The 71,856-nt window shown below is 40.5% G+C and overlaps 3 protein-coding genes across 5 annotated transcripts in view; 1 reads left to right on the top strand and 2 right to left on the bottom strand.

Moving 5' to 3' along the window:
- The window catches only part of LOC111141175 (protein kinase AMP-activated catalytic subunit alpha 1), a 31,105-nt gene extending 13,341 nt beyond the window's left edge, over positions 1 to 17,764 (bottom strand). For 2 of the 3 annotated variants that reach the window (XM_022493546.1, XM_022493548.1), the window contains exons 1-4: positions 17,638 to 17,764; positions 5,600 to 5,741; positions 3,861 to 3,954; positions 56 to 200 (exon numbers count right to left, since the gene is read on the bottom strand). In XM_022493546.1, the coding sequence (XP_022349254.1) occupies positions 56 to 200; positions 3,861 to 3,954; positions 5,600 to 5,741; positions 17,638 to 17,764 (508 nt within the window). Of the gene's footprint in view, positions 1 to 55; positions 201 to 3,375; positions 3,421 to 3,860; positions 3,955 to 5,599; positions 5,742 to 17,637 lie in introns of all 3 variants that reach the window. The other variant, XM_022493545.1, reaches the window with a different exon arrangement.
- A 20,901-nt stretch (positions 17,765 to 38,665) lies between these two features.
- Positions 38,666 to 41,126, bottom strand: LOC111140949 (ribosomal protein L37). The gene is made up of 4 exons (XM_022493222.1): positions 41,016 to 41,126; positions 40,210 to 40,345; positions 39,880 to 39,964; positions 38,666 to 38,781 (listed from the first exon to the last, which is right to left on the bottom strand). The coding sequence occupies exons 1-4, from the start codon at positions 41,016 to 41,018 to the stop codon at positions 38,712 to 38,714; spliced, it is 294 nt and encodes a 97-aa protein (XP_022348930.1). The 5' UTR covers positions 41,019 to 41,126; the 3' UTR covers positions 38,666 to 38,711.
- Positions 41,127 to 41,260: 134 nt separating this feature from the next.
- LOC111141264 (caspase recruitment domain family member 6) lies at positions 41,261 to 55,066 on the top strand. The gene is made up of 4 exons (XM_022493713.1): positions 41,261 to 41,301; positions 45,025 to 45,326; positions 46,868 to 47,461; positions 52,143 to 55,066. Exons 2-4 carry the CDS (start codon positions 45,044 to 45,046, stop codon positions 54,425 to 54,427), a joined length of 3,162 nt encoding a protein of 1,053 aa, XP_022349421.1. The 5' UTR covers positions 41,261 to 41,301; positions 45,025 to 45,043; the 3' UTR covers positions 54,428 to 55,066.
- Positions 55,067 to 71,856: the final 16,790 nt, after the last annotated feature.

Raw genomic sequence — 71,856 nt, 5'->3', positions numbered from 1 at the left:
GCTATTGATGTTTGTTAAACATAATGAATATGGGAAACTATAAAAATCTCCTTACCAAAATCAGCTATCTTTGCATTCATGTGTGCGTCAAGCAGGACATTTTCAGGCTTCAAATCTCTATGGACCACCATGTGCCTGTGACAGTAATCCACACCCGAAAGGATCTGTTGAAATAGGCGCCGACTTTCCTTCTCATCCAGCTAGGAAAAGTAGAGAGGCATTTTAAAGATGTTTTTCAGAAGAAATTCTTCTACCTACAATCCTCCAACTTATAAGACTGTCAAAATGCATGAAACCTCCTCCTGAGATACTTTTGAAATGGGGACGAGATGGATATATACAGCACAAAATGCTAAGAGGATCCTGGAAATCAAATCAGTAACTTGACTTTCTATTACCACTCTTCCAACTACACTGTAATAGCTTGCTTTCCTCTGTATCTCATGAGCTATGTCAAATAGTTTCAATTTCTACCTGAAACTAGACATATTTTGTCTCCTATAAATTGGATATGTTTAATCCTTCATTCCTTTAACAAATATTTATTGAACATCTTCAATGTGCCATGCACTGTCTCAGACACTCGAGATACAGCAGTGAATAAAACAAAGGCCCTAATCTAGTTGATGAAAATAGACAATAAAGAAATAAATATAACATCAAGGAGTGTTTTAAAGAAAAGGCAGAATAAGGGCACAAAGAATTATGCTGGAATGGATGATAATATTTTAGACTATATGAGGAAGTAACATTCAAGATTTTTAATGAATTAGTGAGCAATCAAATTTTATGTCCTCAAAAAAAGACATTTTAGTTTTAACAAAAAAAAACTTTTATTAATTTTTTTTATAAAATATAAAAAGCATGTATCTTTAAGTCTGTTTTCTGAAAAAAGTTATGTAGCAACTAACATTTTAAAAAATATTCTTTAAAAAGTGCTCATACAAAAAAATTCTCATTCCATTTATCCATATTTTCTTACTTTATAATTCTTTTCCCCAGAAATAATTACCATTACTTGGATGAGCCTGCACCAAAAAGTAACATTTAATAAACAGCCTATTAATTCTCTAGACAAAGGATTCTAATATGCAATTCTCTAACAGAGGCCACAAATTAGCATTCTAAAACCAGACTTCTATACTTCACAAGGCATGGACAATCTAGGCGAAAAGATAAACTAGTAATTTCTTTTGAAAGCAAAATTAAAACTACTGAAGTAGTATGAGGTACCCTTCCTCTAGAGAAAATAACAATGTGTTAGCAATCTCATTTATTTCTAGAAGAAATGTAGGTTCGCTTTTTTAATACAACTTTATGTCAAATATACTAAATGAACATAAGAATGTGTTCTAAATGTGAAAGAAAACTGATTAAACAAAATATAATAGGTAAACCAAACAGGCTACAAAAATTAAAATTATACTATATTGACAATAAATACAATACAGAAGATGAAGGAACGGAAGTCTACAGAAGAGTATTAGAAAAGTTAAAGCATATTTCCAGTCAAACACGGCAGATTGAACCTTCTGTCTCCACACTTTGAAACACTTTGTCTTAGCAAAAGTGTTTTAACAAAGACAAAAAAAGTGTCTTCGCAAAGACAAAAAGAGCAAGAGAAATGACAACAGTAATCAAGAGGAGTCAATGAGCATTAAGGAGGGCACTTGATGTCATGAGCACTGGGTGTTATATGCAACTGATAAATCACTAAATTCTACCCCTGAAACTAATTAATACACTATATGTTAACCAACCTGAATCTAAATAATTTTTTTTTTTTAAGAGGAATCACTAAACTGTAAAATAGATGAACAGTGAATCAGACTTCACCAGAGAGAGCTGAAACCTAAGCCCACAGGGGTGGAAACCAATAGTAAACTAGCCTGCACACACAACCCTGGAAAAGCTTAGAAGGCTTAGGAATTTGGGAAGGGAGGAAGGAGAGGAGAACTGAAAACAGGACAGTGGGTTAAAAAAGAAGTTTTAAACTCACCCCAACCAGTGAATGAGACCCATGATTTACTCTTTAAGAAGGCTGAACCAGCTCTGTTCTCAAGGACACCAAGGCAGGGATGAAGCACCAGAAGGAAAACATGGGGATTAAGTGGAACTCAAATACTAACTACTGAGACTTGCAGACCTCTTCTCAATTCACTCTCAGAATACTGAGAACTAAGCTAATACCCTCAAGGAAATTGGAAGGTTTCTTCTGGAGCAACTTTCTGATGTAAGGAAAATATCTGAAATCATGGACATTTGGTATACCCTAATAAAATGGACAGATCCCTACCCATTCAACCAATGGGAAGGCCCACCAATCAGTAAGTTCCACCTACATGAGCTTGGCATTTAGCACCTCACTCAAATATAAGTGGACAACCAAGAATCACCAGACATCTGAGGAAGGGCCACGTACAAAACACCAAGGCCAGTAAAATAGAGCACAGAAGGTACAGTAACAATGCAGGAAATAGATGAAGACTTAATCACACACACAACAATTGTTGACTCTTAACTATAGAGAACAAACTTATGGTTACCAGAGGGGAGAGATGAGTGGGGGTAAGGGGGGGACAGGTGAAATGGTGATGGGGATTAAGAGCACACTTATCATGATGAGCACGGAATAATGTACAGAATTGGTGAATCATTGTATGTATATCTGAAACTAATATAACAGTGTATGTTAATTATACTGGAATTAAAATTAAAAACTTAAAAACCTAATTGTCATCCTCAGATAAGATTATTGTATCTATGGAGAACTGGCTATTTAAAAAAAAAGTCAGAAAACAAGAAAGAGCTTTGAAATAGAAAATATGACAGCTGAACTGTTAATATGCAACAAGTAAAAATTGAAGAAAATTCCCATGATGTAAAGCAAAATGATCAAGAAATGACAAATGGAAAAGATAAGAAAACAAGATACCAATTCAACTTGTGCCTGTTTCCATTTTTCCAGGCATAACATGGTTGGGGGGGAGAGAGGGTTAGTGAACAAAATGGAATACCTGAAAACTGAAATGAACCATGTCAAAAAATGGTAAAATCAAAATTAACTTGGTTATTTAATGAGCTTGGTTTTGATAAAAGTAAACAGATATGCTATATTGAACAAATGAATGATACAAAGAACTTTAGCTTGAGAGGGGAAAAAATGGCTTCTTATTGCTAGATATAGGTCTCCTAGAAAGAGGTTTTAGCATACCACATATTCTGGGTATGAGAAAATACATGGGCGGGGGGTGGGGAGAGGGTGGTGAAGGGGGTGGTGGCAGTGTTCATTTTTTGGGTCTGTAACTTAAGATACTGCTCCAAATGCCTTTTAAAGTTCCTTCCAACTCTAAATTCTTTAAGTCTAATTCCTACCTCCTTCATGGAGCCTGTTCTTACTACTCCAGGTACATCAGATTTCTGAAACCAAAAAACGAATGCAATTTAAGTGTGGCTAGGGTTGACTACCAAGGCCTAGATCTTTAAGTATTAATATATTCTGTAAGGATTAAATATATACTTCAAGATATATGTTACAAGTATTTCTATACCTCAAAGCATAAGTTGGAAGACTATGAGTTCTGGGGTCTCAATCCAATTCTGTCTTTAATAAATCAAGTGATCTTCAGTTAAAAACATAAACTGTGTATGCTGGCTTTCACATCTGTGTAAGCAGGCTAAGGAAGTAATCTTTAAGGTCTTTCCTAACTCTAAATAGTCTATGATTCTAGACAAATATATGACTAAGGGAACTGGTTATTAAGTAGACCTCTTAACAAAATTGCTTTCTGACATCTTGAAGCTAGTAAGGAATAAGGGGAGTTACAAAATATATACAGGATTAAATCAGAACTGCTTACCCTTCCATTTTTACAGATATAATCAAATAGCTCTCCTCCTGAGACATATTCCATCACCATGAAAATATCAGATGGTGTACTGATGACCTGGTACCTGGTGAGAGAAAACATTACCTACCAATATTAAAACATGTATATTAATCCATCCAGTAAATGTTTACTAAGCGCCTATAATACAGCAGGCACTGTGCTAGAAGCTGGGAAAAATGCAGGAACAAAACAAATTCTCTCCCTTCATGGAGTTCATGTTCCAGGAGCCAGGAAACAGACACTATATGAATAAGCAGTATCTCAGGTGGTGGAACATGCTATGAAGAGAAACAAAGCAAACTAAGGGGAATTGCTCATACAGGGGGTTTAAGGGAGGACTCTCTGATAAAGTAACATTTGACCAGAACCTGACAGAAGGGAGCAAACCACACCATGATCTGGAAGAAGGTGAACCAGGCAAAGAGAACAGCAAGTGCAAAGGTCCTGAGGGAGAAGCCTGCCTGGCATGTTTGAGGAATGGAAAGAAGGCTAGAGCAGAGTGAGCTGGCAGAGACAAACAGGATGTAGAGTCAAAGAGGTAATTGGAGACCAGAGGAAAGAGAACCTTACAAGCCAGAATGAAGCTTTGGCTTCTACTCTAAGGGAAATGCAAAGCTATTGAAGTTTTTAAGCAAAGTAGTCATGTGGTCTGATCTATTAAAAGGGTAACTTTAACGTGAAGAACTGACTGTGGATGGTATAGGGGAAGCAAGAGGCTACTGCAGGAGTCCATGAGAGAGATGATGGTGGCTCAGACGAGGTTGATGACAATGAAGGAACTGAGAAACACTCAGATCCTAGATCTATTTTGAAGAAAGAGATGGAATGGATGGTAGGAGGTGAGAGAAACAACAAAGTTAAGGATGGGTCCTATATTTCTGCCCTGAGGAAGTGGATATTAACTCAGAGGGTGAAAACTGTGTGTAAGAGCAGGTTTGGGGGAGGGTAACAGGAAGTTCAGTTCTGGCATCCAAATGGAGATGTGGAGTTGGCAGTGGGTGTATGAAACTGGGATTCAGGGAAGAGGTACGAAAGCAGGAGATGTGTACTAAGGGGTCATCAGCACCCATATGCACCTTAAAACCATGGTACCTCAGCAAATAAGAAGAGGTGAGAGTGAAACAAATTTGAAGCCAGCCAGGTCAGTATAAAAGCCTTAGCATTGTAAGTGACAGCCCGCGTAAGAAAACGGAGCAATAAATAAGTTCTATACAGACCTACAATTGGCAACTGGAAAACCACCATACTACTACTACTGCCCCCTCTGTATACTAGATTCCTGAAATTCTATCATTTGTTATTTGCTCTATCAGATATAAGCAGCTTGGGGGAAAACCCTTTCTACTCCCTTTCCCTTGTCTCTAGTGAGGCTAAATGACATGATGTGAGATGTGGAGGTCAACATTTTCTACTAGCGAATCACTGTTGCTTCTACAGCAAGAGGGGTACAGAAAGTTTTCGATCAGACAGCATGTCCAGAAGATATGAAAGAACGAGAAAGTTAACAGCTGATAAGCACAAGGGCAAACATGGACATAGGTTTAAGTGACCATGAATGGGGTTAGATAAATACATGAACAGGCAAAAATTTTAAAACCTTGAGAGATGATTCAAGAAATGTCAGTCATCTTTCTCTCTTGTCAGATTAAATAGGTTTACAAAAATGATTTAAAAATGATATGACTATATTTAATATAATCAGATCTTACAGTTTAATTATATGAGGATGTCTGAAAAGCTTGAGGTTCTGAATTTCTCTGCGGATTTTTCCTACCACATCAAGGCTTCGAATCTTCTGTCGATTCAGTATCTTCACAGCAACTTTATGCCCAGTCAATTCATGTTTGCCAACTGTAGGAAAAATAATTTTAACAAATTAGTGCCAGACTTGATTAATAACATTTTAGATGTATTCTAAGAGTAGTAATCTCCAAAAATACTGAGCAAATTTAAGTCCTTTCAGTTCTGCCTGATTCGCCCCTAAATGTTTACATGTCCAAGAGTGATTAAATGGGAGAATACATAGGAAATTGATAACGATGGTTCTTTCAGAAAGGGAAACTGGAAAACTAACAGAGAAAGAAAAGAGATTTCCCTTTTGCTGTATACCTTTTGCCCTTTTAAATTCTTACTTATTTTTTAGTTCTTAAGCTATCATACATACAAACTGAAATTCAAAAAAAAAAAAAAAAAAACCACACAATTATTTTCTTTTGGTGAACAGCTCTATGGATTTTAACATATAGAAATTGGTTAAAGCCACCATTAAAATCAAATACAAACAGCTTCATCATCCCAAAAACTCCCTGATGCTACCAGCACACTTCCCCCATCCATAACCTTTTGAACCTTTCAAATTTCCATTCATGAACATGCAGTTTCTATTTTTAAGAACAACAACAACAAAAAGTGATTTTCTTTCAATTTGAATGCTAGGCTCAGATAATCAATAGTGATAACAGAATTTAGTCTCCAAAAATTTAACTTTTATTTGCCTTTTCTCAAGAACCCACCATAGAACATATATTCTACCAAAAACAGGAAAATAAGCCAAGAAGATAATATCCAGTAAAGAAGGGACCCAGTACAGGAGAAAAACTAAGAGAATCCCCAATATATGGTAATGAGGCAAAGTCCTAGGTAATAGATGTGTAGAAGGCTTAGAGAAAACAAATCCAGACAGAAATGTGACAGAGGATCCAAGACAGCTGGGGGAAGGGGAGACTAATAAATTATCTTACAGGTTTGAAAGTATTGTATTGAGAAAGATTTTGACAAAGGCATTTGAAGAAACAGGGACATTCAGCCTTAGGTTCAAAGAAAACTAAGCAAATGGAAAAAACAAGGTAATTTAATAACTCCAGGAAAAATTATAAAGAAAATAGTCACAGATTTGGATTGGCAAATAAGTCTTTAGTCACAATTAAATGCTAAATATGGATTTTTTTAAAGTATGATATAATTATATTAGAAGAATGACAGTGTAGAGGAAAAGGTGTAAAAGAATTGAAACCCTTATGTACCACAATAGAAAGTGAACAACAACAAAATCCATCAATAAGAATTAAGAAATAGCTTGTGTGCATGCATAGGTCAATTAGAAATATGGAGGTTTAAAAATAACAACAACAACAACCTACAGGTAAATACTAGAAGAAAAGAGTTGAGAGTAAGGGTAAGGAATTCTGTTTTATAACTATACCTCTTAGCACTAGTTGACTTTTTGAAATATACATGTATCAAGTTTTGTTTCTGGTTTTGTTTTGTTTTGTTTTGTTTTGTTTTGTTTTTAAATAAGTGACTTAGGGGGTTAGCTTTTTAGGAAGAAAATGTTCTCTTCTAAATTAGGACATAGCTTGTAAGACCAATAGCTGAGAGCTTTCCCTGGCAATCTTGGTAATTACCAGCTGAAAAGCAAAGATAATGAAAAATAAGAAATCCCTTCTTAGTTATTTATGTTTGTTATGTACTAAACTGTGTCTCCCCCAAAATTCATATGTTGATACCCTAACCCTGGTCTCAGAATAAGACAGTATTTAGAGACAGACCTTTAAAGAAAAGACTATTAAAATGAAACAGTTTTGGTAGGTCCTAATCCACCCTGACTCATGATATCCTTCTAAGAGGAAATCTGGACACACAGAGAGCCAGCAGGGTACACGCAGGAAACCGTGTGAGGACACAGGGAGGTGGCCGCCATCTGTGAGCTAAAGAGAGGCCTCAGAAGGCACCAACCTTACTGAAATCTTGATCTCAAACTTTTAGCCTCCATACTGTGAGAAAATATCTGTTGTTAAAAGCCATTCAATCTGCGGTATTTTGTTACGGAAACCCTTAGCAGATTAATACAATACTTCTTACTATTTCCAAGTAGAAAACACTGGTATTTTAAACTTATGTTTAAAACATTATTTTATACCAAGAATTTGTCTTTATTATTCCAGTCTAATTAGGCTTTCCCACTTGATCTGGGATTTGGGATGGAGCTGAGCCTGCTCACCCTTTAAAAACCCTCAAGGATTATGAACCACTGCAGGTTTTTAAAGCAGGGGAGCAACAAGATAATTAAATTATCGTTCTAAAAAACAAAAGATTCATTGCTTGCTCCTCACTCACTATGTGCTCTTGATGATTTAACAATAACAAGCGAGCATAGAATTTTAGAAACTAAAGAGAACTCTACAGATCTTCAGGTCCAATGATTTTAAACAATTCAACATTTTCCCCCAAAAGGCCAACCAAGATAATGAGTGATGGGCTCTTCTGCCCCCCAACACACCCCCTGCAATTCAGAGAGGCAGGGGATGGGGTAATTCCTCATTACTTTGAATTTTTTTTAAGCATTTGCTACTTTCCCTAAATGTTTTAATTAATAATATTAAATCCAAGGTTAAGTTATACAGATATTTCACATTTGGTGAAAAAACTCTTTGTTAAGTAAGACTCAAAGAAAAGTATTTAAGTCAGAGTAAGTCTGAATCCTTTTCAAAAATATGATTTACCACCTAAGTTCACCTTCCATTTTGTCCAGATTTTTTAACCTGTACAATCCCTCTATAATGCAAATCTTTCCAGAAAATGAGCAAATGTGTAACTGCACCATAGTCAACTCTCAGAATCAAAAACTCACAGAATCAAAAAATTTTTAAGCTACTACAATGTGGGGACGCCTGGGTGGCTCAGTCGATTAAGCCGCCGCCTTCAGCTCAGGTCATGATCCCAGAGTCCTGGGATCGAGTTCCGCATCGGGCTCCTTGCTCGGCAAGGAGCCTGCCTCTGTCTCTGCCTCTGCCTGCCATTCTGCCTGCTTATGCAATGTCTCTCTCTCTCTCTTTCTCTGATAAATACATAAATAAATAAAATCTTTAAAAATAAATAAATAAAATAAACTACTACAGTGTAAATGGAATCTCTAAATTTTCTTATAACCACCATTTGTATAGCTCATCTAATCTCAAAACCATCCATGGCTAAGAAATTACAGAAGTTTCCTGAAAGAAGACAGAGTAAGAATGCACTGGACATACTTCCATCAAAAACTCATTAAAATATACATGAAATCAGTGACAAAGAAAAACCTATAATCATAGCTGAAATGGACTGTGGAAATTAGAAGCACATTCTAATTTCTGATAAGGCTTTCTATAATCTATTATACCAATCTGATGTGATTAACAGCAGTCAACTTGACTGTTAAGCCCCAATTCAGTAAGTATCTTCTTTCTTAGACCTAGTGTACTGTTACCTGAACAAGTAGTAATTTAATCTGTCCAACTACTCCCAAAATCTCCAAACAATGGCTTAGTGGAAACCCTCTCTCATTAACTTCATAGCTGAAACAAGACTGGGAACAGCCACAATACTGGATACTACTGGCAGACTCAGATTTGGAAAGAATATGAAAGCAAAATCCATTTGGGAATGAACTCCAACTCATCACAAATCAACCACAGTCCCCTCTCATATCCCACCCTGCTCAACCTAATTTCAACCCCAATTAACTGTAAGTAACAACTGGGTCTTCTTGGAACTCCAGATGTATATTCTATCATTAACTAAGGAACTGGAATAGGAGAGTCAAAGCATTCTCTCAAATTCATGTACTGAGCGTCTACTATATGCCAGTAATGGTGTCACAGAAAACAGTACTGACCAAAAGCAACCTGGGTCCCTGGGACCTTCCTGGCCTCTGAAGATGACCAAAATAACTATAAAGTAAGAAAAAACAAAAAGTTTTAAAGTACAAAAAACTAAAGCAAAAAGAATAGACATTAATAAATGCTCTCCAAGAGCTACATGAATGTTGTAGAAAAAATTAACTATCACAAAGTGATAAGAAATACAGAAGTTATTCAACACCTAGCTGGCCCAATCAGGAGAGCACCGGACTCTTGATCTTGGGGTTTTAAGTTCAAGCCCCACACTGGATATAGAGATGAGTTAAAAATAAAATCTTTTAAATTAAAAAGAAAGAAAGAAATACAGAAGTTACAAAATAAGAGCAGAGTATGATGAATTATACAACAGAACAATTAAAATCATTTAGAAAGTAGTTAAGTTGCAGAAATGTGACAGAAAATTTCATTGAACACATACCAAAATTAAGGAAGAAATTAGCAAGAGAAGGCAGGATGGTGATAGACAAAGAACAGGGAGTCAAGTAAAATTCAACTCATGAGTAATAGGGAGTAGAATATTATTCCACCTACGAATAATAGACCACCCCCACAAAAGAAGGCCAAATAAACAAAATGAAATCAGTAACCAAACAACCAAGGTACAACTAGACTTTTTTCTAATATGTGAACATTTCATCAAATTATAAATTAATCAGAAATAGAGGCATATCTTCATTTTTGAAGCAATAGAAATCACAAAAGTATGACTGTATAAATCGTATTCAAACAAAAATTGAACAGTAGCAAGGCAGGGGAAGGTGTCATGACAGCCACTGTAATGAAATCAAATTCTCTGTCTCACATACACACACACACACACACTACTAAGTAAGTAAAGAAGCAGGGTACGTGATCAGTTTGGTTTTTTGTTAAGGGAAAACTGGTACACTAATTCCTTTTTCATGGCTGGTATAACAACAGAACATTTTAGGGGAGTAAAAAGGCAACTGATATCCTAGAATAGCATTAAGAGCAATATATATTTTTTAAAGTATATATTTATACATATAAATATATATTTAATATATATTTAATATATATTTTAATATATTAACTATATAGTTTAATATACTGATTTTAAAAATCTGTAGTTTCCTTACTCAGAATTTAACTTAGAATTAAGTAAATTTTAAAATGTGCATAATTATTGGGCACCTGGGTAGCTCAGTCAGTTAAGTGTCCCATTCTTGGTTTGGCTCAGGTCTTGATTTCACAGGTCCTGAGATCTAGCCCCATGTTCAGCTCCGCACAGGAGTCTGCTTGAAGATTTTCTCCTTCTGCCCCTCCCCCCACTCATTCTTTTTTCTCTCTCTCAAGTAAATAAATCTTTTTTTAAATGTGCATAATTATTTTTATTATAGTGTCTTATTTAAGAACAAAGATGGCAAATGACCCAAATGACCAATTTCAGAGAACAGTTTAATACATTGCTATTCCAACATAACAGGCTCTCTCATAAGACTATAGAAAATATTCTTATAAATATGAAAAGAGCAAACAAAAATTATATATACAATCTATACTTTCTAGCTATATTAAACATTTTTATGACAGTGATAATGTGCTAAAATGAAAAGTTATCCTACAGTGATTTTTTTCAAATTTTACTTACTGTTTTATATTCTTTACAATTAATAAATCCCAAAGGGAAGGAAAAAAAAATAATGATAGGTGTTTGATTCAACTTTTTCAGAAATAGGGCTAAACATCCCATTCTCCTACATGAGAAGGCAATCTATATACAAAACATAGACTTTGTAGCTACACAGACCTGGGTTCTTTCCAGTATGAAGGGTATTTATTTCATGTTTGACCTGGGCAAGTTAAATTACGTCAGCCTTCTATTCACTTGTCTGTAAAAAATAAGAATACCACATACTCCATATAAAAGTGACTGTAGGGGCGCCTGGGTGGCACAGTGGGTTAAAGCCTCTACCTTTGGCTCAGGTCATGATCCCAGGGTCCTGGGATCGAGCCCCACATCAGGCTCTCTGCTTTAGAGGGGGAGCCTGCTTCCCCATCTCTCTCTCTGCCTGCCATTCTGCCTACCTGTGATCTCTATTAAATAAATAAATAAAATCTTAAAAAAATAAAATAAAAGTGACTGTAAGGAATTCATGAAGTAGGGTTTGTAAAGCACTTTCCATGGTATCTGACACAGTAAATGCTTGATAAATAAATGGTGGCTATCACTGTTTAGAGTGATTTATTTTCCATTGCTCCCAAACCTGCCCCATCCCTATTTAATCAGCCCTAAATTTTCTGCTTTAATCTCTATCTGGCTAATAACCTCAGTTCCTTGCTTTGTTGTCCTCATCCTCCTAGATTCAGTAGCATCCCTTTATCTAAGCCCATAATAAGTGCTAAATAATTAATAGCTAAAATTTCTATGCATCTAGCTCCCATTCCCATAAGCTTCAGTTCCACCAACCTACCCATCCTCCGCCTCCCATCACATCAATCCTGAGATTTCTAGCTTCCCAAGATCAACCCTTTCCTAGCTTTGGTTAATTTTCAACATAATATTGCTAAACATACACACTTGGCACCAAGCCTTGATGTTATTTCACCTACTACCTAAAAACTACAGGAACGCTTATTCAGCCATGTAAGAAAGAAATTGCTGCTCCATAGTCAATCAATCAGTAACAAGTGCACCTTGTCAGGAATATGCATTAAGAGAAACACCCCCCTTTCCAAAGCTCAAACCTTTATTCTTCAGACTGTTACTGTTTTACAGTAGTGCTAAGATACTGGTTTTTTTTTTTTTAAAGATTTTATTTATTTGAGAGAGAGAGAGAGAAAGAGAGAGTATGAGTCGGGGCAGGGGCAGAGAGAGAGAGGGACAGACTGAGTCCTAATCAGGCTCCACATCCAGTGTGGAGCCCAACGTGTGGCATCTCACGACCCTGAGATCATGACCTGAGCCAAATTTAAGAGATGATATCTTAACCAGCTAAGCCACCCACGTGCCCCTATGAGATTGTTTTTGAACAAAAGAGAAAACAGGTATTTCTGCCATGGAACACTTACAGGTCACTCATAGCAAAGGCTACCAAAATTCACAATGTCTCCCTCACAAGAGCAGTGAATTAGTCACCCTCCAACTAACAGCCTATTAGTGCTTTCTTTTTTTTTTTTTTTTAATTATTTTATTTATTTATTTATTTGACAGAGATCGCAAGTAGGCAGAGAGGCAGGCAGTGAGAGAGAGGAGGAAGCAGGCTCCCCACTGAGCAGAGAGCCCGACACGGGGCTCGATCCCAGGACCCCGAGATCATGACCTAAGCCAAAGTCAGAGGCTTTAACCCACTGAGCCACCCAGTCACCCCCTATTAGTGCTTTCTAAAGGGAACTTTGTCTACCTGTAGGACACTGTAACAACTGCTCTTCTAATCAGACATGTAATCCTGAAGTGAAACAAGATCATACTTTGAAAGAGAAAATTTTAAATAGGAAAGAGATGCCACAAAGAACTATCTACTGAAGATTTTCTGATCACCTATTTCATTCCCGCTCTAAAATTAAAAGAGCCTGGGTGGCTCAGTCTTTAAGCATCTCCTTGGCTCAGGTCATGATCCCAGGGTCCTGGGAAAGAGAGCATCACATCGCATAGGGCTCCCTGCTCAGCAGGAAGCCCGCTTCTCCTCTCCCACTCCCGTTTGCATTCCCTCTCTCGCTGTCTGTCAAAAAAACAAAATGCTCTCTCTAATTAATAAATCTTTTAAAAAAATCTCACTCTTAAAAGTATAAAGGAAAAAACTTAATCTTAGAGAGGATGAGCATTAAAAGCTATAGGTGGAAATCTGAGAAAGGCAGGTTTACTTAAGGAAACATTTCAGGCATCCCAAAAGGCAAACCAAATACCTATGTTCACCCACCACCAGCTTAAGCAATAAAACATTACAGATGCAAGTGAAGCACTTTATGCCTCCTCCCAGATCCCTTTCTCCTTTCTCCCTCCCCAGAGGTAAAAACTACCTTGAATGTGGTGTTTGTCGTCCCCTGGAGTATGAACCCATAAACAATACTGTAACAATGTCTTCCCTACATTTATTTCTACAAATTTAATTTTATATATTCTTTTTTTTTAATATTTTATTTATTTATTTGATAGATCACAAGTAGGCAGAGGAAGGGAGGCAGAGAGGGAGGCTGAGCAGAGAGCCTGATGCGGGGCTCCATCCCAGGACCCTGAGATCATAACCTGAGCCAAAGGCAGAGGCTTTAACCCACTGAGCCACCCAGGAACCCTAATTTTATATATTCTTTTGAATTATAATACCTGCACTGCACAATTAAACGGTACAAAAAGATATGCAGTGAAATGGCCCCCTGCTACCTAGCTCCCCCGCTCTAAACTAATGTAAGTGTTTCATGTGTATCTTTAAAGGGTCACTCCATGCACGTGCAAGTAGTTAAACTTAAAAACCTTCCTTGCCCCTACTTTTTATACACAAATGGTAGGTATACTAGACACATTTGTTCTACTACCCCCTTATTCTTCCCTTAAAAATACACCTTGGAAATTGCTTCCTAAATTATATAAAGTCTCTTGTTTTTTTCTTAATGTTTGCAATGTATATCATTGTATGGATAATGATAATATAACTATTGTCCTACTAGAAACGTTATTTCTAACCTTTGTATTTATAAACAATATGGCAATAAATAACTCATTATTTCATACCAGTATATCTATAGGATAAATTCCTAGAGTCTAAATTACTGGGTTAACTTTAATAAATACTGTCACACTTTTAGAGGTGGCAACATTGTACTCTCACTAGCAATGTCCGGGTGTTTTTTCATGATTTTAAAACTTACATAAATAACATGATAGTATTCTACTTCTTTGGTTTTTGTGGCCTAAACTTCATTCCCACTCTAAACTTTAGATATAGATATAAATATAGATATAGATATATAGATATTTTCCCACCTTAAAGAATTTTTTTTTAAGTAAGCTCTACCAGTGTGGGGTCTTGAACTCATGACCCAAGATCAAGAGTTGCATGCTTTACCGCCTAAGCCAGCCAGGAACCACCCCCCTTAAAGAAATTTTTAAATAATTTCTACTATGATTGATTCACAAAGAGATTAGTCACCTATTTACCTGAAATTGCAGTTTTATGTAGAAAAATACTCACCAGCTTAATAAAGAGGTTGTATGTATAAACAACTCATTTGCTGAAGACCACCTATACCACTAAAGAGACCATCTTCTCTTCTCTTGGAAAACTTAACAAAAACTGCCATTTTAATTTATTGCAATAGTAACATAAGACTCTGTTCATCCATGCTTTTATAACTGCTGTACCTGGGGAAAGGCAAGTGGACCCTGCAAGGAAGTAGAGACTAACACCTTGATAACCAAAGAGGGGGAAAAAAGACAACTTGGAAATAATAAAAGGTAATTCAAACATAATCCCAAACCCAACCCCAGTAGCCTGTTTAAACTTTCCCCTCACAACAAGTTGCCAAATGACTTTTTCAGCCTGTAATAGGGAACAAAATAATCACTGTGAATTTATAGTCCCCTTTGCCCCCAAAATTAAATTTCCTCTAAGCATGTAGTATCATATTGGGAATTTTCTGCATATATCATATCTTCTATTAGATTCCTTTTCTGTGTTAAATTTACCAACATGTAACTAATTTTAAAAGCTCTATCTACTCCAAATTATTATCTCCACTGAAGTATCTGGCTAATCATACCATTGACAAGAATTGTTGTCAAATTAAGGCTATGTAAGTTACCAACCATCACCACTGTAAGAGCTGTTCCTGCCTGCTCACTGAACATCTAATTTCTCTCGCCTAACAATTAATACCCATTCTGTATAGGTATTTATCTACATGAAGTACTTCAGAAGAAGATGCCCTCACCATGCACACACATTCAACAGTGGGCCATATTCCACCAAGAGTAATGCTATCTCCCTCGCTAGTGCACAAGCCTGAACCAAATGGCACATGGCATCCCTGGCCCCAGGGACTGGATAAGCCAGTGAGACTCATGAGAGTTATGCTGAAGCTTCCAAACTTTGGAGAGAGAACCATAGAAAGTAAGGTTCTTAGCTAGGCTGAGTTGGATTTTCTATTACTGTACATGGAGCAAAAAGCATCCCAACTGTTTAACAACTTAAAAATGCACTGGTTGAGGATTTTGAGCAATATCAACGAATGTATTTGCGAACAAATTTAACCCTATCTATGAAACCTGATTCTTTGATGACTATTGACTTTTCTATAATTTAGAGAGTTGACTTTGACAGTATTTAACACTTCAAGAGAGGCACATGTGGAAGAATAAGGTTAGGGAACACCACTCACTGAAAGGATTCATGTCACAGCCACATCACAGTTCAAATCCAAAAAATGAAAAACTCCCTCTTGCTTTCCTATCTGCCATGCCAAAAGCCACTGAGCGAATAAGAAAATGAGACCTGACTTTGCACAGGTCTTTATTAGAAGGATGAGCATCCTAATCCAAGCAGAACCCTGGAAGGAGTGAGGATATCAAGACTGTCATCACTATTTGGGGGCATTAATGAGCATTTCTTAAAAATACTGTAAACTAAAAGCAGTTTGTAATTGCTAACAAGTAAAGAGACAACATAGCCAAAAATAAATAATTTTGAGGGTACAGAGACATCTTACTGACCTAATACAGACCCACCCTGATGGCTCTTATTACCCTATTCTGGCATTTGCTTCTTACTTTCTTACATTGTTGGCCTTGCTGATTTTCATAAGAAGGCTTAGGCAGTTGCTTCCCTGTGGGCTATACAGCAATTTTCCAGTTCTATGACTCAGAAAGAGCAAGAGAAGGAAGGGTTCTCCTCTTCCATCCCTAGATAAAATCAGAAAATGTTTATTTAGCTCCGGTAAAGCAAGGCTCAGTTAGTTAATTCACTGTACAGGCTTTCACAACTTTTTTTTTTCTTTCAAGTCAAATATTTACCAAGAGCTTAGTATATGCAATTCATAGGTTATTATATATTCAAAGCCAATGAATGAATTACATTTATCAGTTTCATGCTTCCTTTCTCTACATCCCTAATAACAAAGTCAAATATTTTAAAGAAAAAATATTTATGCCTCACAAAGTTTGCAATTAAACTTTTTGTGCCAGAATTGGTGGACTGGTGATCAGGTTTGTTATTTCCAGAATATTGTGCTGAAACACAAGGGTAAGAGATTTCCCACTTTCCTTTAAAAAACAAAAAAAAGTTCAAATGATGTGCACTCAATTATTAAAACAAATATCCTGAGAAAGTAAATGGAAACGAACTACATTAATGAGCTAATAAATACTATCTGGAGGCAACATCTGCACTACCTACCAGGTTTGGCACATACAGTCTGCAAAACTGATAATTCAGAAACACTGAAGGCACGGAGTCTGCATTCAGAACATAAACCATCGCAAATACAGAACCAGTTTACATTCAATTAACTGCTCCCAAAAAAAATTAGTCATCCGTCCCAACGAGATGGCCCTTTTTAAAAAATTCTGTAAGCTACCCCCAAAGCAAGCCTACTTTTGGGGGGAGGTGGAAAGGGGGGACACATTTCACACTTGAGAATCAGCCCGGGCAGGTAAGTCGAGAACATCCTAAAGAGGACGGAAATACGGACAATACGGAGAACTGCCAGGGAAGCGATGAGCTGGCCCTGAGCCGAGGGAGCACAGCCCCAGCGAACAAGAAGCCCTCTCCCCAGGGCTCCGGGCCGAGACCCCGGCGCACCCCCCCTCCTCCCAGCGCTACGAGCGCGCAGCGCAGCCCTACACTGCCCCACCTGGGAAAGTTCGCACCTCCGCATCCCCGCCCCTAGCACCACGGTGCCGTCGCCATGGCGACCGGTCCCCACCCCGACCCGGCCGGAGAGGGTCGCGCCGCAGTCCCGCGGTGGCCTCTGACTCCGCTCCCGCCGGAGTCAGGACAGGGGTTGCAGAGCCTGGGAGAGGAAGAACGCCGGGGCGGGGGAGGATGAAGAGGTGCGAAAGACGGAAGTCACCCGGACCGCGGGTTGGAACCGACCCTTCCCCCGGGAGTCCTCACCCTTCACTTTGCCGAAGGTGCCGACCCCCAGCGTGTCCCCCAGGATGTAGTGGCCGATCTTCACCCGCCCGTCGTGTTTCTGCTTCTCGGCTGTCGCCATCTTTCTCCAGGAACTGAGTCTGCGCATGGCGCCGCGGGAGGGGGCGGAGGGGGCGGGCAGGGCCGCGCCGGGGGCGGGCAGGGAGAGGGGTGGGGACGCGGGAGGGCAGCCGCGCCGCCGAGCCACCGCCCAGCGCCGCCCGCCGGGTCCCTGCCGCAGGCTGTCCGGCGCAGACGCTCCCTCTGGCGGGGCGGGCAGGGGTCGCTGGGAGGGCCACCGGTACTCCCCTTCTCGCGCCGCTCCGCTTCGGCCTGGGGCGCCCGCCCACCTGCGCGCCGGAGAGGGCTTCCTGAACTGCAGAGGAGGGCGGCAGCCCTTCGGCTGCTGTCCTCTGTGGCGGAGTTTCTGCCCGCGGCGATCTCCCCGAATCGTTACTCATGGGGAGGGGTACCGCTCTCCTTGCGATTCCGAGGGGATAGATGGGCACGGGGGAAGCCCACTCGGGCGAGGCAGCTGTGTGGCTGGTTACTAGTGCGGCGTGAATTGAAACATGGCAGTGGACACCGCCCTGCCACTATGTTCTAACCTCTATATTTTTCCTGTGCGGTTGGAATCTAAAACCCACGGAGAGTTGTCACTTGCATCTTCGATGGAGTTTCCCCTTTTTCTACCCACCCCCCGGTTCTTCGTTGTTGTTACTTTGAACCAGTAAGTTGCTATTGGGCACCTCGACAGCTTTTCTCCTTCTGGATGCTTTTCTGAAATTTCCTTCCCAAGCAAGCTCTGTTGGAAGGAGCAGGTTGGAAATACTGTGAACGAACGTGTGCTCGGGAATGGGATGTTACAGACATAGGAATTAATATTTTTTGATTACCGATAAAATGTAGACTTTGAACTGAAAACAAGGCTTATATTTACAAGTCAGTCGACAAGTATTTATTGTACTTGCAATGAGTAAGTACAAATGGGATGTGCCATGTTACAGGGGAAGTAGAGAAAGCATGCTTATTTCTATTAAATTTTTAAGCGAGTTCACTGCTCAGTTGTATTCCCCTGATATGGGTAAAATGAAGTGTCCAAACAAACAAGATATGATCTCTACTTTGCAGTGTCATAGCATTTGGGTCAGTGTAAATGGGCAAAGAGTTGAACTCTTCAAGAAAGTAATATAAAAAAGTAAGACTAAAAATGTTATCCTTTTTGCTCCTAATCAAAGTAACCCAGCTCCTCTGATATTTATATACTTTCTCTTTATGAAATCAAAGTAACATGAATTAAGTACTGCTTTGTTCCAAGCACAGCACTGCAAGGGAAGCAAAAGCTGGAGCTTAGAATTACAGCAGTTACAACTAGCCTTGGATGATCAGTTTCTATTGTATTAGGGACTGCACATAGTCTGAAGGACCATGAAGTTAAGAAGTCTTATTACTGACACATTTGGGGGTTGGGCAGTGGTTACTGTTGCAATTTTTGCTCCCTGGTTTCTTCACCTTTTCTTGTTTGCCTTGTGAGTTTCTGCAGCCCAGACATTTTGGATCTCTACAAAGCAGGAATAGCTTACTGGATTATCTTGGGAGAGGGGGACCTCTCATCCCTAACTGCAAAGTATCATCTTAAAATGACTTTAAATTTGCATCATGTCTAGAGTTTAACGTAGCAAAATTATTTCTTCTAAAAGAAAAAAGTCACAAGCTACCTCAACCCTGTATGGTTAAGCTGTGGAGCATCTTACAAAGAAGCAAACTGAAGCTGAATTTTGCAAACCAATTGCCAATCTCTTCATGAAACTATGAAAACCCAATTAAGAAAATAATATAAAGTTTTTTTTTAACAGAAACATCAGTTTGTTTCTGTTCTAATATTTTAGATTATAGTTTTAATACATATTCATTAAATGCCACATTTCACTCAAAAGCCTTTTTGAGGAAAGAAAACCTAGAATCTTAGATCAAAGGATTGAGTAGGAATTTAGAGCTCACCTTACTGGGTCTTCCATAGTCTCTGTTTAAGCAGCTTTTATTGCTGTTGTTTTTTTTTTTTTCTTATGAGTTAAAAACTGAATTCAATTAAGAGTTCCTAAGAAGGTAAATGATAATCCTCCTTTAATCTTTTGCTTTTTCTCTTTCCTTCATTCCTTTTAAAAAAATTTCTGTCCCATTTGCTTCCACTTCTCTTCCTTTCATTATCCCACTGATCCATCCCCAAACCCTCCTTTCTTTCTTCAAGCACTGTCAGATACTGTGGATAAATACAAAATGAAAATTCATGGTCCCTCCTTTGAGGAGCTCATAGTCTAAGGTGAGAGTTCTCTATATTTCTCCCACCCAGGATAGATAGTATTCACATGCTCAACATTCTCCTAGGGTAGAAGTGAAAATAAGGCAAACTGGTTTACACCCAGTTTCCAGACCCATCAGTTGTAACCCTACCCCCTATCTCAAGCCAAGTATATTGGAATGTAAGTGGGCAGGAGTGACTATACAGAAGCAACCTTGCTTGCACACTAGTTTAGGAGGAGGAAAAGGTAAATTGTTTTCAGATTTCAGTACTTCAACTTTTACTAGTACAACTAAGTCACAGTATATCTCAGCATGGATGAAGACATACCACAATGACCCAACAACCCGATAGGGAACTTCTGATCTCAGAAGAAGCTAAGTGTCAGCTGTTTCCTCTCTGGCCCTTCAGAGAGTCTGTGGGAGCTATGCATTCTCTTGGTCTTTTCTTGCTAAGGCCATCACAGTGTTCGTACACTGTACATTGTCAGGTGGATATTACAATTCTTCAATCTCTTTCTCTAAATATGGTGGCCAGAACTAAAACTTCTAAGTACTACACTTCTATTAATAGAGCCTAACATGTCCTTAGGTTAATTACATTGTAACTAATATTCAGTGTTAATTAAACAACAAGTTGATATTAGTTTGCTATTCTCTGAGGACTCAAAAAGCAAAGGAACACAGTACTGCCTTCAACGTGGCAAAGCAATGTGATAGGTGCTATAATAAAAACATGTATATGGTCCTTTTTTAAAAAGATTTTTTTTTAGTACTCTCTACACCCAACATGGGGCTCAAACTCATATCCCCAACATCAAAAGTCATATGATCCACCAACTGAGCTAGCCAAGACCCCCTTATATATGGTCTTTGGAAAGGGCTTCATGAAAGAAAGGCATAACCTTTATCTGTGGAGGTCCATAAAGTCTTCACTTGAATATATTTAGGGGAATAGAAAGGGATATTGCACTGTACTCAAAGAAGGGTGACATGGGGTGTGGGGGAGACACAGGGAACAAGGCATCCCAGGTAGAAGGAAGAGCATATGCAAAATCACAGAGGGAAAGAAGCCTATGGCTTTTCAAGGGAGAGCAAAGTCGTTACAGGGGATGAAATCTGGAAGCACAGAGGGACTTATTAGAAGAAACAAAAGAGAAACAGGAATAAATCCTGAAAAGCCTCATATGTACTTCTCAATTTGGACATTATAGATGATGAGCCACGGAAGACATGAAGACATGAAGATGTAAAGTAGATGCATTTTAGAATTACTTTCTTTGCCAAAGAAATTGATGGCTATGGGTGCCTTTGGTAAGTTATGGGTGCCTTTGGTAAGTGAAAAGGGTGATCAAGAAGTCAGGTGCAAGGGGCAGACTTTTCCCTGTGAACCTTCTTAACTTTTTGGTTTGCACCTTATGCATATATTATAGAGTTGAAAACTATTTAATGATTAGAAAAAAAAAAGTCTTAAACTCTGAACTGGATTGGAGAAGAGCAAGACCAAAGTGGTGATAAAACAGGAGAATTGGTGATTATCTAGTGGAGAAATGATGAAACAGGCCCTACGTATGCAGAGAAAAAGCATAAGACATAGACATGGAATTAGCAGTGGACAGAGAGGGTGAGGAAGAAATCTTGGCTACCTCTTTACATCTGGAGGGATGATGGGGGAATGGGGAATAGAGGTTCTGTAGAGATAATTCTATTTGTAACATTGGGACATCTAAGAGACATTCAGGTAAAGATATCCAGGATGATATTGGTAATACAGGTCTATTACTCCAAGGGAAGGTCAACCTAGAGACAGATTGGGTGTCATCACTACAAATGGCAGATAAATTAGGGCAACGAGTGTGAATGAGATCTCCCCGGTTCATAGAATTAAGGGATCCAAGAACATAAGACTTACTTAGAGAATGTGGATATTTAGAAGGGTCCAGAAGCAATATAAGCCTATGGAAGGAAAGAAAAAAGAGCAGTTTATATTAGCTCCCAGGAAGTTACAGTGATTAAAATTAGTTTGTGGATGAGTGTCACCTAGAGTAGATGATTCCTAACTCCTCTAATTAGAAACTTTTTAGGCAAAAATGTTTAGAACCTTCTTATGATGACAAATTTTAAGCTTCAATTACCCTTGTAGATATAGGCCCAGAACTGTTTCCCTGGGAAAATCTTAGCACTAAAGTTTATGAGAACTCCCTTGGCCTATCTCTCTGTACAGACGGTTGGTTGATCCTGGTTGGCTTACTTACTGTTAGTGAGAAAACATCAACCCTGCTCACCTCCCAGCTGATTCTCTGAGGATCAGGCATGTGGGTCTATCCATGATCAGCAGCAAAAAGTGTATTCAACAAAAAATGTGACTCTAAAATTTGCTGTTTTTATCTGCGAAAGGGAATAATATCCTTGAGACTCTTAGGGAGACAAAAGTATTTGGACTGTCCTGTTTCTGGTTGCTATTTGCTTGATTTTGCTCAATTTGGTAATACAAGGAGCAGATAAACACTTGAATATCTTGAATGGGTTAATAATTTGTCTCTCCGTTCAGACTACTGGTTTGGTTCCCTTCAAAACAATATTCTTTAAAAATTCATTCAACATTGGGGTGCCTGGCTGCTCAATCAGAAGAGTATACAACTCTTGATCTCCAGGTCATGAGTTTGAGCCCCGTGTTGATTATAGAGATTACTTTAAAAAAAAAAAAATACTAAAAAAAATTTTTCTGTTTGACATTTATCTAAGTGGAAAGGCACGGAATAGAGGATTGCTAAGTAGTGTCCCGGGGAGTGAAGACCCTGCTATTACCAGACCCTCATTTCTTAGACACAATTAGCAGGCCCCCTCAGCACACATTCCATTGAATCAGGCATTCCGTAGCGGGGGAGCTTCTCTCCCACCCCAAGTGATTTAGCAAAGTGGTCCTTTTTCACCACCCCTTTCCAGGAAGAGTTCAGGTAAATAAAAATCTGAGTGTTATTTTGGTGCCCCAGAGATGTGTAGTATCCCTTGGGGACTGACTCCTATGCAGCTGCTGGCTTGGCTCCCTCTGGGCATGAGCTGCTGTCCTTAGGGCAGGGGTGTATTGTAGGAATGGAAGGCATGTTATAAGAAATAAATGCACAGGGGCGCCTGGGTGGCTCAGTGGGTTAAAGCCTCTGCCTTCGGCTCAGGTCATGATCCCAGGGTCCTGGAATCGAGCCCCACATCGTGCTTTCTGCTCTGCAGGGAGCCTGCTTCCTCCTCTCTCTCTCTCTCTGCCTGCCTCTCTGCTTACTTGTGATCTCTGTCTGTCAAATAAATAAATAAAATCTTAAAAAAAAAAAAGAAAAGAAAAAATAGACGCACAAAGCCTCTTCAGCCCGCCCAAATTTACAGCCCACTTCTAATAAAGACGTAGTTACTAACAATATGTTCTAGAGTGTTCTAACCTCATTCCTGGGTTTATTGTATTTTCCTTCCCCTAAATTCCTTATTCCTCAGTTATTTATTATTTAAGGGAAATATTACTCTTTAAGGTTCCCAGATTGATTGACTGATTGATTTTGAGTCAAGTTGGGGGAGAGAGAATCTCTGGCAAGTTCTGTGCTCAGTGCAGAGGCTGACACTGGGCTTGATCTCAGAATCCTGAAATCGTGACCTGAGCCAAAATGAGGAGTTAGATGGTTAACCAACTGAGCCACCCAGGTGCCCCCAAGATGCTTTTTCAGTAGGCTTTATTTTTTAGAATAGCTTTAGCATTACAGAAAAAATGCGAGGAGAGTACAGAGTTCTCATACACTACACAGCCAGTTACTACTATTGTCAACACCTCACACTCTTTTTTTTTTTAAGATTATATTTATTTATTTATGTGAAAGAGAGCAAGAGTGAGAGAGATCCCAGAGGGAGAGGGAGAAGCAGACTCCCTGCTGAGCAGAGAGCCAGGACCCTGAGATCATGACCCGAGCCAAAGGCAGATGCTTAAAACCACCCAGGCACCCCAACACCTTATATTCTGTGGTACATTTGTAACAATCAATGAGCCAATATTAATATATTATCATTAACTAGACTCCACACTTCATTCCAACGTCTTTAATTTTTACCTAATTTCCTTTTACTTTCCCAGGACCATATTACATTTAGTTATCTTGTCCCTGTAGGATCTTCTTGGCTGTGACAATTTCTCAGGTATTCCTGGTTTTGATGACCTTGACAGCATTGAGGTGTATCGGTCAGATATTTTGTAGAATGCCTCTCTTCCAGAATTTGGTTTTTCTCATGGCTAGACTGATGTTACAGGTTTGGGTGGAAGAACACAGACAATGGTCCATTTTAATCACATCATATCAAGGGTTCATACTGTCCATATGGTTTATCACTGTTGATGTTGAATTTACTTACTTGCCAGAGGTTTGTTTGTCAGGTTTCTCTACTGTGGAGTTACTCTCTTTTTCCTTCTTTCCATACTGCACTCCTTTCTGTATTCTTTGGAACGGAATCACTAACCAGAGCCCACACTTAAGGATTGGAGAGTTGTGCTCCCCTTCTTTAGGGTGTGCTATCCACATAAATAATTTGTCATTCTTCACAGGAGATTTGCCTCTTTCCTTCCATTTTATTCATTTATTCAATCATTTATTTATAGCAGTGGGGACTCACGGATATTTATTTTATAACTAGGTTATAATCCCCTACTCCTTTCATTTTATTGCTCAGATTGTCCCAGCTTTGATCAGTGGGTGCTTTTTCAGTTAGCTCCTATATCCTTTTGACATATCTTTTGACAGTGTCATTTTTACTGCTTTTCTGTTTTGCGCTTTCTTATTTTCTAGCACTACAAGATGTTCCAGGCCCATCTTGTGTTATTTCCTGCCCAGGGCTAGGATCAGCCATTTCTCCAAGTTGTCCTGGTTACTTTTATCAGAGAGTAGTATTAGAACCCAGGATTTGGTGTTTGGAGTGTCATTGCTCTTAGACACCCTCAGCTGACAGAGCAAGGAAATATACATGTATATACTAACCAATAAATATACCCGTATCTCTGAATATTTCTAGAACTGTCCCTGTCTGTAATAAGCTTAACATGATTTCATGCAACCAACTCTAATCCGTTCCTGCATAGGTCAGCCTAGTCTCTTCCCTTTGCTTACCTGTAAACTCCCACCCCAACAGGGAGAAACCTAGCTTCCATTATCTAACAATCACTTACTGAATTGCTCAGAGTAGCATATATATTTGTGGAGGTATCAGAATTGTTAACCCCACTGCTCTGGACAACAACTATATCAACTTGAATCCCCTGCTTGTGTGCAGTTCCTTTTGTCTTTAGTCTTATAGATTTCCCCTCATTTCCAAGTGCTAATCTGGACTCCACCATTTCTTTAGGTAAGAATTTCTTTGCCTTCCACTCTCCTCAGTGAGGCTGTTATATGCAAGAATAATACCAATAGATTTTGTTATCACTATCTGCTTTCCATCCCAGGATACCCTACCTTGGTTTTAATCTCCTATGCTCCGTGTTGGTGAGAGAGGAATTCCCTCTCTATGGTTTTGCAGATGGTCAAATGCACAATACCCAACACAGGACAGATGTATCAAGAGCAGTCTACTGGTCACATATACTCACAGCCTAGGGGAGGTGGGGGGCACCATGTAGGTGCACTTAAAAACTCAGGGCTGCACTTAAAAACAGAATGAACAACCAGTGGCTTCAGAAAGCAGACTTTGTAGTATCAGTAGGGAGGGCTGCCTCCTGGTTCTTGTGAAAAATGGGACTAGTTATTTGAATGATTCTATAAGCTCACAGGGAACTGAACCCACTACTCAGGAATTAGCACTAACTATGCCTGGCCTTTGGTAAGGAGGGCTGCTTGGCTACTTATCTATGGGAGCAAAATGGGGAGGAGAACTTATAGCTGGGCCATTTGAGGCCCTCAGTAGTTCCAGATGTCAAGGCAACATGTAATATTGAGCCTTAATATTAGGCCTTATACCCACAACCTTGCAAATGACTTTTTAAAATTTGCATCATTGAGGTTCACTTTCTGCTGGAAAGTTCTGTGGGTTTGACAACCGTTGAATGCCATGTATTTGCTATTACGGTATCAGAATATTTTCACCACCCTAAAAATCCCCTCTGCTCCACCATAATCAACTCTGCCCTCTTTTTCCTGTCTCTGTCATTTTGCTCTTTTCAGGATGTCACTTAATTGGAATCATACAGCGTGGAGTCTTTTCAGACTGGCTTCTTTCCCTTAGCAATAACCATTTAAAGTTCATTTCTGGGGGCGCCTGGGTGGCTCAGTGGGTTAAAGCCTCTGCCTTCAGCTCAGGTCATGATCTCAGTGGCCTGGGATCAGCCCCACATCGGGCTCTCTGCTCAGCAAGGAGCCTGCTTCCTCCTCTCTCTCTCTCTACCTGCCTCTCTGCCTACTTGAGATCTCTGTCTGTGAAATAAATAAAAATCTTAAAAAAAAAAAAAAAGTTCATTTCTGTCTTTTCTGTCACCCTTAAATGCTTTTGAAATAAGGAAAATATGCAATATTTAAAAGCTTAAGATTGGTCTCCATTCTAAAATATTGTCTTCAGATACTTTAAAATATTCTATACTTTTTAAAAGAATCTGACAGTGGTGCAGCTTTGCTAAAAGGTGTGTTAAATGTACCAAGAGGAGATTGGATGGATAGATAGATAGACAGACAGACAGACACTTTGTTATTTATATTTAGCTCTGGTGATTTCCTTAATAACTAATGAATTGTGTAGGCAAGAAAAGAGTTAAAGACCTGATTTTGGGGGTGCCTGGGTGGCTGAGTCAGTTAAGCATTAAGTATCTGACTTTGGCTCAGGTCATGATCCCAGGGTACTGGGATGGAGCCTGCTTCTCCCTCTCCCTCTGCCTGCTGTTCCTCCTACTTAATGTTCCCTCTCTCTCTCTGTCAAACAAATAAATAAAATCTTAAAAAAAAAGAAGAAGAAAAACCTGATTTTGTTTTCTGTCTCAGTAAAGAATATTATTCTTTACATATATAATCAGTACATGAAATTATTAATTTAATTCTCCCATCCTTTATATATGTTCTCTTACATAGAGTAAAACACAAATTCAGATACATTGTCAAAATGTGTAGAACTTTTAATTTCAGAAATTAAGATGGTTTTGGTTTTATGTGGGAATTTTATTTTCTTTGTGTTGGGAATTTGTTCTAAGTCTAGTATATGTTACCTTTACTGAACTGGCTCTAGATTACCTGATTCTATGAAATTCTGACTTGGAGCATCCCCTAGGTGTCTTACTAAATGACATATATTATAATTTATCTTTAGTAGACTTTGTTTTGTCTGGAACTAATACTTTGTCATGTTTTTTGCCTGTTTAGATTTCTACGTACTTACCATAAATTCAACCCAAACTTTCTAACAATTGTCTAAAATCTTTTCTCGATATTAAAATGCATGGGGTATATGATATGCAGGAGGTATTCATACTTTGTCATATTTTTTACTTGCTTAGTTTTCTATGTGCTTTTCATTGATTCAACCCAATTCCACCAATTTTCTAAAATCTCTTAAGACATTAAAACATGATATGGATTATCAGTTTATATTCTTGCATAGAACTCTCCTAGACCTTTCTCCTAATTTGCCTTCTATCCCTGTGTCAGAGTTTCCACTGGAGAATCCCCTTTTGCCTTCTTCATCAAGAGTTCCTTTACCTTTCTCCTGTGTTGGATTATTTTCAATATACCGTGTTTTCTCCTTTTTTGTCCGTTTTTGCTTTTGTTTTCCCTGGTTTTGGTGAAACCTATCCCACCAGTAGCTTTATGAGAAAAACTCAGGGAAGTTAATTTTTCTGAGAGCTTATGCATTTGAAAATGTCTTTATTCCACCCTACACTTTGTAGTTTGGTTGGATATAGGGTTTTAAGTTGTAAAAAATTTCCTTGAGAATTTTGAAGGCATTACTCCATTGTCTTCTAATTTCCTTTATTTTTAAACAATATACTGAAATGTGATTTACATTTAATAAAAGTCACTTTTTTAAAAGATTTTCTTTATTTATTTGAGAGAGAGAGAAAATGAGCATGAGCAAGGGGTTGAGGGATGGAGAGAGGCAGAGGGAGAAGCAGACTGCCCGATGAGCAGGGAGCCTGACGATCTCAGGACCCTGGGATCATGACTTGAGCTGAAGGCAGACACTTAACTTACTTACTGAGCCACCCAGGCACCCCTAAAGGTCACCCTTTTTTTAGGTATAGAATCCAGTGAGTTAAAAAAAAACAAACAAACTACATAATGTTGTGTAACCACCACCACTCTTAAAATATAGAATACCTCTACAGCCCTATAAAATTCCCTCATGCCCTTTTACGTCCACATAATTTTACCTTTCCAGAGTAATACACAAAGGAACTCATACAACATATAGACTTTTGCAACCAGCTTTTTCCGCTTAGCCCAGCCCTTTGGAGATTTATCCATTTTGTGGCATGAGTCAATAGCTGATTGCTTTTTTATCCCTTAGCAGTATCCCATTATGTGGATATACCAAAATGTACTTATCTACCCTCCAGTCATGGTGTTTGGGTTGTCTCAATTCCTACAGCAGGAATAGCCTGCTATACACATTCACATACAAGTCTTTGCCTTCCCATTTCTGTTGAGTAAATACTAGAGACTGCTGGGGTGTAAAGTGTATGTTTGACTTTATAAGAAACAGCAAACTTGTTTTCCAAAGTGGCTGTACCATTTTGCATTTTCACCAGAGCAAGCAATGAGCAAGCAATCCAGTGGTTCCTCATTAACATTTGGGATCGTCAGTTTTCATTTGCTTTCTATTTTAGCCACTCTATTAGATATGCAGTGCTATGTCCTTGTGGTTTTAATGTGTACTTCCCTGATGACTAATGATGTGGAGAGTCTTTTCATGTGTTTATTTGTCATGCACATTTATTCTTTGGTGAACTATCTGTTCGAATCTTTTGCCCATTTAAAAAAACGAAAAACTTAATTCTTAATTGTTAACTTCTAAATACAAGTCATTTTTATATATGTTTTGCATGTATTTTCAAGTTGTGTCTTGTCTTTTTATTTATGTATTTTTAATTATTCCTTTTGGAGAACAGAAATCCTTAGTTTTGGTGAAGTCCAGTTTAGCAATTTTTTTCTTTTATAGGTTGTGCTTTTTATATCATATATAAGGAATCTTCCCCTGACCCAAGTTCACAAAGATTTTTTTTCCTGTCTTTTTCATAGAATTGTCCTGTTTTTTTCATATAGTTTCAGGTTTTACATTTAGACCTTTGATGCATCTTGATTTCATAATACAGGGTAAATTTTGAGATTCTTTTTATTTAAAAAATTTTTTTACATATGGATGTCTGGTTTTTCCAGGACCACTTGATGGAGACTATTCTTTCTCTGTTGAATTACCTTGGCACCTCTGTTAAAAATCAATTTACCATATTATTTGTGGGCCTATTTGTGGACTCTGTTATGTTCCTCTTATGTCCATTCTTACATCAGTACTACTCTATCTTTGACTACCATAGCTTTATAGTAAGGCCTTGTGTGTGTTTTTTTAAACAATTGCATTATTATTTCATTGCAAGAATGTACTGTAATTCATTTAACTCAACTTCTACTTAGGCAATTTAGAGTTTTTTAAAATAAATATATATATTAGAAATAATGTGACAACAAATGCCCATAGGTATAGAATTTTGTGCTTAGGTAGTATACATGCTTCCAGTTGGGAATGTTAGATCAGTGTTTCCCCACACTTTTTCCTAGTAATTGTGTGTACTTTAAGGTCCAGACCCACTTGGGTGGCCTTAGAGAGTAATTAACTAGACTGTCTTGGCTGTGTTCCAAGGCACTGCATCTGATCTTAGTTTCTACTAGCTCTGTGTTAAAGCAAGGATTTCCTGCTTTCTTCTTTGGTTAGTTCATGAGCAATGGCAAGGTATTCTCTCAAGAACACAAAGATAAGAATGTTCTTTTAGGGTGCCTAGGTGGCTCAGTTGGTTAAGCGTCTGCCTTCAGTTCAGGTCATGATCCCAGGGTCCTAGAATTGAGCCTCACATCGGGCTTTCTGCTCAGCAGCAAGTCTGATTCTCCCTCTCCCTCTGTGCGTGCGCTCTCTCTCCCTCTCAAATAAATAAATAAAATCTTTTTAAAAAATGCTTTTTCAGAGTTAAAGTGTTTTTCAAGCCTTCCAGAGCATTCTGCCTATTTGACAGTTACGCTTTTGATTAGTTGGCAAGCTAATTTTCAAACAATTTCTAATTACCTGGGAATCAGTTAATCAGTTTGCAGGAGGCTTGAATTCGTGACCTTGAGAACTAGTCACATTATCTACTGACTGAGCCAATCCAGGCACACACACCCCCCTTTTATATATATTTTTCAATGTGGCAGCTAGAAAATTTAAAACTCCATGTGTGGTTTGCATTTATGGCTCACATTAAATTCCTATTAGACACTGATTGTCTAACATATTTTACAGATGCTGTATTGGCTAACTCAGCACAAATTTTGCTCAGGTTGAATCTGACAAAGAGCTCTAAGCTGGGGCACCTGGCTGGCTCAGTTGGTAGAGCATGTGACCCTTGATTTGGGGATTGTGAGTTCGAGCCCCATGTTGGCTGTAGAGATTACTTAGACATAAAATGATTCTTGGTAAACGTCAGAGAGAGGCCTAGGATTTCTGCAGTCAGGCTCCTGCCCTGGCCATGGGTGGTGAGGGACCAGAAGCTTCCCTCAGAGGCCCTCCAGGCAATTTCACAGCAGAAGGCTGTTGGGCATTACACCTCCCTGTGAATGGCTTTCCCGTCAGCATCGCTTTGGGCTTTCCAGCTAAGTCCGGACAGCAAGACACTTCAATATCCAGTGAGCTATGCTCTACCTTCTCAGACATCTGGATCTCAACTCCAGGGGTAGGGCCTTTACCTTTGGTGCTCTATCTCAGGTACTAGGGGTGGTGGCTGCTCCTTATTTCACTCCTCCTAGAGAGTTCTCTTTCATTTTTACTATTCAATCCCTCATTACCCCAATCCCTTACATTATATGATTCCCATTCAAATTACTGTGTGGTTTCTGTCTCACTAAAGCCTGATATATCAACTATTTTTACTAGATGTTTATATTTTATACTCTGCATGTTATTTCTATTATTTATGTACTAAACTACCAAGTTTTAGTACAGTAAGTGAAGTTTTCTTATTTTGCCAATACTAAAGGCCTGTCTGTGCTTGCATCTACACAGATTTTCATATACTCTAAACTTATGACATTGAAAAAAATCCAGAAGGGAGAATGTGTGTGATACTGCTTTTAAATCCACCTATAGTTAATCTATTCAAACTTTAAATGTTATCTCCTTAATGCATACGAAATTTATTCAAAAATTTTAAACTGTTCAAAAATGAACTATTGAGGATTTTACTCTATAATATATTCTCTCACAGGACTTTTCTGAGAGGGAATGGATCAGGAAAGAGCAGATTTGCTCTGATTGAGACTGTTGGAAAATGGCTTGCTATTACCTTTTAAACAAGCTAACCTAATGCTAAAATTATAAATATAAATAGTGTCTCAGGTCTCTGTACTTTATGACATATGATCAGCCCTGTGGCTCCACATCCAGACTACAGATGAGTAAGGATTCCATTTAATGAAGATAAATTTTCTACAAAGTAACCTTACATTATGCAATGTCTTTTTAGTATTATTATTTTTATTTAACACAGAGAGAGACACAGAGAGAGGGAACACAAGCAGGGGGAGTGGGAGAGGGAGAAGCAGGCTTCCTGCTGAGCGGGGAGCCCGACACGGGACTTGATCCTAAGATCCCAGGATCGATCTGAGGTGAAGGCAGATGCTTAAAGACTGAGCCACCAGACACCCCTGTGCAATGTCTTTTTAAAGGAATGCGTTCTAACACTCAAGGTTGTCGGAATTTGTATTACCAAAGAAAATACATACTTTAAATAAATAATCTCTGTGCCTGAGTTTTCTTCTCTCCCAAATAAAGAAGTGACCTTACGCCACCTCCAGTCTCCTGCAACTGTAAAGGCATGGTGCCATGCGTGTTACCTCACAGGACTAAGTTCCCGGAGGTTTCTCTCCCCAGAGCCATCCCTAATTGGACAGTACTTCTCTCAGAGGCTTCCTGCTTCCTGTCTCCTCTCCTGGGGGGCTGCTGCTTCTTTGAGGGCTGCTCCTCTGTGCCACAGGGACCGTAAACAGTTTCTGCCCTGACTATGCCTTTTCCATTCTGAGGTTGCTGAATCATATGTCACCCCTCCCTTCCTCCTATTTGCCCGAGATAGTTATGCTCCTGAAATAATACCATCTGCCACATGGCATAATAGTTTTTGCTTCCTCCTTAGCCACCTCGACTATCTCTACTCTAACTTGGGGAAGCTGGACCTTTCTCTGATACCATTTTACCAGTTGTCTTTTTTTAAAGACTTTTCCTCTAAAGGACTTATTTTCTCTATATAACAACCAGGAGTTCAGATCACTTTAAGCGTTTTTCAGGGCAAACCAAGTACTTTTAGATTTGCTAGATGTTTATTTTCAGAGCTATATAAATATAGCACTCTATCAGAATAGGACTTTTCCTGCCTCAAGGAACTACCAAAATGAGACATAAAAGAGAATATATCAAAAAACCTGTCATAGCTCTTAGAATCCTCAGATCAATGACATAAGAGGGATACAAGGGAGAGATTAGCAAAGAAATTCCCTTGAAGAGAGTTTTAAGTATTTAATCCAACCTTTTGGAAAAGAGGGTTGCTACCTTCTGGTGAAGGAAACTTCAAAAGAACCACTGAGGGAACTTTGAAATATGTTCCTGCAACGGTTTTGGCGGTGTGCCAGGAAAGGCCCGCAGCACTTCAGAATTTGGTCAGGTCAGGAATGTGGCAGTATTTCCTGTGGCCCAAATGTGGGCCACTCAAGGCAAGAGAGAGCGTGGGATAGTTCTGGATCCTGCCAGTAGGGCCTTAGAGGTACAGAAAACCCTAGGAGAAAGAGGCTGAACCCTAGGGTCTAGGAAGAAGTCACAAAAGACAGTTTTGAACCAAGATGGGAACTATAGGAGAGGGATCTCAGTAGGAAATCTCCAAAGAGCTAATACAAGAGCCCGAGAGTAAAAGTCAGCTTAATCCTCTGCTCGGTACAGGGGAGGAGTAAAGTTGCAGCTGACAGAGATGTACAGGAGAGAAAGGTGAAACCAGAGGGACCATACCTTCTCCTCCACTGCTCGCATCCAGCCCAAAGGAAGCCCAGGCTGGAGGTGAGGTAAGGTGAAGTCATCTTTGAATTTTGACTTATTACATAGGACTGGACATTTTACTTAATGAAATAAAACTGTTTTGCAATTAACCATGACTGGAAGGGGTTTTTTGTTTTTGTTTTTGTTTGTTTGTTTGTTTGAATCTGTGAGTGCTCTAAAAATACATGGGTCAGACCAAGTCTTTATCCCGGGGCACTGGAGCATATTCCCACTGAATAAAGAAAGCACACAAAAATAAAGTTATGTTTTTATCTCTATCCACATATCATGCCTATTCTACAAACTACTTGCACACACAGGAACCATTTTTTCATTGGAATTTTCCTTGACAAAACATCCCTCTTCCTTACTGTGCAAGGACATTTTTATTTCAGATTCCATTTTGGGGAAGGTAGAAGGCAAAGGGAGGGAAAGAATCTTAAGCAGGCTCCATGCCTGGTGCAAAGTCCCAGGCGGGGCTGAAATCAAGAGTTGGACACTTAACCGACTGAGCCACCTAGGTGTCCCACATTTTTTTTTTAAACACCTTTTTGTTTGTTTGTTTTTTTTAGAGAGAGTATTAGGAGGGATTAGCAGGAGATGGAGAAGCAGGCCCTCCACCCAGCAGGGAGCCCTATGCAAGTCTTGATCCTAGGACCCTGAAATCATGACCCAAGGCGAAGGCAGATGTTCTACTGACTAAGCCACCCAGGTGCCCCTTTTCTAACACTTTTAAAAAGAGTTTTTATTTATTTATTAAGTAATCTTTATATCCAATAGGGGGCTTCAACTTATAACCCAAAGATCAAGTCACATGCTCTACCAACTGAGTCAGCCAGGCACCCTGTTACTTTGCTTTTCTTGTATGAATATACAATATTACACAATTACAGATAATTATAGCCTAAGCTAAATTTTGCAACCAACCCAGAACTCAAAAAAGACTGAATATCTGCCTGAATGTCTGTTGTCTTTGCAGGGGCGGCTCCTTATCATTTAGCTTTCTTAACCGCCTTTCTAAAGAAGGGTCCTCTACCTCCACATTCTCTATCGCTTCTTTGTTTTTACAACACTTATCACTACCTGATTGCTTACTTGTTCCCGGTCACCCTCCAACACACACACACACACACGCGCGCGCGCGCTTATGTACACACAATTGAAATCTGTCAGAGCGGGGTCCTTTGTCATTTCCCACCTATCTCCTGGACCTGGGCGTGCTTCCGGCACACAGAGGTAACTGAACAGGTATTTGGTTCAGGAAAGGACACCATATCATCAATAGAAGTGAAAGGAAACCATAGAATTTCCAGGTAACCTTCCCAAAGCATCTTTTTTAAACTCATCATTCCTCATTGCCTGATCTTTGCTGAATCTCTAGAAAACTGGCTTTATTTTCAATACTCTATTGAAATCCAGTTTATGGAAAGTAAACATTATCCCAAATTTTGCCAAATCTGGAAGTCCTTATTTTTAAAATTTTGTTTGAGAGTGGAGAGTGTGTGTGTGTGCATACACATGAACACATGAGAGGGAGGGGGAGGGGCAGAAGCAGACAGACTTCCCGCTGTGAAGGAAGCCTGATTCAGGGCTGCACTCAGGACTTGATCCTAGGACCCTGGAAACATGAGCCAAAGGCAGACACTCAAACAATGGAGCCACCCAGGCACCCCTGGAAGTCTTTATTTTTAAAATCTTCATTCTCAAAAAACAAAAACAGTCAAACCCTTTTTTTTTTTTTTTTTTTTTTTGCTGGTGATTGAGTGCCCCTTCAAATAATCCCTTCTTTGTATGACTCAACCCTGTCCTAGTTCATGGGCTAATTAATTCTGCAATGCCTGGTGTCAATTGTCAACTTCAACCGCGTGTTTTTGTTCCCACTGCGCCTCTAACATGGCCTGCCACATAGTAGGTATATCACTATGCACATTATATGTTGAACAAATGAATGAACCACTCTCTCTAATCTATGGACTTCCCCCCAAATCCTTCTTTGAGCCTCTCTACATCATCTTTTTTCTTGAGTTTGTGTATTTTCAAACAGTTTCAACTGTCAAGGATGGCTGCTGAAGTTCCTCAGTCAAGTAATTGCATCCTTTTCTCTCCCCATCATCTCTTATCTCTGTGTAAATTATCTTCACCATTCTAACCCTTAAAGTTCCTCTCCCAACTTCACTACTTCAGTGTAGAGCTCGAGCCCAGACTTCTGGTCCAACTGCCACCAGGTTTACTCAATTCTTCCCAAACCCCTCCTCCTCGTGTCCCACGGGGATTGCAACAAAACCAACTTTAGCATTTCCCCTCTTGCCTCCATTCTATTCCATCTCAGTGAAATGCGCAAACCACCACTTTGCCCTGGTCAGAAACCTATCATCCAAGACTCCTATCTTCCTGTTAATTTTTTTTAAAGAATTATTTTTTGTCAAGCTTTTATTTATTTACTTGAGAGAGAAAGTGAACACAAGCAGGGGGAGTGGGAGGAGAAGCAGGCTCTGCTGAGCAAGGATCCCAATGCAGGGCTCAATCCCGGTCAATCATGACCTAAGCGGAAGGCAGATACTTAACAACTGAGCCACCCAGGCGCCCCTTCCTGATAATACTTTTGCACATATGACCTCCTGGAATCCTCACACAGGCTATGTTACAGAAGGAAATGGGGGGGCTTAGAAGTTCCCTTTGATTCAAATTTCAGATATTCTCATTAGAGACTTTCCTAATATAGCCAGCCCCACTACCACTACCTCAGTCCAAGTCCTCATGATTTTCACATTAACTTTAGAACCTGCAGCCTGATCTTATAGCTTCAAGACTCATGACATCCACATCACCACTACCTTCTACAATTATCTTGCTAGTGAAAACTAATTGTGCCACTGCAGGGTTGAGACCTTCAATGATTTATCATTACTTTCACGCTAATGTCCAAACTCCCTAGCTATGGTACTTGAAACCTTTCATGATTTGTTCAGCTTACCCCTCCAGATTCTTCTCTTGCCAACCCTCTCTTTCTCCTGACCCGACAAAACCACAGTATCTGATTAAAAGGTTGGGTGAACAATACATGAGACATGAAGCACTCATAAATTATTTCTGGATTTCATTTCAACAACACGTTGGTGACTAATCTGGTCCTGAGTACCCTCTGCCCGAGAAACACAATTTTCTCCCCAATTCAGTAGGATAACTAAGCTGCCTGAGTGGGTCAGGTGTACTTTTTACTGTCTTACATATAATTAAGTGGGACATGTTTTGTCAGATAGGAATCCACTGCCCAAACCTCAACCAACACTTGGGATGTCATCACATAAATCAGACATAAACTTTCTGCAAATCATGACTCATCTGAAACTGTTTGCTCTCTAAATGTGCTAATCCAGCTCCATCTCTTTGCAATTGCTTCTCCTTGGGCCTTAAAATCAAATTTAACTGATCGGAGTGGTTTCATTTGGTCCATGAGCCTTCTATGATCTGAGGGGATAATTACCATAGCACCAGAGTAATTTTCCAAATTCACTCCGTGTTAAGGGCCACAGGCACTGGCAAATGAAGTCAGCTCACTTACACTCAGTAACACAGGCCTTTGCTAATGCATCACTGCCCACCCGCCCTTACCCTTTGCCCCAATGCTTTTCCTGACCCAGAATTCAGTAATTTCACAGGTGTTAAGGTCAGTGCACATTTGCCCCACGGACTGTTTATTCCGTACTGGCCAATAAGTATCTTAGTGGGTCCCTCCATTACTCGGGAAGCATTAGTGACACTGGAAGATTTCAGGAAGACGTTCAGAGCAAATCAGATTATTTCAATTCTCTCCAGTATAGCTGAGCCTTGTAACAATGCAGGTTTTTGAGCATCAACACCCCAGGCAGTAAAAAATGCACAATTAAGTTTCACCTCTCCAAAACCTTAGTCTACTGTTTATAAGCTTTACTGGTTAATGGTCAATACATTGTGTATATATGTATTATACACTGTATTATTATAATAAGCTAGATAAAAAAGTGTTTAAATGAGTAAAGTTTATAGGATTGTACTGCATTTATTGAAAGACCAAGACTCCAGGAAGCATGCTCTAACAATACATGCCTAGAGTACAGAGGGTCACTCTAGTCTCACACAGGGAAGCCCAATGTGTTTAGATGAGCTGGGGATCCCCCAAGTGAGTTAGAAGCCTGGGCAGCTCAATCGGTCGAACATTCCACCAATCTTGGCTCAGGTCATTATCTCAGGGTCCTGAGATCCCTCAGTAGGGCATCTGCTTGAGATTCTTTCCCTCTGCTCCTCCCCCAGCTCCCACACACTGTGCTTGCTCTTTCAAATAAATCTTAAAAAAAAAAAAAAAAGTAGGGAGGCAGCACTTAGCTAGTATCCTGGGAAAGTATTGTAGGGTGCAGTAAAGGTTGGCAAGGCATTGAAGATCACGAAAATCCTTTACAGGCCAGGTTGTGATCAATGGGAAGCTGCAAATTAAGACTGCAGTTGGCCACTTAAACAGTGACTGAACACTCGTGCTCCACTTAATCTGTTCTCTCACTCAGCAGTCCAACTATATTGGCCTTGTCTCATTACAAAATACTGGCAACAAACCACCAGAACTGGGAAAGCATGGCAAAAATTTCAGAGCCCTATAATAGAAAAACCAATGATCACTCAGTTGAGGGTTAAAGAAACACCACTGGGACCTAGTTACCATTGCCTTTCATCTACAAATGTTAAGTTTATGTATTTGGCTTTCCTTTACTTTGTACAGATTGCATTTGCACGTGGCCCAACTTTCTCTTCACCCATCCCACTCCAGTGTTTTGACTCACACCTAGCAAGGAGCTTCCCATATTCAGCTGGCCACCTTAAATCACACACAAGCCTATATGCTAGATACCAAGCAAGCATTTTGGAGACTAGAATGAGTTAAAATCACCTTTCCAAAACAACTTATTCAATTGCCATCCTTCATGTTCTCACTGGTCCTCCAAACCCTATCACACAGGATTGAGGACTACTCCCCAAAGTCAATAGACTATAGCAGATGAATGTTACTAAAAGCAATTATGCTTTTTCGTTTACTCTAACATTTTTTTTAAAGTTTTACGTAAATCTCTACACCCCACGTGGGGCTCAAACTCATGACCCTGAAATCAAGAGCTGCATATTCCTCCAACTGAGCCAGCCAGGTGGCCCAACTCTTAAATAAATCTTAAATACCCGTATGTACCGTGAGTTCTACTGTGCTCATACTGCATTTTTTCTATTGTCCAGGGTTAATTACTTGAAGGAATCCTGGAATTCTGCTTGTTTCTTATCCTCTTAAGCAGTAGCACAACCCAGTTCAAAAGCTAATGCTCCGGAACAGTCACTTAACAAGTAATCTAGTAAGTTGTCCCACCTCCAACACTATGGCAACTCACTGATACTACGGGGCTATTAAAAATACCTCAGCACACCAAACTTTTTTTTAAAACCACGATGTTTATTGTGACTAATCGCTGAAATCCTTAAGATGAACTGGATGCTGCAACAGCTGCCCTCTTGGGCTTAGGTGTTGTTCCTTCACGGAATCCATGCCTGCATGGTATTAAACATGAAAACCAGTTACTTTAGCAACAACGATTCATACATTTCAGTTTTTATTAATACAGATTTAAATGAGCTTATCTCAGTTAAATGCTGAAATCAGTATCAAATTCATATGTTCAGACATTTATTTTTACAGCATCATCGATAAGCTGCACTATTTTACTTCCTTCCGCGTCAAGATACCCATTTTAAACATACACTTAGTTGCAATTGAAAAAAGGCCAACAATTTATTTTGTTGTCCCAGTCACCAGGCCAGTATGTCTCTCCTGCTTGTTAAGAGATCCATTTGTGAAAGTAAGTCCCTAGGCTATCAGGCAGGGACCCTAAGCTCACTCCTTTAGCCAGGAAAACAAGGAGCATGTTTAATTGCTGACATTTTCTAAACTGCTTAACTGTGCTTTACATTTTAACTCATTTATTATACATACACACTCCAAAGAGCAATTGTACTGTTATCCCCCTTTTAAACTTTATGAATTGAAGTACCAAAAGGTTAGCCTGGTTTTAGCTGATGCCCTCCAACTCCTACTTTACACAGCACAGGACAGTCTCCCCAACAAATTATCTTGGTTGAGACCTAAACGACTGACGCTGTAAGAGGCACGTTAAAATGCAGTTTCTCTGTAAGCTGGGGCTGAAATTCTGCATTTCTAACAACTCTAGAGCCTGACTTTAACGAGAGTAGATCTTTCTTTCTATACAAATGCAGTAACTATGACAGTTTTCTACAGCAGATTTGCTCAAAACCACAAAAGTAAAGGCCCAACCCCAGACCTCATTCACCACTGTCCTGACAAATTTTGGGGAAAAAGTGAGGTGTGGCCTATCCCCAAGAAATATTACTACATTTTGGGGTATCCTGCTCCAACCGCAATCTAAACATTTATAGCTTATACGGTTGCTCATTGAGAGAGTAACAAAATCCAGACTGACTGGTCTGAAGGTTACAGGAGCAGCAGAAAAAATACCCTCCAACACGTGCAACCCCACTAACCGGGGCAGTACCCTCATTTTACAGCACAGAAAGGAGGTTCTTCTCCAAACTCACAGAACCAACGACAATGGAAACACAAAAAAACTGTACCTGAATCTGCGGTATACAATTTTTAGGTGCCTCATTCGACCGGTCCCAGTGGTGTTTCGTCTTTTAGCCTTGGCACTCCAGTTATCTAGAACACACATGCAGGTAAGGTTCTAACGGCTCTTCCCCAGCTAGGTTACAGGCACCGCTGGTCAACGTATTAAAGAGTGCCTCCCTTGTTTTTAAGTCCACTTCATCCGCATACAGACGCACTTTTCCTTTAAGGACCGACGAATGCCCCAAGCCACGCCCACTCTCCTACAGCGCGCCCGAGACTACCGCCACCGCCCCCCAACGCCTGACAGGCAGTGGGCCTGAAACCAATCCACTTACACTTTCTCTTGCGCTTGGCAGGGTAGCCGCATTTGCCACACGTGGACTTCTGAAGGTGGTAGGCCTTCGAGCCACAGCGGCGGCACAACGTGTGCGTCTTGTTGCGACGCTTTCCAAACGATGACGTCCCTTTCGTCTGCAAAGGGGAGAAACGATTTTGAGATCTAGTGATTTCTACACGTATCCCGGCGTTTTCGGTACAAGACGTTACTGTTAAGATTTAAAAGCAATTACAAAGAAAGGTCTGAAAACAATCTAGGGCTGAAACCGCGGCAGACGCTCCTAGCTTCTTAAACGCTAGATCAGAGACCACTACCAGCATTTCACGTTACCTAAAGCCTTCCGAAGGGACTACTCTATTTCGAAATCGGCTACATTCTTTAGAAGACAGAGATAGAAAAAAGACAAGCCGCAAGACGAAATAACGTGGTGGTTTTCCTCCCTACCCCGACCCCCAAACTTAAGAGCTCCTGCAAGACCTCATCAACAATGAGTTTTTTTTGCTTACAGAGCCAAACGCTCCCAGACCACGCTTCTTCCTTCAGTTCACATCCGAGGGCAAGGCTTCTCCAAAGATCGAAAGAAAACAAGGGACCTAGAGCGGCTCCTGCTCCACGGCTGTAGACTCAGCATCCCCAGGTACAGTTAGGAGCCATTCTTCTGGCTCTTGAGGGCCACAGCATGCCCCTTTCCTACCCACCCGCTCCCTCTATCAGGACCCTCGTCGGCTCCCTCAGGATGGCAGGGAGCGCGACGCAGAAGACGAGGATGAAAGGCGATACGAAGAACCACTGGAAACAACTCACCATCTTGTTTCCGCGGCAGGCCCCAAAGAGGCCGGAAGAGGAGGCACTTCCGCTATATCGTGCTAAGGCACTTCCGCCCAGGGAAGTACTTCCGGCGAGCGCGGGGCACAGTTCTCAGACGTCAGTCGCAGCGGTGTGGGCGGGGTCTAGAGGAGGAACCAGAGCCAAGGCAGGGTCAATAGGGATTTCCGCTCTCGGCGGACGGGAGGGCTCACAGCTTCGTGGAGTCCGAATGGGCGTATTTTCGGCCGACCCTCCTTGCGCGAGAGCTGCCTAGACGCCGCAAGTTGGTTTTTTTGTGATTCCTCTCCTGCTTTCCTGCCTCTTTGAGTTCTTAGATCTGTGGCTACATCGCGGATTTCGGTCACTAAGCCAAGCCGGTGGGGAGCCTGGGGCACGAGTCCGCGCTCCCGGCGGTGGTGGAGGATTCGGGATGGAACTGGAATCCCGATCTGGGAGAAACGGGCTCCTCCAGCTCCCTCCTCACCCTGGCTAGAAGCTTTTGGCAGACGCTGGTTCTCGAAGAGGTCGCGGGCGGTACGGAGACACCGACCCGGCCTCTGAGGAGGTGGCCTCCAGATCTCAAATAGAAAGGCGAATCATGTTTTTTTTCTAACTGTAGTAGTTTAGAGGTATATGTTTTGATCTAAAATTTAAGTATGCTATATCACACGTGGAATCTTCGGATACAGTTTTCTGCCCCCCCCCCTCCACGGCCCCCCTTGAGGAAATCCGATTCGGCCCCTTTTGTTAGGGCCTGGAAGTCTGTACATAAACCCTTCTTAAGTAGGGTCTAAATTGATGGTTTCCAGATCTCCTTGATAGACGGTAATCCGATCATAACCTTTCACCGAGCAACGCCCCCACCCTCGCAAAACAGCAAAAAGCCAAACATTAAAGAGTTCATAGGGAGAAAGATCCCAAATAGCCGTGTAATGTGCTTACCTTCTATGTAAACGGAGAATTCTTTACCTGTCACATGTGAAATATTAGCAAAGGTGACGGAGTAGCCGGTGGCGGAACAAAATGAACTCTAGGAATCAGGGGTTTACAGGACAGTCCCTGTCCTCATGGAAGCGGTAGATAGAGGATAAAGAGGAGGCCAACCTGCCAGTGCTTGGATCCAAACTGTAATTCGAGGGGCTTGCTGGATTAGATGATATATTAGTTTCTTGCTGCTTTTCTATCAAGTTACCACAAACTTAGTGGCTTAAAACAAGCTATACTGCTTTTTAAAAAATTTCATCTACTCAAGAGGAATAAATTCTAGGGATCTGTTGGACTTCATTGTGCCTATAGTTAACAGTACTGTGTATGAACACTTAAAATCTGGTAAGAGAGTAGATCTCTAGTTAAGTGTTCCTAACCACAATTAAAACACACATTACAGTTCTGGTCAGAAGTCTGAGACTGGTCTCACTGGGCTCAAATAAAAAATGTGGTCAGGGCTGCATTATATTCTTAGAGGCTCTGGAAGATCTGTTGTCACATTTTCCAGCTTCTAGAGCCTGTCATTCCTTGGCGTTCTGTCTCCTTGTCCCTTCAGATCCAGTAAGAATCTCCTATCCTACCCTTCTGCCTCCCTTTTGAGATGCATTTAGTTAAAACTCTTACCTAAAATTAATTTTTAGTATTATATAAAGACTTCCTTAATATTTTTTCAACCTCAGGAACAGCAGAGATGAATTCATCATTATCCTTGATTCTTAATACATCTCAACATCGGTCCATGCAGCATTGGTACCTGCCCTTATTTACATATTTAATTACCTTTAATAATATAGTAAAGACCTATAAACTCATCCCTGGATTATAGCCTATGTCTAACTCTACGATCTTCCTGTCCTTTTATCCCATCTTATCCCCAACCTTTCCTGAACCTAGGTAACCATCTTTCTTAACCTCATATTCATAATTTCCTTACTTCTCATTTTATATAATTTTTAAAAATTTTATTTTTTAAGTAATCTCGACATCCAATGTGGGGCTCAAACTTACAACCCTGAGATCAAGAGTTGCATGCTCTACTGAGACATCCAGGCACCCACACTTTATATAATTTTAATGACTCCACACTCCTAAAATGTGTGTATGCATGTGTATGTATTTAAGTTACATTCAACTTTTAAAAAGCGTATCATGCTGTACATAATCTTTTGGGACTTGAAGTTTTCGTTTTATATTTTTATGATTATATTGTGGGTCACTGAAGTTCATTCTTTTTGAACGGTGTATACTATTCCATGAAATACTATATAGTTTATTCATCTAGGAGCCTGTTGATAGTTATTTAGATTGTTTTCAGGTTCTTGCTAACTATGGGACTGTAAATAAAGACCAGCTAGGAGTACTTGAGTGGCTCAATCAGTTAAGCATGACTTGGTTTCTGCTCAGGTCATGATCTTGGTGTCATGGGAGACGGCCTGTGTCCAGCTCTATGCTCAGCGTAGAGTCTGCCTGGGATCCTCCTCTGCCCCTGCCACTCATGTGCTCTCTCTCAAATAAATAAATAAATCTTAAAAAAAAAAAAAAAAGACCAACTAGATGGTTTAAGAGAAAATTCAGGGGTGCCTGGGTAGCTCAGTCAGTTAAGTGTCCTACTCTTGGTTTTAGCTTGGGTTTCGATCTCAGGGTCATGAGATCAAGCCCTGGGTAGGGCTCTGTTGTCAGCATGGAATCTGCTTGTCTACCTCATCCCCATGCACGCACGCATATACACTCATACTCTCTCAAAAAAAATAAATCTAAGGAATAAGTAAAAACTAAAGTCTAAGAGAAACAAAAAGTGTAAACTATTAAGTATGCAGTAGTGTTTAAAGTAGAAAGTATGAATCCCTCTGTAATCATATCCCCAAAGATAACCAGTGCTATAATTGGGGAGTCTCTCTCCTGTCTTCTTGTAAATATATATCGCTATATACATTTTATATATGTGCATTATACACATTTTAATTTTTAAAACAGAATAAGATCTGTAACTTTGTCTTTCATAACAATATATCATGGATATCACTAGTTGTTAATATACATAGGCTTACTTCATCCTTTCCTTTCTTTCTTTTTTTTTTTTTAAGTAAACTCTACCCTAATGTGGGGGTCGAGCTCATGACCCTGAGATCAGGAGTCTCATGCTCCACTGACTGAGCCAGCCAGGCACCCTGCTTCATCCTTTTAAACTATTCTTTTTTGTTTTACTGTTGATATATCAACATTTATTCCACAAATCCCCAATTCGTGAAAATCTTAGTTATTTAAAATTTTCTGCTATTATAAACGACATCATGCAGATTCTTGCCCATTTATCTTTGGACATTTGTCTGATTATTTCCTTAAGATAATTACCTAGAAGTGAAATTGCTGGGTTGAATGGTGTAAATTTGTATTTTTATCTATCTGCATTTATTTATTTATTATTTATTGCTGCCTATTGCTAGATTTCTCTCCAGAAAGAGTTAATCAGTTCACGTTCTTATCACAAATAGAGCTCAGAACACCGAGTCCAGACTGAAGTTCAAGAGACTTCTCAGGGGAATTGATTCTGGGCCTGAGTCAAGATGAGACTGACTCAAGTCATCAAAAGAGTAGATAGATAATCTATAGGGAGCCAGGCCGGTGGGCTCAGGGCTAGATTTCCACACTGTCTTGGCTTGTTTTTATCCACTCTCTTCAATGCTAGGCATCTTTGACCTGTTTACTCTTTGCCATTTTTTTAAAGATGTTATTTATTTATTTGACAGAGAGAGAGAGAGAGAGAGAGAGACAGAGAGTTAGTTCACAAGTAGGCAGAGAGGCAGGCAGAGAGAGAAGAGGAAGCAGGCTCCCTGCTGAGCAGAGAGCCCCGTCTGCGGAGCGTAATCCGGAGCGTAATCCGAGGACCCTGAGACCAAGACCTGAGCAGAAGGCAGAGGCCTTAACCCATTGAGCCACCCAGGCGCCCCTGCCATTTTTTTTTTTTAAACCTGTATTTATTTACTATTGAAACAGTTTCATAATCCATTTCCTGGTCTAGAGGTCTAGAGGACGGAAGAATGGCTGCGGGGAGTGTTCCTTCTGAGCTCATAGAAAGAGAACGGAAAAAGTTGCTTGAAATCCTCCAACAAGATCCTGATTGTGTCTTAGACACATTAACCTCTCGGAGGCTGGTTTCTGAGGAAGAGTATGAGACTCTGGAGAATATTACAGATCCCCTGAAGAAAAGTCGAAAGCTGTTAATTTTGGTACAGAAAAAGGGAGAGGTGTGCTGTCAGCATTTTCTCAAGTGTTTACTGAGTACTTTTCCAGAGTCAGCTACCATTTGGGGCTTAGAGCATGGTAAGTTGGATTTCTATACTTTTGGGGGGGGGGGTGGGAGGGACAAGGCAGATTTCCTGAAAAAAGAAAATAATTGCCTTTTGTTTTCATTTGTCTATCTCTGGGAGATAATTTTCACTGAAATATGATAGAGGAAAGAAGTGTCCCAGAATTTAAAAGTAGGGAGGAATGTATCTTATTGGCTTAAGGGATTGATAATTTTTTATTGAAACTGTATCTAAAATTTGCAGGGATTTTTTAGTGCTAGTATAAACTGCTTACTATTCAGTAAGTAACTTCACGGGTATTTAACAACCCCAAGGCCAAGTGCTGCATCTCTCACTTAGTATAACCATTTCGGAAATAGCAGAAGAATGATACATGGTGGATCAATAACTTCATTTTTTTCTGTGATAAGAATGCCAGCAGAAGCCTGCTTTTCTGGAGCAATTCAAATGCTAATTCTTATTTTTTCCTAAGATTGATTTTATTTATTTATTTAAAGATTTTATTTATTTATTTGACTCACGGAGATCACAAGTAGGCTGAGAGGCAGACAACTGAGAGAGAGGAGGAAGCAGGCTCCCTACTGAGCAGAGAGCCCATGCTGGGCTCCATGCTGGGCTCGATCCCAGGACCCTGGGATCGTGACCTGAGCTGAAGGCAGAGACTTTAACCCGCTGAGCCACCCAGGCATCCCTGAAGATTTTATTTATTTATTTGACAGAGAGCAAGTGAGAGAGAGAGAGAGAGAGAATAGGAGCAGGGGGAATGGGAGAGGGAGAAGTAGGTTTCCCATGCGGGGCTCTTTCCCAGGACCTTGGGATCATGACCTGAGCTGAAGGCAGACACTTAACCGACTGAGCCACTCAGGTGCCCCTCAAATGCTAATTCCTCAATGTTTAAAAATATTTTGTGGCAGATGAGGGAGTATTTCTTCCAGAATGGATTGTTTAGCAATTTTGTAGATTAGCACTAGAGGCAGGTATAGCTCCTTTTTCTGAAAGTCTAAAAAATATTAAAGATCATTTTAAGAGATATTAGAGAGGTAGAGGCTCAGAAAAAAATGTTAATGTTAATGATCTCTACTGTAGGACAAGAACAATATGCTTAGAGAAATAGATGCTATTATTTCTAGGACTTACTATTCCAAATTAGAGCTATTTGTTTCCTGATTAGAAATGATTAGGATCTGATTTCATTAGCAATGGCTCTAGGAAATCTGAGGTGGTTTTGGGTCACAGTAAAACCACAACTAAGCACTGTTCATAGGATTCACATTTTCTGTTTCATTCATGTACTCTTCGAGTTTTCTACAAAGAACTCAAACTTTTGAGCAAGGTAGGAACATGATTTTATTTTATTTTTTTTCCCAGTGAGAGAAAGAATGGCTGGTGACTTGTTATTTATGTGGAGATGCTAGGTATTCATATCCTCCAGTTTTGAAATAAAGAAGAAAGATGATGCTTTGAGGTCTTGGAAACTCAAGTTATTATGAGATTTATTCTTGTTAATTTGGAAAAATGAAACAACCTCCCTCCCAACTCTCTTGTTTTTTTCAGAATTTTTAAAGCATGAGAATATACAACCTCTTCAACCTATAGGGGTAAACAAGAATTCAGAAGATTTTTTTTCCTCTGGAGAGAAACAGCCTGAGAATCCTGAGATCACAGTATCCTTCACAGAGAACGAACACCTGGATATGGGAATCTCTGAATCCTTTGGGGAGAAGAAAAGTAGTCATAAAGAAACTGCTTGGACCTCCAGCGAAGATGATAAGGAATACAACACGCCCAAAGTATTATCACCACATTCAGTTGAGAACCCCGAATATGAAATTCCAGCAACTATTGTTTATTTACAGGATGGACAGAGATATGAGAAGCCAGATGATTCTTTGTACTTAGGAAGAGAGGGATATCTAGAATCCCTTGGGTACTCGGAAGATGCAGAGCCCGCTGTGGAAGAAGAGGATTATAATGACTCAGAGCACAGTGTTTATGATGGCGAAGAGGGCTGGACATATTCAGAAACCCTGCACTTCTCTGAGGAAGAACAGAGCTATGAGGATTCAGAAACTGGCATTTCATTGGAGGAGGATGAGGAGGAAGAGGAGGGAGAGGAGAAGGAGGAGGAGGAGGAGAAAAGGAGTGAAGGTATGGGAATGATATGTGATAGTTGGGCAACAACTTATTCCATTCCATAATGGGGAGAAGGGGTGAAGAAGACACTAGACGTCAGCAGAAAAGCTGCTACTCAGATTCTTTATGCCTCCCTAACCTGGAATTTCCTTAGAGGTGGGTGTTGACAGAGAGGAAGACTCAGGACCTACACAATGGTGGACAGTATAAGCAAAAATAAATACTGATTATCAGCTTATAGGTTTATTTTTTTTTAAAGATTTTATTTATTTATTTGACAGACAGAGATCACAGGTAGGCAGAGAGAGAGGAGGAAGCAGGCTCCCCGCTGAGCAGAGAGCTTGATGGGGGGCTGGATCCCAGGACCCTGGGATCATGACCTGAGCAGAAGGCAGAGGCTTAACCACTGAGCCACCCAGGCGCCCCAGCTCATAGGTTTCTGCAGTCAACTCCTGTGATGCATAAAAGAAGCTGCTAACCACTAATTTTAGGTGTTACCTTCTATTGTTCAAATTAAGCCTCTTAAGTCATTTTAGTGCCTTTGTAACCAATGGCATATGGAGGTTATGTTCCTAACTACTGAAGTGACTATCAGAGAGGAGCCTGTGATGAATGGATAAGATCCCCAAATACTGTTACTTGGCTTGATCTGGTCATAAATTGCCATCTTAGTAAGGGAAAATTATATCAGTATCTTTAATTGGAATATTTCTGAATGAAAACTTGAAAACTGAGAAATGCTTCATTTGAAGAGATATTGTTTATGAAAATAAATATCCCCAAGTTCTGAGTAGAGGAGGGAAAAGTAACTCTCATCTCCCATTCAGTTCAAATCCTGGGTATGCACCGTCTAGTTCTAGATAGGAGAGGAGTAATGTCCACCTCATCAGACCTTTTATTAGTTTGCTAGCGAAGTACCCCAAATGGGGGAATGTAAATAATAAACAACAGAAATGTCTTATCTCAGTTTAGAGGCTGAAGGCAGAAATCAAAGTGTCTATAAGGTTGGTTACTTCTGAAGCCTGTAAAGGAGAATCTGTTCCTGGTTTCTGGTGGTTTGCTGGAAATCTTTGGCATTCTTTGGCTTGTAAAAATATCCCTCTCATCTGCCTTCATCTTCACACAGTTGTCTCCCTGAGTGCATTTCTCTAGGTCCAAATTTCCCCCTTTAATAAGGACATTAGTCATATTTGATTAGGGCCCACCCTAATGACCTCGTCTTAACTAATTATACCTGCAGTGACCCTGTTTCCAAATAACATCACATCCTGAGGTACTGGGGGTTAGGATTTCAACATATGAATTTGAGGGGTACATAATTTAACCCACAACTCAAATCTTGTCCCACCCCCTTACCTTCCCAGCCCATTATCATTTTTAGGCGTCCTTCTTAGTTTTTATTTATTTACACATTTCACTTATTGTATAGGTTTGACTTAATTATTCATTACATAGTATCATCATTATTCTGTAACAAACCACTTTTGTCTGTTTATTCCATTTTTTCTTCATTCTCCGTTCCTCCATAGGTAATATTCTAATATTATGATGCTTTTCTTGCATGTTATTGTTTGTTGGTATGATCTTGTTTTCTGTATCATTTATTTATTGCAACAGTCACGCTGCATAACAGAGCTTATCAAAACAATAAGAGTGTCTGCAGTTGGCTAGGCAGTTCTTCTGGTCTTTCCTGGGTTTATTGATGTGTCTGTGGTCAGCTGGTGATAGACTTGTCTGTCATCCCATGGCAGGCTAGTCTGGACTTCTCAGACTAGATGGGGCATAGTCTCATGGTGAGGACAGAGGAGTATAAGAGAGAGAAGGCAAGAAAGAGAGGGAGAGAGAGAAAGAGAGACAGAGAGAGGAAGAGCCTTAGAACTACCATCGCATCTGTATTAGCTTCCTAGGGCTCACCAAAGTACTATAAAGGGTGGCTTAGGACAATGGGAGATTTACTGTCTCTCAATTATGGAGGCCAGAGGTCTAAAACCAATGTGTTAGCAGGGTCACACTGTCTCAGCAGGCATTAGGCAAAGTGCTGTTCCCAGTCTTCTCTCCCTAGTTTCTGGTAGCCTCAGTTTCCCTGGCTTGTAGATGACCGACCATCTTCTCTCTATGGGTCTTCAGATCATTTTTCCTCTGTGCATGTCTCTGTTTTCAAAATTCCCCTTTTTGTAAGGATACCGGTCTTATTGGATGGGGCCCACCCTAACAACCTCTTTTTAACTTGACCTCTGTAAAGATTTTATTTACAGATAAGGCCACAATCTGAGTCTGAGGTACGGGAGACTTAACACAGTTTTGTTTTTGTTTTTGTTTTTCAGGGTTGGGGGTGGAGAGTAGACATAATTCAACCCATAACACCATCACTTCTGCCACATTCTGTTGGTCAAAGTATGTCACAAAGACAGTGCAAATTCAAGGACTAGGAAAAAATAGATACCACTTCTTACAAAGCAATATTGCAGAAAGCCAAAATATATCCAGAAAGCCATTAATTGGGGCTATTTTTTGCAATCAACGTAACACCTTTAGCAAAACAGGTCAAGAAAAGAGATGCTTAACCCAGGTGACTAAACCCCCCAGCACCTCTCTAGTTTGTTAAATATCTTCAAAGAATCTTCGTTTTTTAAATCTGTTCTAGTTTCCAGTTAACCTAACTGGACTCAAATTCAAAATTCTCCTTTCAGTGGGTGGCAGCTAAAATCTCTTGATCATTTCTTTTGCCTCAGCTGGGCTATTTTCATGAGTTTTAAATTTATAAAAATGTATTAGGTTCTTGGAAGGCATGAGTGGCTCAGCTGGCTAAGTGTCTGCCTTCGGCTCAGGTCATGATCCCAGGGTCCTGGGATTGAGTCCTGCATCAGGCTCCCTGCTCAGCGGGGAGTCTGCTTCTCCCTCTGCCTGCCGTCCTGCCTGCTTGTGCACATGCTCTCTCTCTCTCTGACAAATAAATAAAGTCTTAAAAAAAACAAAACAAAACATGTATTGGGTTCTAGATATTATTACTTCTTAAATTTTTGTTTTTCTTTTTATCCAGCTCTGTCCTTATTGATTCTATCATTGTTGCTATGTATAAGATTTACTCTGTTGCTTCTTGGTGGTATCCCAAATGAGCTCCATTGTAAGACTGTTATAACCTTGTCAATTCTAGACATCTTGGCCTGGGCTGTGTGAGTACTGGTTTTTGTGCTGAAGAAATAGTGGATTGTTGTCCAAAGTCAGCCTAGTTGATAGGCAAGAGCAGGACCTAAAAATTTTCCTGCAACCTGTCCTCTCACTGCCTCCTCTAGGAACCCATTTTGCTAGCCTCAACTCCTCCCTCACCTTCTTTCCCCAAAACATATTCCAATTCAAGCAACTTTTAGACTACCCAAGGATTTCTCAGAGTTACCTTTGTTAATTATTAAAATTCATATTTTTCGCTCAGTTCTGTTGTTTCTTCCAGGCTATTTTTAAAAAAGATTTATTTATTTGAGAGAGAGAGAAAGAGAGAGAGGGAGAGAGAGTGGGAAGAAAAGTGGAGGGAGAGGGAGAGAGAGAATCTTAAGTAGATACTGCTCTGAGCACAGAGCCCAATGCAGGGCTCACAACCATGAGATCATGACCGGAGCCAAAAGTAAGAGTTAGATATTTAACTGATTGAGCCACCCAGGTGCCCCCTTCCAGGTTATTTTTATAGGGGATCCAAGAATCTTTTTTTTTTTTTTTTTTAAGATTTTATTTATTTATTTGACAGAGAGACAGCACGCACACAAGCAGGGGAAGTGGAAGGCAGAGGGAGAGGGAGAAGGAAGCTCCCTGTAGCGCAGGGGAAGCCAGATATGGGACCCAATCCCAGGACTCTGGGATCATGACCTGAGCCAAAGGCAGTGGCTTAACCAATTGGGCCACCCATGCGCCCTGGGATCCAAGAGTCTTATGTTAGTTTGCCATCTACCAGGAGTAGAAAATGCTCTCTGGTCTTCTTTTTCTACTAAGCACTATATCTATTCCCAAGAAGTGGTTAGGAGGCATATTAGAAAACGGGAGATTAGGAGAAATTAGGTACAACGCATAAATTCTGAGAAAGGTTTAATGGGAATAAAATCTTCCATTTTCCCAAACTTTAGCAAGACATACATTTAAGAGAGAAATCAGTATCAACCTAGGAAATTCCTCACACATGTATATCATGAATCATTAACAGTGTTTTCTATTGCTGCATATAAACATTAGTCAAAAAACTGGAAAACCTAAATGATCATCTGTAGATAATGGTTAAATAAGTAATGGTCCATCTAAATCATGAAATATGATGGATTAGTTAAAATGAATTAAGTCAATCTCTGTATAAACTGATTTGGAAGAATTTGCAAAGAAACAATTAAGTGAAAAGAATTTGAAGAATCATTTGTTTAGTATAATATCATTTATATAAAAATAAAATAAAAAAAATAATATCCACCAAACCAAATGATATATTTCTCTCTATGCATGCATACTTATGTACTTGCATGGAATAAGGATGGGAAGCAAACATATGTAACACCTTGACATCTCTTAGAAGGAAAGTGGAATTGGCAAAAGGGAACTTTCACTTTGTGTTGTTCTGTCTTTTCACAGTGAAAATGTCAATTACTTATTTAGTTTTAGAACTCCATGAAGGAAGCTTGACTCTGAATGTGACATTCACTGAGTATCTTTTTCCCTACAGAAAGAAAAAACGTGTTTCAAGATGTCCTATCATGTTTAAACATGGATAGGAGCAGAAAGCTTCTGCCGGATGTTGTTAAGCAATTCTCCTTAGATCGAGGATGTATGTGGACACCTGAGGCTCCCGGAGACTTAGCTTGGAATTTCCTGATGAAAGTTCAAGCTCTGGATGTGACAGCCAGAGATACAGTCCTCAGACACAGGGTTCCGGGTGAAGATGGCAAAGAGGAATTGGTGACTGGAGTAGAGAATTTGGAAATCAGAGATGTACAAACCATTCATCCCTTTGATGTTCTTTGTGCCTCTATGCTCTGTTCAGACAGCTCCTTGCAGCGTGAAGTCATGTCAAACATGTATCAGTGCGGGTTTGCTCTTCCCCTGCTCCTGCCAGATGCAGAAAATAATAAAAGCATCTTAATGCTAGGGGCCATGAAGGACATTGTGAAAAAGTGGTCAACACAGTCTTCAGGAGGGCCTCCAGGGGACACAGAAAAGTTTCCGAAGATGCCTGTCATCTCCTTTGTGCGCCTAGGGTACTGTAGCTTCTCCAAGTCCAGAATCCTCAACAGATTGCTTGGTCCTGCCCAACTGAAATCACACAAAATCTTTCTCCATCAGGATTTTACTGTCCCAGTGCTTCCCCGGCAAATCTCTGATGGCCTGGTTGAGATAACGTGGCATTTTCCTGAGCGAGACTGTCTAAAGGAAAACCCTAGTTTTTTCCAGAAGCCTGTTGCTCTGGCCAACCTCCGTGGAGACCTAGAAAATTTTTGGACACAGTTTGGTTTTTTGGTGGAAATTTCCTCAGCTGTGTTTTTTTTCACTGACTACCTAGGTGAGAAGGAGTGGGACTTGCTAATGTTTTTAGGAGAAGCTGCCACTGAGAGATTGTACTTTGTCCTCAGTCCCCAGGCCCAGGAGAGTGAAGAGGCTCAGCTCTTCCAGAGGATTCTAAAGTTGAAGCCATCACAGCTACTGTTTTGGGAGGAGGAAGCTGGGGAGAGAGGGAAGAATATGGAGGGTCTTCAAGCTGCTCTGCAGGAAGTGATGTCCTCTTCACTCAGATGTGTGACCATGGAGGAGATGGGCTCCCTGGCCAGGGAGTTGGGAATCCAGGTAGATCAAGACTTTGAGAACGTTCAGGGAATTCACAGTTCCTCTAGTGAAAACCTGGCTGAAGATGAGAGACAACAAAGACACAGTCAGCCAGAAAGCTCATCTGAAAGCGCGGCTGAGATGCCTGTAAGCGAGCCTGGGGCTAGCTGGAATTTTCAGAATTTCCACCCCACCTCAGTACTCATGCCTCCTCAGGAAAACTTCTATCCTCCACCAACCAGAATTGGAGGTAACTTTAACCATGTGTATCTGAAAGCCCCCTGGCTTATGGGCTCCCACTTTTGGTCAGAGCAGAAAACCAGGTGGTTCCGTCCCTGGCCCTTTCAGAAAACAAGGGGCCATGGTCGAGGTAAAAGTTTTAGGTCTCAGTACTTCCCACCCCAGAGATTTTATTCACCTGAAAGATTTATAAAATTTCCAAGAACTTCTTGGGGATATTGCATGGATAAAACAAGACCTGTGTCTCAGCATGTGCAGGCCTGGCCTAAGAGACCACAGGAGGACAGAACAATGGGAGCTTTTAAAAGATCTGGGGCAGTGGTCTCCCACATAGGTCACTTCCATTCCCCGGGTTTGCAGCCAGCAGGAACAGTTGGGAAGCCACAGCCTAAACAAGCCTATGCCCAGAGAACACAGCCAACTAGGGCAACTGGGAATCTTATAAAAACAACATCCCATATTGAAGGTCTTTACCCCCAGGCCTTTCAACCATCTAGAGCCATACAAAAACCTGTAAGACCTGCTTTTCAGCAAGGAGCCAAACTGAAGGCACAGGATGGGCCTTCAAATCCAACTTTCCAAATGGGATCCTATCCCAGGTCCAACAGCAAATGTTCACCCAGCTCCCAGTTCACATCCAACCAGCCCAAGCCACTTCAGGTCAACCAATCCCAGCCTGTGCCCTCTCCACCCAAACCCACGCACACAAAACCCACTCAACCCCGCCCATCCCAGACTAAACCCTTTCCAGCCATCCCCACTCAACCCCGGCCCTCCCAAGCTAAACCCTCTCCACCTAAACCCACTCAGCCCAAGCCATGCCCACCCCAGGCCTCCCAATCCAAGCCTTCTCAGCCCAGGCCCACTCAACCCAAGTCATATAGGACCAGTCCTTCACAGGCTAAGACAAACAATCCAAGAGCAGCACCCAAGAGGGGAGGAAAACGTTAAAGTGCTTACTCTAGAGACTTGTGAAACAAATCCTTCACCCAGGCCATTGCTATCATACAGTAACCTGAAGAAGAATGGCAGAGGTGGTCAGAGATTCCTATCATTAACATGACAGAAAGAAAAAAAAAGATATGCACAGTTTAACTGGTATCATTAAAATATCTGTAAGAATTGTGTCTACCAAAAGAAAAAATATGAAAAGAATTAAGAATAGAATCAGGGAGTAAATAAATTAACTGAACCCAGCCTTGAGTATTAGGTAATATATAACCTGCTTGCCAGGAAAGGTGCTGTTGAGACGACTCCATTAAATTAGGCTCAGGCAGCTCAGTGTTACAAGAAAAACCGTTCTCGATGTTTGCTGCTCCAGAGGTGTCTTAGTCAAAACTTTTTGGTTCACTTATCAGCCACTAAGCAGATAATCTATTTACCTGTGATAACAGCTCCAGTTTGCTTGGATGTTATAATTCTCTCATTTTACCCTTACATACAGGAATAATGAGCTGAAAACCAATGAGATGAATTATTTTGCATTTACTTGGGTATGATTTGTGTATGTTTTGTATTTGAAGTATTTGTAGGGACGCCCATGTGGCTAAGTTGTTAAGTGGCTGCCTTTGGCTCAGGGCTCCATCCCAGGACCCTGGGATCGAGCCCCCCATAGGGCTCTTTGCTTATCAGGCAGCCTGCTTCTCCCTCTCCTACTCCCCCTGCTTGTGTTTCCTCTCTCACTGTGTCTCTCTCTGTCAAATAATAAATAAATAAATGTATAAATGAAATAAAATCTTAGAAAAAATATATATAGTATTTGTAATAGTTAAGGTAATTTAGTTTATTAAAAGATCTGATATCCTCATGATTTCAACTTAAAATGCATAATTGAATTTTTGATTTTAGAGTTACAAAGCTTGTAGAAAGCATTGCAATGGTTTTGTTTTTTGTTTTTTTTTTTTTTTTTTTTTTTAGCATTGCAATGTTTAAGAGAACTTAAGATTCACAAAATTTGCAATTTTACTTTATTAGGTTCATTACTATCCTAAACATTTGGGTAAGATCTGCCAGTTACAAGCATAAGTAAAAGGAATATAATAAATTTAAAATATTCAAATGAAGTTTAATTAAGCTTGTAAATGATACCAAATATTAATAAAAGGCCACTTAAAGGTTAATGTTAAAATTCACTAGATGTAGAAATAAAATAATAAGATTTGTAATTTGGATTAAGACCTCTGGTTTTTTAATTTAACACTTTTATAAAATTAATACTAATTTTAAGTACTAAAATAGCCCCACGTTGTCTTTTCTGGGTTAGAAATTTTTTCGCCTTCAAGGATGCCAAGGGAAAAAGATCATATTGATAAATAGATGAAAAATGATTTTTGAAAAGGAATAACTAATTTCTGAGAACATGCTCATACTCCAATAGGCATCCTTTATTTATGCATGTCTTAAACAATTATACTGAGTATTTACAGGGTGTTAAATCTCTAAAGTCATTGTAAGGATGAAGAGAGAAAGGACTGTGCATGTAGATTTTTTTTTTTTTTAAAGATTTTATTTATTTATTTGTCAGAGAGAGAGAGAGCACAGGCAGACAGAGTGTCAGAGGGAGAAGCAGGATCCCTGCAGAGCAAGGAGCCCGATGCGGGACTCGATCCCAAGACGCTAGGATCATGACCTGAGCCGAAGGCAGCCGCTTAACCAACTGAGCCACCCAGGTGTCCCTGTGCATGTAGATTTTTATCTATATCTTTCCAAGAGAAAAAGCATAATACCTAGTGTATTACTACCAAATCTTCAGTGTAAAACAGGAGTTTCTCAATGAGAATAATCTTTTTGTGTTTAAATTTTTGAAATGAGCAATACTTGGTGATATTTTTAAAAACGTTTTTCTAAATCCATCTTTAAGATTCATTCCTGGAGGACAGAACTTGCTGGATTCTTTGTCACTAACAGATTCTGTATCAGCCTGGGTCTTGGCAATACATAGATGGTACATTCAGTTTGGAGACTTGGAGGAGCATCTCATAAAGAGACTATTTACAAAAGGCTGGACAAGATGTAAAAACAGGGCAAGAGAGCACAGCACCCTGGATCTAGTCAAAATGAGGTACATTGCCACCCCAAGATCCGAAGGGAGAGAGGGGGCAGTGCTCTCCCCAACCAGAAGAGCTGTGTGGGAAGGGTCTTGGGTCTGGTTGGTTGAGGGAGACAGCGGGCTGCAGTGACCAACAGGGAGCTGCCTCAGGGATAAATAGCTAAATAAATAAATAAATAGTGCATTCCCTTGGCCAAAGCCAACCAGAAATCAGAGAACAAGGAGCTCACCTAGGTGGTTCTTGTTGATCAGGCTTCGGGTTCAAAGTAGGGTGGAGAATGAATCTGGATGGGCAAACAGATGGCACTTAGCAGATTTTTCCCTTCCCATTGCGTTATACCTTCCCTTTTTCCCCCTTTCTTCCTTCCCTTGTGTTTATTTCTTGAGCATATATTATGCGTGAGACAGTGCAGTAGGAACTGAGAAGATATGAAAAGAGAAAGAGAAATCCTGCTGCAGTTGTGAAATCCTATAAATCTGTTTCCTCTTTATTATAAAACTATAAGCCCATTTATACAGTTTCAAAAATGCAGAAATAGACAAAGAAGAAAGGAACATAAAAATAGTCTGTAATCTCATAACTCAGAGTAACCAACTAACTGGCAATGTAGTCCTCTAACTTACTAATAACATTTTCATATATTTTTTTTCTGTGTAAATATATTTACAGGCAGCACTCAGTTACATATTCGAGTCTGTATCAGGGTTGAATGTGGCAAAATTAAATAGTGTTAGGGCAGGTAGTATAAACAGCATAAAATGCTGGTTTTCCAGATATCTTAAGAAAGTCTGAATTCAAGGCATGAAATACAGTTTATAGGCATCTTTATATAATGCACAAGTTCAATTGTTTTTAGTCAAACATGCAAAAACTCAGAACTACTTGTTTTAGGTGTGTTATTTACTAAATTGAGAGCGTTCAATTTGTACCTGAATTCTTTGTTGTTGTTGTTAGCAAATTTAGGAGTCTACCCAATGACTTATCCTTTCTTAAACACCTTAAATCAATTTATATTTTGTACAAGAAACCAAATAAAGATTACTTTTTTTTTTAAGCATTGAAAAAAGTGTGCTCTTTGTTGAGATGCTTGAAAGGAGTATATTCCAGTGGGATACAAAGACTCACCATAGGGAAAACGTTGCCTTATAAATCATACTAGCGTCATAAATCTAGGTTTTACCTACATGCATAGTGACCTTCTGCATTTCCTTATGTCTTAGAACTTTTTTTATAGTCCTCCTCATGAGTAAGGTATAGCTCTCTTCTTATTTGCTCTTTGGGGGTCCATGTGAGCATAGTGTCTGTTGGGGAGGATAAACATGACACTGACTAAAAAGATTCAGAAATCTGATTTAATGGGTGGCTTTAAGTGGTAATTGGCTAAGGGTAGTTTTTAGGGTTAGTTAGGGTAAAGACTGAGATGCTACAGCAAAGAGAAGGCAAAAATCTCATGGCTTAACTAATATGGGAGCTAATTTTTCCCTCATGTAACAATTCAGCCAGTCTAAACTGGTAGATCATCTCTTCTCATTAGGGTTAATCAAGAACTAAGTTCCTTCCATCTTCTTTTTCCATCTCTCTGGACATTGTCCTTTTCTGCACAATTAAAGCCACCCTCTCATTTCCTTGATGCAATTTATAGAATGTGAGAAAAGCCAAATTCCAGAGAGACCAGCCTGACTTTAATTAGGAATGACCTGGAAACTGCATATATCTTTCAGTCACACTCCATGGTTCAAACTTGGTCATCTGACCACATGTAGCTGTAAGTGAGGTTGGGAAGTGTCGTCACCAAAGGAGTGGCCACACATCCAGGAAAGAGAGAAGCAGCATTTTGCCAAAATATCATAGAATGTCAAGAATATCAGAGAGAGACCAGGAAGAGGAAGATAAAGTCACCAGATGGAACCCTAAAACACACATCACATATTCATTCCTACAACTTTAATCATAATTTTTTGTTATTTATAGGATATATTATTTTAGTGACAGGAAGGGGCAATAATTACCCAAATTGATGGGAGGATTTTGAATGCAGAAATAGACAAGAAAGGAAGAGAAGATTTTATTTTACATACTTTTTATTTAAATAAAATAACTATTCTATAATAGAAATACAGACGGTTTAATGGAAGATGTCAACATTCTTCACATCCTCTTGGCAAGTTTCCTTAAATTCTGAAACCGTGAGTGTATAATCTGAGCTCGCACAAAAATCCCCTGAGACGGTTGTTAAAATTGCATATTATTAGGGTTCTGCTTAGAGATTGATTTAGTAAGTCTGGAGTAAGCCTCAGGGATGGCCTCTTTGCAGGGACTACCACTGATGCAGAAGATCCTGGGGCCACATTCTGAAAACCCAGATCCGGCCTGGGCTGCAAACCTGTTTGCTGGTGCTCAGAGAAAGAAATTTTCATCTGGACCAGGAATTCAGTCTAGGATGATTTCCTTTCATTATCATTCTCATTACATTCATTTTTCATCTCCTGTTAGAAAATTGGGCACTAAAAAGCTGGTTTAATGAGGCAATAATAAGGTAAAAAGTTTTAGACATTTAAGATCAGGACTGTTCTGTTCTACCTATAGGTTTCTATAACTAGAAACTTCCCATTTTGTTTAAAAGTTTTGTACCTGATTAAATTTAAAACACATCCTTTTATTTTTCAAAATGTGCTTCTTTCTCTTTGCTCCATGGCTAGGACTTCCCCTCAAGCCTCAGCCCTTTCTTCCTCTTTCCCAGTGTCACCAGTTTATATCACATTATTCTTTCACTAATGGCAGAGTGACTTTGCTAGAGATTAATGCAGATGATTTTTGGCTTGGGTCTTGATTTGACCGTTTCGTGTCTCTAGGCCTCGCAGACCAGATAAACTTCTCTGGGTTGGCCAAAGCAGAGAGAAAGGAGAATAGAGCAAGATACTGAGATGTTGTGTCTGCCCTCCAGATGGGCCTTGTCTCCTATCCCCGGTCCTTGGTAAATTCCCCAGGCCCACTTCTGGACCCTAGGCTGAGCATTACAACCCAAACAGATTTGAGTACTGTGGGCCTTTAATGTCTGTCCCACTTCCCATGATTGGATTGGGTTAAGGAATGAGGTAAGAGAGGAGTAAATTCTATTAATGAAAAACAATATTAATTAGTCCTTCAAACATCATCCCCTCCAGACAGAAATCCGGGTAATGGGGACAGGATGCCAGGGGAGGAAGGGCAGCACTTATGCAGACAGAGGATCAGTGATGTGCAAAGAGGAGGGCTGGACAGAGAAGAGCCAAGATGGGTGTGGAGGACGCCCTGGTGGGGTGTGTTGCAAGAGGACAGCACAGCAGTCTTGAGCATTTTATCAAATCAGGGCCCATTTCCTTGCTTTGAGACTAGACTTATTTTTGATGCTTTTAAGATAAGGAATGAGATGAAAATTTCCGAAACGAAGAGGAAGACTGCCAGAGGGGTCAAAGGGTTATTAGGCTGCCTCTTGACTCTGCCCCAATGGTATGTAAAACTAGACAAATAATTGCCCATAGAGTCTCAGTCCTGGGCAGCCCTGGCCTGTGCTGCTCAGTTCTCCTTTCACTGCAGATCCTGCTGTGCTCTCTTGAGAATCCACTGGGGCATTCCGGAAACCACACCCGGGCAGGCTGCCCGGCAGTGACTCAGCATGGTGGAGGGTACTGGGGCTTGAGAAGTGTCCTCCCCTGGGGGGACTCCAGGCTGCTGCCTCTGCTCTGGGCTCTGTACTGGCCTGGCTGACATCTTCTCTGAGCTGCAGGGTGGTCTGATGCTCACACCCCCACGTACTCTCCCCCTGCTTTCCCCCTCTACCCCCCCACCCCCACCCCCCCGCCGCAGTCCTTCTCCCTCTTCTCTTTGGCTTCCAGGTGTCAGACCTGCATGGCCATGGGAGGTCCTTCCCGCCCACTCCTGCTCCCTTCTCTCTTTCGCTTCACAGACTTTCCTTGCATTTGAATCTATCTTAGCATTTGCCTCACGAAGGACTTGAACTGGTTGGCACAAGTTCTTTATGAAAAATGTTTCTTCTTTTTTCCAAATGTCTGTGCATTCTTGGACACGCCTACTCCTCTCCCAACCCTTCCATGAGAAACCGAGCGGGCGAACGTTGTCTATGGTGCTGAGAGACGACTTCAAAGAGGGAGAAATTTGTTGAGTCATTTTAATTATCTCTTTTAGGCTGGACATTCATTTTGAACATGGAGGGTGGGTTTTTTTTTTCTTTTTTTTTAAACAAGATCTTGGCACGAATTGCATATTTCAGCTGTCGCCCTGTCTTTAAGCATTCTTCCTTGCTTCAAGATAAAAAAAAAAATCATTCACAATCTGCTCTTTTCTTGGAGCCCATAAGAAAGAAGAAAACAATCATAATATGGTGAGTGCCAGGATATCGCTTCAGGTCCCTTGGGTCTCTTACAACTTGGGCTAACGGGGTCAAATACCTCAAAAGATCAGTAGGCTCGGAACTGAGCCATGTGCCCTTGCCTCATGTGCTTGTGGTCGGTTCAGTTTTGGGAAAATGAAGGCACAGAAGCCAAGCTGAGCAGGAATAAGATGGTAACAGGAAGCCAAGACGTGGACACTTCAGGAAATTTGATCAAGAAGGGGAGTACTTTACTTATTTGGTCAAGAGAGGCTTTTCTGGGGTGCCTGGGTGTCTCAGTGGGTTATTTGCCTTTGGCTCAGGTCATGATCTTGGGGTCCTGGGATCCAGCCCCGCATCAGGCCCTGTACTCAGGGCTGAGTCTGTTTCTCCCTCTGCCTCTGCCCTTCCCCTGCCCTCCCCACCACCCTGCCTTGTGCTCTCTCTCTCTCTCTCTCAAAAAAAAAAAAAAAAAAAAAAAAAAAACTTTTAAAAACAAGAAAGGCTTTTCTTTTTATTGTCCTCCTCCCTCCCCCCTCCCTTTTCCCATCCTTCCTTTTCCTTTTCCTCTTTATTTTTCTTCTGATCCACTTTCCTGTCTTCTTAAAAAAAAAAAAAAAAACAAAACAAAACCAAAAACAACAACAACAAAAAAAACCCAAAAAACCAAGGTAACATAATATTTGGAAAAAATTTCAAACACTGTGGGAATATATATTGTTCAAAATTCCTCATAATTCCACCCCTGGAAAGCAAGAATTTTCAATATTGTTTGCATATCAGAATAATCTAGGGAGATATTTGGACCTGATGTCAAGCCCACAGTCCCTGTGAAAGACATGGCACCCAGATCGGAGCATTCTTTACGTTCTCAAGGTGGCTCCCCTACACAGTCCCGGTTGAGAACCACTGTTCTAGGACTTTGCTACTCAAAGTGTGGTCTACGGACTAGTGGCATGAGCGTCAGCATCCAACAGAATCTCAGCTCTGCACCCTCAGTCTACCTACTGAGACCTAACCTGCACTTCAACAGGATCCCTTGATATTTCATATGCACCATAAAAATAGACAAACACTTTCTATAGACAAATCACTAAAAGCAAGAAGGAAGACTTTTTTTTTTTTTTTTAAGGCGGCATGGACTCATGCTTATAGACTGAGAGGGAAAAGCGATAAAGGGGAAAAAATAGAAAGTATAAAAGAGAATGTCAGAACTGGGCGGGGAGTGGGGGGCCATGTCCCAGAAGGGCTGGGAGGGTTGGAACTGACAGCTTGTAGAGAAAAATGAACTTTAAAGAGGAAAGGGAATTTGTCATCTTACGACACTGGAAGGAAGTATGATAGAGTGACAAGCAGATCTGAGGGTGGGATGGCAGCTGCCTCCTGATGGCCTTTGTTTTCTGCTTTCCTCAGGGAAGTAAGAGGAGAGGTCATCTGCTGAAACTGAAGGGAGCAAAGAGAACTAATGGCTACTGAACACCCACTATGTGTCACACAGTATTGCCTTTTTTTTTTTAAGATTTTATTTATTTATTTGACAGACAGAGATCACAAGTAGGGAGAGAGGCAGGCAGAAAGAGAGGGGAGGAAGCAGGCTCCCTGCTGAGCAGAGAGCCCGATGCGGGGCTTGATCCCAGGACCCTGAGATCATGACCTGACCCGAAGGCAGAGGCTTTAACCCACTGAGCCACCCAGGTGCCCCACCCCCCCCTTTTTTTTTAAAAGAATTATTTATTTATTTGAGGGGAGAGAGGGGCAGAGGGAGAAGGGAGGAGAATCTCAGGCAGACTCACCACTGACTCTCTCCACCCTGAGATCATGACCTGAGCCAAAATCAAGAGTCGGTTGCTTAACCGACTGAGTCACCCAGGTGCCCCTCATACAGATTTTTTACGTACAAAAATCATGTGTAATCCTTCCAAAAGCCCTATGACAATTCTGTTATACAGATGGGGACATTGCTGCTCAGTCTCTAAACACCTGTCCTAAGGTTCCTTCTCCATGTCTTCACTCCTTTGGTGACATGACTCAGTCTCCTGACTGTAAATGTTATCCACGTAAGCCCAACTCCCTGATGCGTGCTACACCCCACCCCACCCCCCGTTGTTGACTTGACCTTCTAAAATGGCGCCTGCCTGACAGGAATCCCAAACTGGGTAAAAAAGAACTCATCCCAGAGCTGCACTCCACCAGGGACCCCACTCATCATAACAAAGCTGAAAAGCCAGGACTTCTGGAAGTGCATCATCCCTCCCTCCAACCATCCCAAGTCACCAAGGAGTCTTGTCAACTTGATCTCCCTGGTATTCTGAGTCTTCTAAAAGAAGCCTTTACAAGCAAATCCAATATATTGGATTGTCACTCCATCATAAATATTTCAGTAGATATGTCTCATGGAGAAGGATTTTCAAAAGTACTAGAAACAGAATGCTGATTGCATTCTTAGTGCCCCAGTGTGCTGTCCACATTTATATATTTTATCTCATTTAGCTTTCACAATGTTTTTTTTTTTTTTTTTTGAGGGGGGGGCATTGCTAGATGATTTTACCTACAAAGAAAATGGAGATTTAGAGAATAAGGGACTTGCTCAGAGGGCTGCCATTTGAAGCGGGAGTCCTTCAATTCCCTGTTGGATGTCCTTCCCCGCCAGCCCCTGTTCCTCTATGAGGGTTTCTGTCCTCATCCTTTAGTGCCTTGCATCTTGTGATCTTGCACTGTAAGAAAAGAGAAAACAAAAAAGGAACAATCCATATATTTTCATCACTGGAAAAAAAATCCATTATATTTTCAGATTTTCCTACTTAAATATTTTCTCTCCAAAATTGAGGGAGAACATCATTGTGCTGCCATCTTCTGGATCTTTTGAAGGCTAACAAATCAACAATACAGAAAATTTAAAACCAGTTCTGTCCTGCTCTTTCTAATCTAGGGCTGACATCTTAAACTTTGTACAATTAAAATTATTTCTTTAGTTAATTGGAAAATTCCTGAACAACTTCATACCTATCAAATAGGGAGGCTAAAGAGGTCAGTTATTTTTCTTTATAGGGGAAGAAGACAAACATATACAGTAAAATTGACAAGTAATTCAGCAGCCACATTTTGGCCATTGATTTCAACAGTAATTTTTAGGATTAATGTTAATAGAGGTGGTGGGTAAAAAGGCTACTCCACTGCTGGTGGGAGTATAAATTATTACAGAAAGGCAATTTGACTATATATATAAGAAATAAAAATAAAACACGTGTAACTCTTGGCCCAGCAATTTTGCCTTATGAATTAATCCTACATATATTCTTGTAGATGTATGCAAAGATATATATGTGAAGAATGTACGATCTCACACTGTTTATAAAGGACTAGAAAAACCCAGAATACTTAAGGAAATGTGGTACCACCCCTGTGTAATGTAATTCTGTGGAGTTAGTTGAAAATAGTGTTGTAGTTCTGAATATGCTAGAAATAATAACTGATATTGTAAGAGGTTTTTAAGAAATATTTTGACCCAGAACTGGAAGATACTATGCAAAAGAAGTATTCCTTCCTTTTTTTTTTTAACCAGCAGATATTTGTGTAGTAGAATCTACATTTGTATTTCTGTCACTAAAAAAATGATACCCTCAGATTTTTAAGAATGGAACATGAGGCAATAAAGTATAATCAAAGTTCATAATCTGATACTATAAATAAGATAAAAACAATTTGAGTATAAGTTACACTGTGTGGTTTCTACTCAAGAAAAATTTAAACTAACAGGAAGAAAACCTTGGTGATCTGTGAAATCTGTACCATGAGGCTAAATTTAGAGTGCAATGTCTTTTTTATTTACTCATTATTTAATAATAAAATATTCAATAATTAGAGTAATCATGACTGATATTTATTGAGTCTTTTCTACGTGCCAAGTGCTGCTCTAAGTGCTTAGCGTAGGAGATGTCAGCTGACCCCTCCAGGACTCTGGAAAAACCGTGTAAAGATAATGTTCCTTCCTATTTAATAAAGTTGAGAGTAAGGAAAGCTGAGTCACTTGCGAAGATCACACAGCCAGCAGAGGATCAAATCAGGAACTGAGTCCAAATAGTCTGAATTCCAATGCAGTGCTCTTTCTATTATAACCAAAAGGGTCAAAGGGGAAAAAATCAGTGCAAATGTCTGTACTGAAATCCTTGGTAACGTATAAGATGTGCTAAGCACGCTGCCAGGCTCATCGTAAGTACTCACAAAATACCATAATTCTTGTTGTTGTTATTACTATGCTGAGAGGAAATAATACTAGCTATTTTTCTGAATGACATTGACAAGCATCCCTCCCCCAAAACTCTTCTACTGAAAATTCTCAATTGCATTGCAGTATTTTCATACTAGAATGGAGCATAAGACCCAAGAGGGAGGTGTTTGGTCTGTTCTGTTTACTGACACACCTTGGTGCCTGGGTCACAGCTCACATTCAAATGCTCAAATTTGATGCAAATATTTAACAATGTAAGTATTTAGCGAATAGATTGGGAAACTGTAAGCTTTTCTTGTTCTTCTTTTCTTTGTGACATCGTTGGCTTACTATTGGTCTGCCATTCTGTATAATTTGTATGTTTTAGAGTAATGCTTCTCAAGTCTTACTGTTATGAAACTTCCTTGAGACTGGGGTAGGATCTCTTCCAGGAAGCTGCACATACTTTTGCTGGTATCTCCTTGGCCAGAGGTTAGCATCATGTCCTCACCTACCTGCAAGGGAGATTATAAAATGTAGTCTTCACTCCACACCCTCATGAGCCCAGCTAAACATCAGAGCTCCATTACTACATAAAAGGGGAGAATAAACATAAGGGGACCAAAAACACTGTGGGACCCAGTTACTGAATGACATTAGGTGAAATAACGTTAATTATTTCAAGTTTTCTGTGTATAGTTTGCTACTCTTATAATTTCTAGTTAGTATTCCAAAGGTTGTTATTTTGTAACTTACTTATTGGCTTTAATATGTTCCATAGCATACTAGGTAGGCTGGGGAGGTGAAGTTTAATGGAAGAGTAAGCAGGGTGGGGTGGCGCTAGGATGGCCCAGTTGGTTAAGCCCCTGATGCTTGATATCAGCTTAGGTCATGATAATCAGGGTTGTGAGATCGAGCCCCAGCTCAGGCTCTCTGTTGAGTGTGGAACCTACTTAAGATTTTTTCTCCCTTTCCCTCTGCTCCTCCCTCCACCCCAACACAAAAGAAAGGAAACTAAGATTTATTTCTGGCAATATGCCAGGTACCTGATTGGAGACTTTCATATATATTTTCTCATTTGGACAAGGCAAGAGAGATAAGCAGAAAGAATTATTTCACCCAGGGCCAATCATCAGTAAAATGGGTAAGAAAGGCAGGTTTTCTTTCATAATTCAGGTTTTCTCTTTCAATAGGTCTTTTCTAAAACGTGTTCTTCTTCTTCTTTTAAAAAAAGCTTTTATTTATTCATTTGACAGAGAGAGAGGGAAAGAACATACAATCAGGGGGAACATCAGAGGGAGAGGGAGAAGCAGGCTCTCTGCTGAGTAGGGAGCCCAACTCGGGGCTCAACCCCAGGACCCTGGGACTACAACGTGAGCCGAAGGCAGACACTTTATGGACTGGGCCACCCAGGCACCCCTAAAATGTATTCTATGTGTCTATTATTTTACAGCAAAATATCCAACATAGAACACAACTGAAAATATTCTGTTGTGCAAAATGGTATGTAGGACTTAAGTGCAAATGGAAATGTCATTTGTCCAAATAAATACTTAGATGTAATCTGGGGTCTTATAAAATAGTCTCTCAAATAGATGGCTCCCAAATCTGATTGGTTGATCTGCCTTATCTCTGGACCCCCAAACCACAATTGTTCTTTCCCTGCTCAAACGGAAAAAATCAAAATGTGGGAGCATCTGGGCCAGTGGTTGTGATCACACCTGGTTCCTTTTCCTAAGTTTTCCCTTCCACCATACAAATATGAGCTGACTTGGGTAAAAAACAGCAGGATTTTCTCAGAGCAGAGTGGTTCATGGGGTAAGTATGGTGAGTATTCTACATGAATCCCTGGGTTCCTATTTCTAGTGAGACTGCAACTAGATGACTTTCTTCGATGTATTATACCGGACAAGAACAAGGGCTCTGTGATAGTAAGAAATTTATATTTGGTCTTCTTCCCCTTTCTGGCACGGAGATCCTATAACTCTTGGAATTCCCTGTGATGAAAGTCATAAAGCTATGTCTTGTTATGTCAATGCAATGACTTTTAGAGGACACCTAAGGGTCAGGGCTGATTGCCAGGGGAACCAACCAACCATGTGATTAGAGGGTTGGAACTGTCAGTCCCACCCCCTGACCTCTAGGGAGGAGAGTGGGACTGGAGTTTGGATCCATGGCCAGTAATTTAATCAATCATGACTATGTAATGAAGTCTTTATAAAAAACCAAAAGGACCAGGTTTGGAGAGCTTCCTGGTTGGTTTACAGGCGGAGGTGCTGGAAGAGGGCATAGAAGCTCTCATCCTTTCCTCAGGCCTTATCCTCGGTATCTCTTCTATCTGGCTCTTCCTGAGTTATATCTGCTTTTATGATAAATTGGTGATCTGGTAAGTAAGATGTTTCTCTGAGTTCTGTAAGCTGCGCTAGCAAATTAACTGAACCTGAGTAGGGAGTCATACACACCTTTAACTTATAACCAGTCAGTCATAAGTATAGGGAACAACCTGGACTTGAGGTTGGCATCCCGGGGTAGAGCGGGGGGGTCACTGGAACTTCCAATTCGTAGTCATTTGGTCGGAATGCAGACAACAGCCAGGGTTCCCAACCAGAAGCTAAAGTAGGGTGGGCATGGGAGCAGTCTTGTAGGACCAAGCCTTCAACCTGTGGAATCTGGCGTGATCCCCCGGTAGACAGCGTCAGAATTGAGTTGAATCCGTGGACAACTTACTTGTGCCCTAGAATTGCTTGGTGTTGTATGGAAAGACTCCCCCAGCCCTATTTTCAAACCGAGTCTCAGAACACTGGAAGGGGTTCCATCCAGCTCTCGAGAGCGTTGGATCATGCACCCAGAGAAAGGCCCTTCCACCTGCCTGTTTGGAAATGGGCCTCCAGCATTGGAGGCGCCAGTATAGTGATGTCAGCGCCTGTGCCCACGCTGCCAGGTCAGCCACTGGCTCACAGCAGCGCAGGGGTAGGAATTCTGCCCGCATGGTAGATTTTCTGACATCAGCTGCCAAGCGGGTTCTGGGAAAATCTGCCGGGTAGATGAAAGAGAGTGAAGCGGTCATAGCTGTTCCACGAGACAGCGTATTACCAGCAAAATCCCTCTGATGCTGCGTGTGCTTGCCTCGCCTTCCTAAGAACACCTGCTCGTAGTTACCCTAAAAGGCAAAGAGAAGGGCTGAAGCAAGAAATATCTGTTGGTACTTGCCGTGGTGGCCTTCTAGAAGGAAAATACCACTTGTCCTTTGGGAAGACGGAACATGTCATCCACTGTGCCTGTCGGCTCACACGTGGCGATCGCCTTAGCAGCTGCACCCACTCCCTCCGCCTTGGCAGTCGTGGAGACCGCAGTGGTGAGGCTGTCAAGAAGTAGCTGACGTGTTGAGTCACGGCACAGAACCGGCAGGAGGGGGAGCTGAGGCCAGGGCGAGAGCTTTGAGAGCCAGGAGTGTTGGTGTCGCTGGCTCTGCCCTGCCACCGCCCGTGCCGAAACGCTACCACGTTGCTTAATTTCTTATGTCTTTTCCTTGCCTTTCTTTTTTCTTTTCCCTTTCAAGTAGGACATTTCAGTGGCCCAGGCTGGAGAAGGATTATTTGAAGCAAAGAATAAATTGTTAAAGCTAAATTTTAGGCCTCATGACAGATCAATATTTGGATAAAAGATATCTGGGAAATACACCCAGAATAAGTGCGTGAAAATCGGCATGGGGATTTTTTTCGTTGAAAAGAGAAGCGACCAAAAGGGCAGAAGACAGAGGCTGCGGCACCTGGAAAAGCCTTTGCAACATGCTAGTGTTGCTGCTAACTCAGGAGAAACACTGCTTTACTGTATGGAATCTACCCTAGAAGCCTCAGGCTCCACAGCTCCTTCCATCACCTGGGAGCGTAATTCATCAGCGGCGTTCTTTCCCTTATGTTTTTGAAGGCTGCTCTCATATGGAATAGAAAATGCTTTAGAAACCAATTTTATTAATGGGCAGCATCATATTTTTTATAATCTTGCTGAAGGGACTTAGGGTGAACAGCGGGTCAATTTTATCTCTTTTTTTTTCTCCCCAACCAAAAGGGCACCTCACTCAGCAGAGTACTCAGTGGTTATGAGAGTGAAAACTAGTTGTGCGGCGTAAGGTGTGGGCAACATACTGGATTAGAAAGTATAATATGCTTTCTTTTTTTTTTTTAAATTTTAATTATTTTTTTTTAATTTTTTAAAATTTATTTTCAGCGTAACAGTATTCATTGTTTTTGCACCACACCCAGTGCTCCATGCAATCCGTGCCCTCTCCAATACCCACCACCTGGTTCCCCCAACCTCCCACCCCCCGCCCCTTCAAAACCCTCAGATTGTTTTTCAGAGTCCATAGTCTCTCATGGTTCACCTCCCTTTCCAATTTCCCTCAACTCCCTTCTCCTCTCCATCTCCCTTTGTCCTCCATGCTATTTGTTATGCTCCACAAATAAGTGAAACCATATGATAATTGACTCTCTCTGCTTGACTTATTTCACTCAGCATAATCTCTTCCAGTCCCGTCCATGTTGCTACAAAAGTTGGGTATTCATCCTTTCTGATGGAGGCATAATACTCCATAGTGTATATGGACCACATCTTCCTTATCCATTCGTCCATTGAAGGGCATCTTTGTTCTTTCTACAGTTTGGCGACTGTGGCTATTGCTGCTGTAAACATTGGGGTACAGATGGCCCTTCTTTTCACTACATCTGTATCTTTGGGGTAAATATCCAGGAGTGCAATTGCAGGGTCATAGGGAAGCTCTATTTTTAATTTCTTGAGGAATCTCCACACTGTTCTCCAAAGTGGCTGCACCAACTTGCATTCCCACCAACAGTGTAAGAGGGTTCCCCTTTCTCCGCATCCTCTCCAACACATGTTGTTTCCTGTCTTGCTAATTTTGGCCATTCTAACTGCTGTAAGGTGGTATCTCAATGTGGTTTTAATTTGAATCTCCCTGATGGCTAGTGATGATGAACATTTGTTCATGTGTCTGATAGCCATTTGTATGTCTTCATTGGAGAAGTGTCTGTTCATATCTTCTGCCCATTTTTTTTTATATGATTGTCTGTTTTGTGTGTGTTGAGTTTGAGGAGTTCTTTATAGATCCTGGATATCAACCTTTTGTCTGTACTGTCATTTGCAAATATCTTCTCCCATTCTGTGGGTTGCCTCTTTGTTTTGTTGACTGTTTCCTTTTAATATGCTTTCTTTTTTGAACTAGGCCTAATCAATATGCTTTTTATATGTTATCAGGATCGTTCATCAATTATTGATGAAACACTAGGCAAAGCTTTTCTTTTTCTTTTTTTTTTTAAGATTTTTATTTATTTTTTGTATTTGACAGAGAGAGACACAGCAAGAGAGGGAAAACAAGCAGGGGGAGTGGGAGAGGGAGAAGCAGGCTTCCTGCAAAAGCAGGGAGCCCGATGTGGGCCTCAATCCAAGGACCCTGGGATCATGACCTGAGCCGAAGGCAGCTGCTTAATCACTGAGCCACACAGGCGCCTGGGGCAAAGCTTTTCTTGAGTGCATTAGAAACTCTGGCTGGAGTGGCAGCCTTGGGATCTGGGGTTGTGTCTATGAATATTATTCTACAAAATACCCTGAGCACCCACTAGGAGCCCAAATGCAGAGTGTCACTGGCTCTCGGAGATGAACTTATTTGGGGAAACATTTGGAACAGGGACCACAAAATCACTCCATCACGCAATGCTTAATTGTAAAGGGAATGGGGATGCAGATTCATTGTGTGCAGGGCTGTTTCCAAGCAGGGTTTTTAAGGATAAGGAAGGCCGGCTCCTTAGGTTCTTGCCGAGAGTAGACAGGACGGGGTCTGGTCAACAAGGGGAAGTACTGGCCTCAGTTAGGAGCACAGAGGGTTCACCTGTGGTATTTTATTTATTTGTTAGAGAGAGAGATTTATTTGTTATTTGACAGAGAGAGAAAGCAAGAGATGGGGGAGGGTCGGGCTCCCTGCTGAGCAGCCCTCTTCCCCGTGTGGGCCTCCATCTGGGACTGTAGGATCATGACCTGAGCTGAAGGCAGTCGCTAAACCAACTGAGCTACCCAGGCGCCCCTGGAAGTCCTCTTACAATGCGTTCAATTTCATTAATGAAATAAGAAAGGTGTTGGTTAAAATGAGTGTGAGACAGTAGATATCAGAGATACGGTATGAGGGGGAAAGTAAGTATGAAGTAGTTATCTACAAGTCTGGGATTCTTTTCAGTCGAAGTTATACTCACCAACTTTCCCCATTACACCCATGACCTATTCCTAGCATCCCAATGATCAATATTAAATAGAAGCCAGTGAAGAAAGAATGAATGACAAACTTGACAAGGTGAATGAGAGAGGAATGTCATAGGGGACAGACATACAAGACAAAGAATGGTTAAGCCCGGGATTAATTTTTCCAAGCCCTTAGGGGCTGAGAGAGAGCTCTGTTTCTGTCACTTAAAATCACTCAATTTCATGTTTACCCCAGGACCTCAGAAGACACCAGTTTAGTTCTGGGGTGAAAGTTGGGACAGAGGCTCTTTTCCTGGCTAGACTGCCTGACTGAGTACTGTAAACCAATTTGCTCTGACAGGCATCCTGTGGAATCTGGAGATCAAAAAGACTCAGTGTGAGTCCAAAGTTACCTTCCTTCTCTTCAGAGCTTCTAATTTTACCTGTCGTGAAATATCGGCTACGGAGTTAGGAGTATAAAGAACCAATACTTTGTAACTAGAGGGGACAC

Source organism: Enhydra lutris, unplaced genomic scaffold, assembly GCF_002288905.1.
Source record: "Enhydra lutris kenyoni isolate GAN:26980312 unplaced genomic scaffold, ASM228890v2 scaffoldscaffold5, whole genome shotgun sequence".
Classification (NCBI taxonomy): domain Eukaryota; kingdom Metazoa; phylum Chordata; class Mammalia; order Carnivora; family Mustelidae; genus Enhydra; species Enhydra lutris.
This window is presented reverse-complemented; position numbering and strand designations above follow the sequence as displayed.

Bases quoted from the DNA above. Each gene is read 5' to 3' on its own strand.
- LOC111141264 (XM_022493713.1), top strand. From the start codon at position 45,044: ATGGCTGCGGGGAGTGTTCCTTCTGAGCTCATAGAAAGAGAACGGAAA. The intron at 45,327-46,867 runs GTAAGTTGGATT...TGTTTTTTTCAG, and splicing joins CATTTGGGGCTTAGAGCATG to AATTTTTAAAGCATGAGAAT. The intron at 47,462-52,142 runs GTATGGGAATGA...TTTTCCCTACAG, and splicing joins GGAGGAGAAAAGGAGTGAAG to AAAGAAAAAACGTGTTTCAA.
- LOC111140949 (XM_022493222.1), bottom strand. The intron at 39,965-40,209 runs GTAAGTGGATTG...TGTGTGTTCTAG, and splicing joins TGCCAAGCGCAAGAGAAAGT to ATAACTGGAGTGCCAAGGCT. The intron at 38,782-39,879 runs GTACAGTTTTTT...AATACCATGCAG, and splicing joins ATTGTATACCGCAGATTCAG to GCATGGATTCCGTGAAGGAA.